The 68,144-nt window shown below is 48.0% G+C and overlaps 4 protein-coding genes across 10 annotated transcripts; 1 reads left to right on the top strand and 3 right to left on the bottom strand.

Moving 5' to 3' along the window:
• Window positions 1-9,402: 9,402 nt before the first annotated feature.
• Window positions 9,403-23,576, bottom strand: LOC138815017 (eukaryotic translation initiation factor 3 subunit C). Of its 2 annotated transcripts, none has more exons than XM_070004222.1 (21): window positions 23,489-23,576; window positions 23,220-23,356; window positions 21,512-21,577; window positions 21,226-21,415; window positions 19,906-20,031; window positions 19,692-19,746; window positions 19,290-19,399; window positions 18,334-18,461; window positions 17,760-17,919; window positions 17,379-17,482; window positions 16,803-16,944; window positions 16,496-16,621; window positions 16,267-16,360; window positions 15,275-15,465; window positions 14,878-15,102; window positions 12,586-12,949; window positions 10,263-10,422; window positions 10,102-10,167; window positions 9,924-10,011; window positions 9,664-9,826; window positions 9,403-9,564 (listed from the first exon to the last, which is right to left on the bottom strand). In XM_070004222.1, exons 2-21 carry the CDS (start codon window positions 23,318-23,320, stop codon window positions 9,482-9,484), a joined length of 2,742 nt encoding a protein of 913 aa, XP_069860323.1. In that variant the 5' UTR covers window positions 23,321-23,356; window positions 23,489-23,576; the 3' UTR covers window positions 9,403-9,481. The 2 variants fall into 2 exon arrangements, with proteins under 2 accessions (XP_069860323.1, XP_069860324.1); XM_070004223.1 differs by having other exon boundaries at window positions 17,379-17,479.
• A 2,307-nt stretch (window positions 23,577-25,883) lies between these two features.
• On the bottom strand, window positions 25,884-40,454 carry LOC138815019 (battenin-like). Of its 5 annotated transcripts, none has more exons than XM_070004224.1 (17): window positions 40,358-40,454; window positions 38,363-38,590; window positions 38,070-38,192; window positions 37,856-37,934; window positions 36,263-36,359; window positions 35,347-35,418; window positions 34,888-34,967; window positions 34,677-34,762; window positions 33,893-33,965; window positions 33,670-33,813; window positions 30,885-30,994; window positions 29,034-29,080; window positions 28,886-28,954; window positions 28,740-28,795; window positions 28,542-28,635; window positions 26,271-26,411; window positions 25,884-26,126 (listed from the first exon to the last, which is right to left on the bottom strand). In XM_070004224.1, the coding sequence occupies exons 3-17, from the start codon at window positions 38,113-38,115 to the stop codon at window positions 26,007-26,009; spliced, it is 1,314 nt and encodes a 437-aa protein (XP_069860325.1). In that variant the 5' UTR covers window positions 38,116-38,192; window positions 38,363-38,590; window positions 40,358-40,454; the 3' UTR covers window positions 25,884-26,006. The 5 variants fall into 5 exon arrangements, with proteins under 5 accessions (XP_069860325.1, XP_069860327.1, XP_069860328.1 ...); XM_070004226.1 differs by having other exon boundaries at window positions 38,385-38,590; XM_070004227.1 differs by having other exon boundaries at window positions 38,390-38,590.
• A 128-nt stretch (window positions 40,455-40,582) lies between these two features.
• Window positions 40,583-44,567, top strand: LOC138815013 (apolipoprotein B receptor-like). Its single transcript, XM_070004217.1, has 4 exons — window positions 40,583-40,678; window positions 41,017-43,521; window positions 43,621-43,886; window positions 43,965-44,567. The coding sequence occupies exons 1-4, from the start codon at window positions 40,622-40,624 to the stop codon at window positions 44,032-44,034; spliced, it is 2,898 nt and encodes a 965-aa protein (XP_069860318.1). The 5' UTR covers window positions 40,583-40,621; the 3' UTR covers window positions 44,035-44,567.
• A 405-nt stretch (window positions 44,568-44,972) lies between these two features.
• LOC138815015 (interleukin-27 subunit alpha-like) lies at window positions 44,973-52,554 on the bottom strand. Of its 2 annotated transcripts, none has more exons than XM_070004219.1 (5): window positions 51,988-52,554; window positions 49,638-49,798; window positions 49,456-49,554; window positions 48,316-48,474; window positions 44,973-45,388 (listed from the first exon to the last, which is right to left on the bottom strand). In XM_070004219.1, the coding sequence occupies exons 1-5, from the start codon at window positions 52,016-52,018 to the stop codon at window positions 45,101-45,103; spliced, it is 738 nt and encodes a 245-aa protein (XP_069860320.1). In that variant the 5' UTR covers window positions 52,019-52,554; the 3' UTR covers window positions 44,973-45,100. The 2 variants fall into 2 exon arrangements, with proteins under 2 accessions (XP_069860320.1, XP_069860321.1); XM_070004220.1 differs by lacking the exon at window positions 51,988-52,554 and adding an exon at window positions 50,164-50,339.
• Window positions 52,555-68,144: the final 15,590 nt, after the last annotated feature.

Below are 68,144 nucleotides of genomic sequence, written 5' to 3'. Positions count from 1 at the left end.
CTGGCCTTGAGCAGGAAGCTCAGGGACAGTGACAAGGACCAACACAGAAAATAAAAGGGTAGGCCCGGCGCTCGTGGCTCATGCCTATAATTCTAGCTACTCAGGAGGCTGAGATTTGAGGATCGCAGTTCAAAGCCAGCCTGGACAGGAAAGTCTGTGAGACTCTATCTCCAATAAACCAGTAGAAAACCAGAAATGGAGCTGTGGTTCAAGTGGTAGAGCACTGGCCTTGAGCTGAAGAGCGCAAGGACAGTGCCCAAGCCCAGAGTTCGAGCCTCACGACCGAAAAAAAAAAGAAAGAAAGAAAGAAAGGGTATCTCTTTGGGTTCAAAGGAACCATAGCCTAGATAGGCCTGGGGGAAAAGCAAAGATCTCAAAAATAATGAGAGGGGCTGGGAAGGTGGCTCAGTGGTAGAGCGCTTGCCTTGCATGCATGAGGCCCTGGGTTCAATTCCTCAGCACCACATAAGCAAAAAGAAAAAAGCCGGAAGTGGCGCTGTGGCTCAAGTGGTAGAGCGCTAGCCTTGAGCTGAAGAGCTGAGGGACAGCATGCAGGCCCAGAGTTCAGGCCCCACGACCGGACCAAAAAAAAAAATAATAATAAAAAAATGAGAGCAGGGGACTGGGAAGGTGGCTCAGTGGTAGAGTGCTTCCTTGCATGCATGAGGCCCTGGGTTTGATTCCTCAGCAGCACCATATAAGCAGAAAAAGCCAGAAGTGGTGCTGTGGCTCAAGTGGTAGAGCGCTAGCCTTGAGATGAAGAGCTGAGGGACAGTGCCCAGGCTTAGGGTTCAGGTCCCACAACTGGCATAAAACAAAAGGAAACAAAAAAAAAACACCAAGAGCACTGCCCGGCATTGGTGGCTTGCACCTATGATCCTAGCTCTTTAAGAGGGTAAGACCTAGAGAATCTTAAGTTTGAAGCTAGCCCAGATAGAAAAATCTGAGACTATTTCCAATTAACTAACAAAATGCTAGGCTGAAGGCATGACTTGCCCTGGTATTAACACACACACACACACACACACACACACACACACACACACACACACACACACACACACACACACACACACACACACACACACACACACACACACACACACACACACACGAAAAGTGAACTGGAGATGTGGCTCAACCTGTAAAGCACCTACAATTTGTCTCCCTTCTCTGCCTATGTATGTATGGCACTGTGGCTCAAACTGGTAGAATGCTAGCCTTGAGCAAAAAGAGCTCAGGGACAGCGCCCAGGCCCTAAGTTCAAGCCCCACGACCAAAAAAAGCATAAGCCTTTCTGGGCACCTGTGGCTCACACCTGTAATCTAGTTATTCAGGAGGCTAAGACCTGGAGGATTGAAGTTCAAAACTTTTATCTGTAATCTATTGAATAGTCTGTCCTGGAAAACATCCTATTTGTAATTGAGATGTGGAATGTGTATTCCATTGTTATTTGGCAGAATGTTCTATACGTGTCAAATAAGTTAATTATGAATTCAGCTGAATCTTGTGTTTTTATGTAACTATGTAATTTTATATAATTAGGTGCATGAATGTCTTGCTGTATCTTGTTCATGGACTAAAAATTCTGTTAACACAAGCTGGTACTAGACTTTAAATTCAGGGCCTTGGGTTCTCCCAAGCGTTTTTCTGGCACTCTACCACTTGAACCATAGCTCCACTTCTGTACTTCTAGCTTTTTGGTGTTTTTTTTTGTTTTTGTTTTTGGGGCGGGGGGTCTGGTCGTGGGGCCTGAACTCTGGGCCTGGGCACTGTCCTTCATCTCTTCAGCTCAAGGCTAGCACTCTACAAGCCACAGCGCCACTTCTGGCTTTTTTCTTTTTGTTTATGGGGTGCTGAGGAATGGAACCCATGCATGCAAGGCAAACGCTCTACTACTGAGTCACCTTCCCAGTCCCCTTTTTAGTGTTTTTTTTGGAGATAAAAAGTTCCTCAGATTTGTTTCCCTGGGCTGGAACTCTTGATTGGTTCACTGTATATACATGAGCCACCAGTGCCTGGCTCTGCCGGTTTTATTTTTACTATCATTTGCACAGAATGTATTACTTTCAACCTGTGTGTTTGCATCTCTTACAGAAAATTATGGTTGAATGTTTTTTCATTCTAGCAAAAAGTACTGAGCATAAACCCAGGCTCATATACTCACAAAAACCCATTCTACCAATCACTGGAATAGTGGGCTCCCCTATATGGCTCAAGCTAAGGATTTTTTTTTTTTTTTTAGCATAAGAGGATGAAATAGAAAAGAGAGAAAGAAAAGCACCTTCCACTTGAAGTACAAGAGTGGGATACAAACTCCTGGCCTGAAACTTTTTTTTTTTTTTTTGGTTATGGGGCCTGAACTCTGGGCCTGGGCGCTGTCCCTCAGCTTTTCAGATCAAGGCTAGCGCTCTACCACTTGAGCCACAGCACCACTTGCAGCTTTTTCTGCTTATGTGGTGCTGAGGAATCAAACCCAGGGCCTCATGCATGCAAGGCAAGCACTCTACCTCCTTCCCAGCCCCTGGCCTGGAACTCTTGATCTTCAGCCTCAATCTCCCAAGTACTGGTATTACCAAGTTCCTCATTACCACACCTGACTCAATACTGTGTTTTGATTAATGAGTTTAACCCCTTTACATTTGATATAACATATTTCATTTTGCCATTTGTTTTCTGTGTTAGAGTTCTTTTTGTCTTCATTTGTCTTCTATGTTTAGTTGATGGGGGTTAGGGTAAGAGAGATATTTTAATTTCCTTTTGTTTTTATTCTACTTAATTTTTGGTTACCCTGGGGATTACAACTAGTATCTTTTTTGTGTACTGAGTACTGGTGCTTGAACTCAGGGGCTCAAACTCTCCATAGGCTTTTTCTTTTTTTTTTTCAGGTCACGGGCTTGAACTCTGGGCCTGGGTGCTGTCCCTCAGCTCTTCAGCTCAAGGCTCTACCACTTAAGCCACAGTGCCATTTCCAGCATTTTCTGTGTACATGGTGCTGAGGAATCGAACCTAGGGCCTCATGCATGCAAGCCACCTTCCCAGCCCCTCCATAAGCTTTTTCTATTCACTGGCACTTAGCAACTTGAGCCATACCTCCAATCCAGTGGTGTGTGCCACTAGCATCCAGCATCCCTATTTTTGTTGTTGGTCAGTTGTGGGACTTGAATTCTGGACCTGGGCACTGCCCCTCAGCTCTTCAGCTCAAGGCGAGCATTCTACCACTTGAGCCACAGCAACACTTCTGGTTTCCTAGTGGTTTATTGAAGAAGAGTCTCACAGACTTTCCTACCCAGGCTGGCTTTGAACTGCGATCCTCAGATCTCAGCCTCCTGAGTAGCTGGGATTACAGGCGTGAGCCACCTGAGCCCGGCTGCAGCCTGCTTTTGAGATAGGATCTTGCTCATGCTGGCCTCAAACTTTCAATCTTTCTGCCTCAGCCTTCTGAATGCTGAGACTTCAGGTGCATGTCAATGTGCTGTTCTGCTAATTTATTAAACCATTTATGTTCCCCAGACTCAATATTTCAAGTGACTTATAGTCAAATTTTCTGATTCCTCCTTCTGCCTGCGAAAATTTGCCTTTGAATTCCCCCAGGGAAATTTTCGTTTCAGTTGAAGCCTAGAATGAAGACTAGATCTTGTGTTGGCTCCCTGTTTAACCTCACCTGATTCTTTTAAGTACTATAAGTTTGGAAGTCAGTTCTCAAAAGGACTTCAGGCAGCTACTCCTGTAGTCTTTGATGCAGTATGTCAGCACCTGCATGTGGTCAAACCAGTGAGGAGAATAAAAGCCCCTTGTGAATATGGAGTCAGGATCAGACGTGCACCACCAGGCCCGGCAGCTATGGGAATGCATGACTGGTCTGGGAACACCCGTCTATCCCCTGTATGAGCTCCTTCTATTCAGCTTCCCAGCATGGTCAGCTTTGGAGTTTTCCATCATCTGACTCAACCAGCTTCGATTTTTTTTTTTTTTTTTTTTTTGGTCGGTTGTGGGGCTTGAACTGGGTATTGTCCCTTAGCTCTTCAGCTTAAGGCTAGCACTCTACCATTTGAGCCACAGTACCACATCTGGCTTTTTCTGCTCATGCGGTGCTAAGAAATCGAACCCAGGGCCTCATGCATGCAAGGCAAGCACTCTACCACTGAGCCACCTTCCCAGCCCCCAGCTGTGATTTTTTTGAATAAAGTCATTTTCCTTGCTGAAACACCTTGTCTCTTGACCTAATTGTCCAGCAAGTCACCTTGGGTCTGGCAGTGCTGTCACTGCAAATTTCACTTCCTGAATTTCTTTTTGGTTTCTTTTCAGGTGGATTTTCTTTCTTGATTTTTTTTTTTTTTCCTGGTACTCAGGGCCTCACGCTCTCTTGGCTTTCGAGCCACACAGCTCTATTTCCAGCCTTTTGCTGGTTAATTGGAGGTAACTCTCACAGACTTTTCTGCCTGGGCTGGCTTTGAACCACAATTCTCAGATCTCAACCTCCTAAAAGGCTGAGATTACAGGTGTGAGAAACAAACTGGTGCCCTGTTTCTATTTTTTGTTGTCGATAATCTCTTTTTTCATATGTTGCTAGAAAATACTAGCTTCAGGGATCTGATCTCCAGCAAAACACACACAGTAATACCAGCTTTATTTCTTGACTTTATCCACTTCTTGTTTTTTTTCCTGGCTGGCCTGTTGCTTAGCCCAATCTAGCCTCAAAATGCCAGAACCTTTTGCCTCAGTCTCAGTGCTAGGATTACAGATTACAGATCCTTTAGTTCTTTCATCATACTTGAGTTATTTTAAGCTCTTGCTTAGTAGGTTCTTCATCTGGTCTTTTTTTTTGGGGGGGAGGGGTGGGAGTAAGGGACCAGCCTTACTCCCACCCCTCTTTGTGCTCAAGGACAGTGCTCTACCACTCGAACCACAATGCCACTTCCCCAGCTTCCTTTGTTCAGTGATCCTCGGATCTTAGCCTCCTGAGTAGCTAGGATTACATGAGTAATCTTACCCTTACCTATCATTTACTCCACTTTTAATTGTTCTAGACTCTTTAGACTAATCTTAAATTAGGCCCTCCTGTCTTCCTTTCTCTCTGCTTTTTTAAAAGTTCCTTCAGATCTCTAATAGTAGCTCCTATAATGCCAGAATTAAAGTGTCCAGCCATCTGGTCTTTTTTTCCCCCGGTCAGTTGTGGGGCTTGAACTCTGGGGCTGGGTGCTGTCCCTGAGTTCTTTTGCTCAAGGCTAGTGCTCAGATCTCAGCCTCCTGAGTAGCTAGGATTACAGGTACCCGACTGGTCTTTAAGAGTTCTGTTGCCTTACTTTTTTTCCCCCTGTATGACTGAGCCATTCCTATTCTTTTAAAAAAAATTTATTTTTTCCAGTCCTGGAGCTTGAACTCAGGGCCTGGGCACTGTCCCTGAGCCACTCTGTGCTCAAGGCTAGCACTCTACCACTTGAGGCATAGTGGCTTTTCCTGTTTATGTAGTAGTGAGGAATGGAACCTAGGGCTTCATATGTGCTAGGCGAGCACTACCACTAATTCACATTCCCAGACCAAGTATTTTATTCTTATTTTTCTATTATTTTTTTAATTTTTTTGTGAGTATTTATTCTTATTAAGTAGTTGAACAGAGGGGTCCAATTCTAGAAATCAAAGCATCTTGATCAACATCAACCCTTTTATTGTTCTCTCCCATCATTCCCCATTCCATTCTTACCCTCTAGTTCTGTAGTTCAAGTTTTACATAATGTACATTGAATATCACTGTATTTGTTCACTTTTCCTCTGTGTGCCCCCTCCCCCTCAACATGTATAATCCCCTACCCCACCCCACCCCCACTTGTGTTTGAACTCAGGGCCTGGGCACTGTCCCTGAGCTTCTTTTGCTCAAGGCTAGCACTCTCTACCACTTGAGCCACGCACCGCTTCAGCTTTTTCTGTTTATATGATACTGAGTAATCGAACCCAGGGCTTCATGCATGCTAGGCAAGCACTTTACCACTAAGCCACATTCCCAGTCCCACAGTATTCATTTTGTTAAATGGTTTTGTTAGTTATTCAAAGGGGTTACACCACTGGACTCCTCCCCTATTTGGCCCTTTAGTCATTTTGTGTGTATATGCATATAAACTTATGTGTTTTTATGTATGTCTGTATTTGGGTTTAATTTCTACATAGGAAAGAAACCATGTACCTATTTGTTTCTCTGACTCGTACTTATTTCACTGAATGCAATTCTTTTCTAGGACCACCCATTTCTCTGTAAATGCCACAACAGTATTCTAAGAGATAAGTAAAATCTTATTGTATATTTGTAATCACATTTTCTTATTCCACTCATATGTTATAGGGCATTTGTTCCTTTATGTAGTACTAGGACTCCTAAAAAGCACTTTTACTACCAAGCCATGCCCTGATTTTGGGGGGTTATTTGATTTGGGTCTGGGCCTGATACACTACACCATCATGCCTAGCTGTTTGTTCAGAAAAGGTCTCTCAGACCTCTTTCCTGCCCCAGCTAGCCTCAAACTACAATCCTGTCTTAGCCTCCCAAGTTGCTTAGATTACAAGTGTAAGCCACTGCTACCTGGCAACCATTCCTATTTCTTTGCATAAGTAATGATTTTTCTTTAAAAACAGGGCAGTAAAGTCCCCATGAGACTCATCTCCAATTAACCACTCAAAAAACTGGAAGTGGCTCTGTGGTTCAGAGGTGCAGCACTAGCCTTGAGCAAAAAGGCTTAGGTACAGCACCAGCCCTGAGTTCAAGCCCCATGACCGACCAAAAAACCCCCCAAAACCTTTAATGTTAATTCTGAAAATCAGATTCCTCAGTCTCTAGGACTGCTTGTTTCTGGCCACTTGTTTTCTAAGACTGATTACTGGTTTCTGAACACTAAGCACAGAAGCAGCCATTTTTTCTTGGCCTAATGTTACAGGAACACAGCAGCCCACCCATCGCAGGCTGGTCCAGCACAGCATCTGTAGGACAGCTGCTTTTCTTTTCTAGTTAATGTTGGCCATCTCCCCATCAAGGATCAGCCTGAGATGTGTGCCTTTGAGGTCTCAAGACATGCTTGGTAACTTTATCATTTTCTCCATATATGTGGTCCTAGTCTTTAATGTCTAGCTTCCCAAAGAAAAATGAAAGATACTGGGCCCTTCAAATCCTCTGGAAGTGCTTAAGTTAGAGGAATGGGATGTACATTTGTGTGGGCAACTCTGTAGTTAAGTGGTATCAGGATCTGGGGTATGACTCAGTACTTGCCTCACACTCATTCAGTCCAGTACAGCACCAGAAACAGAATAAAACAGTCATCACGGCCTGGGAAGGTGGCTCAGTGGTAGAGCGTTTGCCTTGCATGCATGAGGCCCTGGGGTCGATTCCTCAGCACCACATAAGCAAAAAGAAAAAAAGCTGGGAGTGGCGCTGTGGCTCAAGTGGTAGAGCACTAGCCTTGAGCTGAAGAGCTGAGGGACAGCGCCCAGGACCAGAGTTCAGGCCCCACGACCGGACCCAAAAAACAAAACAAAAAGAAACAGTCATCAGGAGACAGATCCCTCTATTTGCAGGGTGTGTGTGGCTCTTTCTAGTGTCTATACTGGCAGCCACAAGCTGCTCCTCAAGACACTGCCCCCTCCCCGCCCCCTTCCCCCCAGAGCTGCCCAACAGAGGGTAGGCAGGGAGAGTGAGAGCTGAAACTGACCATCCAAGTTCTGCCAGCATGATTGCTGTCTAGGTGAGGGGAGAAATTCAGAAGGCTTCACACCTCATTTTAATTCTTGCAAGTGCAAGATCTGTATTAACTGTTCCTATATGTCTAGCAAAATTCAGTGTGAAGCCATGGGGCCTAGGTTTTCTTTGTATTAAGTTTTTTTTTTCCCTCCTCAATTTAAAAAATTAGTAATATAGTCTTTTCTTGTCATGGGTCTTTTCAGTTGTTAGTTGGTCCTAGGGCTTGAACTCACGGTCTGGGTGCTGTCTCTGAGCTACTTTTGCTTAAGGCTAGCACTTTACCATTTGTGGAAGTAAGAGTCTTATGGACTTTCTTGCCTGGACTGGCTTAAAATTGCAATCCTCAGATCTCAGCCTAAGTAGCTAATATTACAAATGTGAGCTACAGGTGCCCCACTCTAGCCATTTTTTTCTGTTTTCTTTTTTTGCCAGTACTGGAGCTTGAACCCAGGAACTGACTGTCTCTGAGCTTTTTTGTTCAAGGCTAGTACTCTAAAGCACAATATCCACTTTTTTTGGTTAACTGGAGATAACAGTCTTAAGGACTTGTTGCCTTGGCTGGCTTCAAACTGTGAACCTCAGAGCTCAGCCTCCTAAGTAGCTAGGATTATAGGCAGAAGCCACAGGAACCTGGCTCCAGTTATTTCCTGATTGCAGGTTTCTATCAGTTTCCCCTCAAGCAGGAGAATCTGTAGTCTTTACTTCTTCCACCGAGTTCCAACTGGCCACAGAAGCACCACAGCTTGTTACACTCAACCTACCTCTCACCACTGATCCCAGTTATACCAGTTTCAGATGCATTTGTTTTCTGGGTTACTCTGCCTCCAATTTCACATTCCACAACGCCGCTTCATTATGTTTCCTAAACTGTATCCATTCATGTTATTTAGTCTACAGAAGTGTAAAGCATTAAAGCTTTCCTGAGATGGTCCTCTACTCAAGTCCCATCTATCTCATACATACTTCACATACGCTTTGTACCAACCACAATACTCCTACACACTCCCAGTTCTTTCTGTTTGCTTTTTTTCTTCTGCCTATAACAATGCTTTCTATACTTTATAAGGAATCTTTTAAAAATAGAGAACAATAAAATGAGTTGGTCAAGATACACTGTATTCATAACCAGACTTATAGAATTATAACCTCATTATATAGCTTCTTAATAAAAATGTTAAAAAAAAAACTTTACAGTCTATGAGGGACCAAAGCTTTTATAAAATAAAACAAACAGGAATTATACAAACTAGAAAAACAATAGCTTAGATGTCACAGCAGCAGCCAAGTTTTTCAAAGCTTCCTTGTGTTTGTGGTACCATCTGAGACCGCTAATAGTGGGTCCACACTGGTCTGGACTAATTCCCTTCCCCTTGCCTGGGAACTACCACCCACCTATTTGCCACTCAAGGTCCACTATCCCTCCTCCTCTGTCATATCCTGATACCAGGCCCCCTGTTCATATCCTCTCCACATGTCTTGTTCTAACTTGTCACATCATGACACTTTTCTTCTACATGCCAAATAGAAGCAAGTTCTATGAAGTCAGGCGTGAGTATAAATTCATCGTGCATCCTGAGCCTTGGGCCTGTGGTAGAAGCTATGGTAGAAGCTCAGAAAGGCAGTTAGCAAATGAATCCAACACACTTCTGTAGCAATGTTTGGACGAGGAGGAACAGCAATAACTTTAAACAGACCTTTAATGACTGGTTTAGGATTAAAAGGTTCAATGGTCTAGCCACAAGGACAGAAGCGGAGAGTTCAGTAGGCTGTCTGGGACTGCTGCTGGCGGTAGCCACCACGGCGCATGTAGCCCTCGTTTTTGCGGTAGCCATCCTTTTGGTCTGCAGGAGGAAGGAAGGAAGGGAAGGTGAACATGAGTACCAGGGGAGATGCAGTATTGGTCAAGGATCCTGAGAGAGTAGAATGATGGAACCACTCACCTCGGAAGTAGCCACCATAGGTACCCTGCTTGTGGTCAAACACCCGCTCATTATTCTCTACCAGGCTGCCCAGCTTCTCAGCGAGCTGTAGAGCCAGGTTCTGCTGGGCAGTGGGCTCAGTGCGGTGCATCACTACTGTCTGAGTGGGCTGATCTAGTGAGGCCTGACAGGAGTAAAGCAGAAGAAGGAATGTGACATACACCAGACCTGTCCCCCAAGTGTCTCTCTCCATTTGCCCATGCACCACCCTTGGCTCTCACCATCAATTCCTCATTAATGATCATCTTGCTGATGATGGAATGCACTGTGGGCAGATCCAATTCGAACATATCTGATAGTGTCTCCATGCTAGAGAAAAAGAAGGCAGGGAACAGGGCCATGGGTAGGACTATTGACTGCCAAACTGGGGCTCCTCTGCACCAACAGGGGCCATACTACCTGATGGAGTCATAGACACTGCTGTAGGTGAAGAGGTAAGTCCTCAGTGACTCTTCCTGGATCTTCCTATGGGGAGAGGGGAAAAAATGGTGGCAAGTCCTCAAGAAAGGTGACCAAACAGTCTCTACTTCCCTACCTATCATGGCCTCCCTTTTGCTCACCTAACCAACATGATGCGGACTTTGTCAGCCTCAGGGAAAAGGTCCCACACTTTCCCATTCATCTTCTCATTAATGATGAAACTGTGGCAGGTCTTCCAGTCACCCATCTTCATGGCCTTGGAGGCAGCAACCACATGTTCCCTCATTGACTCAGGGGGACCTGAAAGGTCACAAATGGGCAGGGTCTAGAGAAACTTGCTGCCAAGGTCGCTCCTTCATGAGCATTATTTAAGGAACGTAGGGCAGAAGAACAAATACCTAGACCAGATTCTCCCACCTTTCCAAGAAAGTGATGGGCTTGTATGTCATTTCATGTCTAAATATACTTATTTTAGGCTCAGACTAAACTAGATGTCCTTCAGGGCATTGCTGAACCCCCTGAAAATGTTGACATGTGGTTGATTGGGTGTGTATTGTGCATTGTCCTAGAAAAAGAGCACCTGGCTTTCATATTCCACAGGCTCCTTACCTAGAAGTCTAACATCTCATCCAGGTATTTACCAAACTTTATACTTCTATTGCTTTCGTGATTTCTGCCACAGGCATGATCAGATTATTATTCATGAAAGCAACTCATTTGTTTTCCTTAAAAATTTTAGCCTTTGTCTAAATTAGCCCTGAGAAACAAGTGTGATAAGCTGATTAAGGACTTGGGCCCCCAAACACAAAAATGAGGCAAGCCAAACTAAGTGGCCCTCACAAGCATGGCAGACCCTGTAACACGGAAGACCTTACAGCAGGCACAATGAGTGCAAATGCATACCAGAGTCAGCCCAAAGAGCTGTGATAGCAAGGCTAAGCTGAAGAAAACGAACAGGCAACCTTTTTAGAGGAAGCGTCCTTTTTTTTTTTTTAAAAAAGAGTAAGGGTAGAAAATCAAAGAAAATTTCTATAAATCAAACAAACAGTACACATGGCCAAAAAAAAAAGACACTGGCTTTTTTTGTAGCCCAGGTGGCCTTGAACTTGTGTCATTCCTGCCTCAGTCTCTTGAGTGCTGACCTTATAGAGTACTATTATATCCAGCTAAGAAATTGACTTCTGACCCCATTATGAGTAAAAGAATAGGAAATGGGCCAGCGCTGGTGGCTCACGCCTGTAATCCTAGCTACTCAGGAGGCTGAGATCTGAGGATTGCGGTTCAAAGCCAGCCCAGGCAGGAGAGACCGTGACTCTTATCTCCAATAAACCACCAGAAAACCGGAAGTGGCGCTGTAGCTCAAGTGGTAGAGCACTCGCGTTGAGCTGAAGAGCGCCCAGGCCCAAAGTTCAAGCCCTACGACTGACACCCCCCCCAAAAAAAGAATAGGAAACGGTGAACCAGAGTACCCAGACCCAAAGCTGCTTTCAGTTGCAGGGGAAGGTAAGCCTAGGGTTTCCAGGCCCAGAACTGTGAGATATTGAGAAGTTCAGTTTTCCATAAAACAAAACACCACTAGGTAAGCCAAACACAATCAGCCATAGGTGGCTGGGAGTGTGGCTTAGTGGTACAATGCTTACCCAGCATGTATGAAGCCCTGGGTTTGATTCCTCAGTATCTCATAAACAGAAAAAGCCAGAAGTGGTGCTGTGGCTCAAGTGGCAGAGCACTAGCCTTGAGCAAAAGCTCAGGGACAGTGCCCAAGCCCTGAATTCAAGCCCCACGACTGGCAAAAAATAAAAATAAAAAATCAGCTTAAGGAACATCTGCACTTAAGCAGAGCTATTGACATTAACTGGTGGAGGATGAAGGCATAAAGGGATGGTGGCTGTAAATAGCAAGCTTGGCTCACTCAAGCCCTTCCATGCACCACCTGCATCGAAGGGACAGTTACTTCCTTTCCCAGTGACTCAAACTCAATCCTGCAAGGTCATATCCTCCAAAAGTAATCCAAGTGGGGGAGGAGAGTATAGCTTAGGGGTAGAGCTTGGCCTAGCATGTGTGGGGCCTTGTGTTTCATCCCTACCACCACAAAAAGAGAAAATTGAGTGGTTAAAACAATTTTGAATAATAAAACTATCCCAGTGGTTTGCCTAGAAGATAATGTACATGAAGGGGAGGAAAAGGAAAGCTGTAAGTCCAGCTTAAACCTAAGTCCCTTAAACTCAGACACATTACCTAAATTCTATTTGCCTCGGTGTTTTTCATCCAGAACAAGGTAACAAGAATACTTAAATCACAGGGTTATATATTACTAGTACAGATTAAAAAAATTATGATTTCTAAGACACTTGAACCATGCCAGGCAGAGGTGCCACCAATGGAATCACTTAGTGGAATTATTCCTGCTAACTTCACTACAAAGATCCCAGGAATGTGCTGGACAATGAACCCCACACTCACCCAGCAAGGGCTGACGCTCTCCCACCCGCAGCTGGTGATGGAACTGCTTGCTGATCATGCGTCGGCGGGCATCACTCTCATGGGCAGCCATGTAGGGGATCTCTAGGAGCATGGCAGACACCAAATAGACACACTCCAGCAGTTCCAGGTTGATGTGCAGGTGGAAGGGCACCTGGCGGCGCCGCTCTACCTTCTCCTGCTCCTGGTTGCGCTCCTGTAGGCTGCGCAGCAGCAGACCCTGGCCCAAAAGCTCCTTGGCCCGGCCACTGGACTGGATGTCCAGCAGGGCATTGTGTGCATCTTTGGTCAGGCCTTGGCGGAAGGCACAGATGCCCAGCTGCACCATGGTACGGTTGTACAGGATCTAGAGACAAAGGATAGTATATCATAAATGAAAGTCACAGGGCAAGCTGTTTATTTATTCAACACACATATACGTACTATGCGCTAAGAACTAAAACGTGGCCAGGGATAGAGAACAAAAAGACATGGAATACCTGAGAGTTGGGGCAAGCACACAGTAAAGAGAAAATGGAACAGAGAAGGACTAGGAAGCAAGTTTGTGTGGCTGGCAATCTGATACAACGAAGGCAAGCTTCACTTTCAAAAGAATATTTGAATAAAATTATAAAGAGAACAAGTCACAGATACCTATACCTAGGGGTTGAATATAATGTGGGGGGGGTGTGTGGGGAGGGGGGGGAGAAAGCTGGAGAGGTGGGGAGGGAAGGAATGGTAGGGGAAAGACAAAGGAGGAGGCAACATTAATCGATAAAAAATGTACTCATTACCCTACTCATGTAACTGTAACTCCTCTGTACAGTATTTTTACAATTAAAAATGTATAGGGCTGGGATGTAGTTCAGTGGCAAACCGCTTGCCCAGCAAGTGCAACATCCTGGGTTCAATCCCCAGTACCAAAAAAGACAAAAAAAAAAAAAAAAAGTATAAAAAAATGCTAGAGCCGGGCGCTGGTGGCTCACGCCTGTAATCCTAGCTACTCAGGAGGCTGAGATCTGAGGATCGCGGTTCAAAGCCAGCCCGGGCAGGAGAGACCGTGAGACTCCTATCTCCAATAAACCACCAGAAAACCGGAAGCGGCGCTGTAGCTCAAGTGGTAAAGCGCTCGCCTTGAGCTGAAGAGCTGAGGGACAGCGCCCAGGCCCAGAGTTCAAGCCCCACGACCGACAAAAAAAAAAAAAAAAAAAAAAAAAATGCTAGAAAAAGGAAAAGTAAATGCCATGCTCAGCAAGCATGAGGCACAAATTGAAACACCAATATAGACAAAATGAAAACAAAAAAAAAATCATAAATGGAACAATGTGATGAATCAGGGACCATCTGTAATAATGAAATGTATAATAATCAATGTATAAATGGATGCCATGACAAAGTAGAAAAATAAGTAGAAATTAGAAATCTAGCCAGGTGCTGGTAGCTCATGCCTATAATCCTAACTACTCAGGAAACTGAGATCTGAGGATATTAATAAGAGCCAAGCCTGGGCAGAAAAATCCCTGAGATCCTTATCTCCAATTAACAAGTGAAAAGCCAGAATTGGATGCGTGGCTCACGTGGCAGAGCACCAACTTTGAGTGAAAAGGCTAAGCAAGAGCATTAAGTTCTGAGTTCAAGCAAGCCCTTGTACCAGTACTAAAAATTTTTTTTAAAAAAAGAAAAAGAAAAAGAAACTACAGGAAGAGGGGCTGGGAATGTGGCTTCATGGTAGAGTGCTTGCCTAGCATGCATGAAGCCCTGGGTTTGATTCCTCAGTACCACATACACAGAAAAAGCCAGAAGTGGTGCTGTGGCTCAAGCAAGAGTGCTAGCTTTGAGCAAAAGAAGCTCAGGAACAGTGCCCAGGTCCTGAGTTCAAGGCTCAGGACTGGCACAAAAAAGAAAAAAACAAAAAAATCCACACCTTAGTACTTCTGCTATACTAAAACATCTTCAAAATGCCACCACCCAAAAAGTGGTACCAGTGCCATGGTGCAGTTATCATTCTGCATTTGAATCCCTGTCTTTCCTCCTAGCTTAACAACTCCAAGAGTAGTTTCCATCTTTCTATGTAAGACAATCCTCTCACATGTTGGCTCAACTCAAATGATGCTGTTGGGACACCACAAAGTGTAAGTCAACATGGAAGAAAGCCGAGAGATGCTGGCAGATGGGGAAGACTAAGTGCCTCCTTAGATCTATACTCACTCACCACACAGGTGACCATTCTGGTTAAGCCAGTTTGCCTGAGGCCTGGCTTCCCCACCGTAAGGACCAGATGCTTCCTCGGCCTACCTGCACTGGCGGGTCAGCATGCTGAATGTTGTCTTGGAGGTGGCTCATGAGCATGAGATCTCGGGCCTGGTACCAGCGGGAGTGCAGAGCATGATGGTAGATGTGGCAGAGGATGGCGCACGTGCGGATCCGGTCTGTGCGGTCCTTGGCATAGATGTACTTGCACAGCCTCTCCATGAGCACAGCCGAGTCCTCACCTTCATTTTCAGCCTGGTCTTGTTCAGACTGCGAGGGAAGGGAGGAAGCAGCTTTAAAGGGCTCAGGTTCTAGGAACCAATGTGAGACTAGCCTCATATGAATCCCTGGGTTCCTTCCCTACTCCACCTCAGGAAGTTCCTAGGGAAGGGACTTGCCATGAGGGTTTCTAAAGTGAGCTGGACCGATTCACATCACTCACCTTTGATGAGCCTTCGGGAGGGGTGAGCTGGCGCTGGTGGGCCTTGTAGTCAAACTTGTAGTACGTGTGCAGGATGCGCTTCAAGTAGATGCGGCAGATCTCCTCAGTGGTGCCCTTCTCTTCCAGGTAGCGCTGCACACGCTCAATGATGGCACACACCTGCGCCTCGTCCTTCAGGTGCTCCACATACTCTGGCAGAGAGAGGACACAACCTAGTTGCAGCCGGGCGCCCAGGCTTTCCCAACCATTGGTCCCCAGCCAATCCAGTTAGCTTGGTTTAATTCTCTGCACTGGTCAGACAAATACCCACTGTGCCATGAAAATGCCATTCTCTCCCAGGACATATTATAACCTTGCTACCTCAGAGCTCAGGGGAAAAATACCTCGTTAGCAACCTTGTCCAGAAAGAGCCTGTGAGCTCTAATGCTTGCCTCTTGCCTGACCTCACTGTGCTCAAGCTATTTTCATTCCTAAAATGTGCCAAACTCACTTGCGTGACTCTGCCAGGTGCCCTTTTCTGCTTTTTCTTCCCAACTCTCATCTCAAATGGTCCCTCAGATGCCTTCTTCACACACATCTAAGCAGTCCCCTCTTCTATCACTTTCTATTTTAATGGCTAATTCACACCTGGCATTACCTGAAATCGTTTATGATTTTGCTATCTGTTTAGCTGACTTTATCTGGTGCTAGAGGGACACATCACAGACAGAAATGTTTGACTGCCTGGTTCATCTACATCCTTGACTCACTGGGCACATTTGTACTGAGTAAGCATTTCTTTTTCCCAGCCTAATGCCTCTGGGCCACACTAAATAAGCCATGTGCACAAATGTCTGAACCCACAGGGTTCTCAAGGCAGTTACCAGACTAGTAATACCCAGAAGTATATTAGAAATGCAATTCTCCAACTATTCTATCAGAGGAAATGCTGGCTTTTCATTCTGATGTAGTATAATCCTCATAAGGCCAGGTTCATGCTTGCTAAGGCTCACCTTGGGAGTGAGGGTCAGTATTCTGCATTATTTTGGTAAATTCTTCATCCATCCGTTCCACCAGAGTTAGGATACAACCGCGGACACGCAGTGGCTCAAGAGAAAGCACAAAAGTAATAAATTAGCCTAGATTTCTGTCCTAAACTTCAAGAAATGGGTCTGTCTCTACTATGCCTTCCCCAAACAAACAACATATGCCTCCAGTTATCTTGCTAATATCTCTCTTTACCTGGTCAAAATTTTGTAGATTCTCACTCTCTTCCAGAATGTTCTCTCCGACAAAGATGTTGGGGTTTGCAAATAAGATGTCCATCAATTCATTGATGCAGTCCAGGCATTTCTGCCACATCTCTGGCTGCCAAGACATGAGATGGCAGGATCAGAGGTATGAGGGTGGAATAAGTGGATGTCCCAAGAATCCCTTCACTAGGAATCCAAAGGGTCTTCAACTACCAAGTCTGTCCACAGCCTCTGAGATTTAAGACATCGGGCACCTTCTCCTGGCCTGCCATCAGAGACCTTTTTGCTAATCTTACCTTCATGTATGTGGCCAGGTTGGGGTTGTAATCGTAGAGAGAGGCAATGATATTGAACTTGATCTTGACGATGACGCCCTCCCCTAGGGTGTTTTCAGCAGCAATCTGAACCAGAAGTTGTAGCAGCTCAATCTGTGTGGCACTGGAAGGATAAAGAACTGGTTGGGTGAGGGTTTGAAACTTCTTCAGATAAGCCAGGCGGCCTGTCTCCAATACCACCGTTCTCACCATCTGGGTACTTGTTTCTTAAATTCCTACCAAAAGTACCAATAATGCCAACAATGCCCAAATGATATAAGGTATTTTCACACCCACTAGACTCTTCTGTCATCTCATAACTAAAGGTGAACACCATTCCTGTTTTCAAAAGAGCAAAACAATCTCAAAAGATTAAATGAGTGGTTCAACTTCTCATACAAATAGCAGAAAGTAAACAAGTATGTTCCAAGTATGCTCTTCCTCTGCTATATCCACAGGATTTTACCTCAAAACAGCTCTATTCCATCCATCTCTAACTCATGTTGTTCAGAAGACCACCCACCTTGTAACCCCAGAGCCATGCCTCAGGATTCTTACCGATCGGTTCCCTTCTTGCCACGTGCCTGCAGGATCTCATTCAGTTTTTTAATAACAACAGCATGGGTTATCTCAGTTCCCTTAGCAAACATTTTTGGCTTCTCCTAGGCCAAAACACATCCTGTTATATGCATGTCAACAGTAACCCATTCTTCCCTTAAGTTTCTTCCCACTCCGACCAGCTGGGCACTTGTATGCACTCCCAAATGTTTCCCATTTTTACTTTTTCTGCCATCCTGGGGCTTTAACTCAGGGTCTGGGCACTATCCCTTAGCGCTGGTCTCAAAACAAGAACCTCAAATCTGTCTTTTATCTACAATTACAGGCGTGAGCCACTGGTGCCTGGTTTTCCCTCGTTCATTTTTACCTTCCAATCCTCACCTTAACAAGTGGCACTCCACCTCTGACCCTTTCCCACTCCCCGCCTTCATTGTCCTCTTCCTCCTCATCGAGTCGTTTGGACTTCCTATCATGCTTCTTCTTGGCTTTGTCCTCTCGTTTCTTCTCAGCTGCCTTTTTGTCCTCCTCTGTGGTGGGTGCCCTGCCAGAACCATGGGAGAGGATGAAAGGTGCTAATAGCAGTAATTACCAGGAAGTACACACTACTTGCCAGTCCTGCGCTGAGGCCTTCCCCATGGTACCTGTCTATAATTTGACAGGCCTCCATTTTGCACACAAGGGAAGTAAAGAGGAGAAAAGCTAAGCAGTAGGCCTATTATCATATAAGCTAATAGTGAGATTTTCCCCATCCCTAGGCAATGAGCATCTGCACTCTGGAACCTTCAAATCCCATTTTCAGGTCACATTACTCGCTTTGTGATTGCAGCCACTTGACTCAGATCCTGTTCTAAAGTGAGAGCCATTTGGCCTCTACCACCTATAAGGAAGAACTCCATGGAAGGAAGAATAACCACCTTCAAGATTATTAAAAGCTTTATACCATTACTTTTCTTACTTTTTAAGGAATTTTGAGGCCAAAACAGTTTGTTTCCCTTCTTCCTCTTCTGAGTCGGAATCAGAAGATGTGGAACCTGTGTCCCATTCTTCATCATCTTCAGAATCTTCTGAGTCCTCGTCTTCATCCTTACGAGATTAAAAAAAAAGAGGATCAGTTCTGCTTTCCCTCCTGACATTTTCCACTGACTTAGAAACAGAACAAGAGTGGTTATTGTGTAAGAGCTGGAATGGACCACTGAGATCCAAAGAAGTTACAATATGCCCCAAAGCAGTTCTCCAGGGGCAGAGTGGGGCCCAGCATTAGATTCCAATTTGCTAAGTGCTCTAATCCAAAAGGCCTACTCTTAAACCAGACTCCAATAAATGCTGCCCTTTCTGAACATAGGACTTTATCAGTCCCTGGTATTGGTGTTTGAACTCAGAACTGCACATTTATTTAAAGGGGGACTCTACCACTTCAACCATAAACACTCTCCCCAAACTCTTTTTGCTTTTTTTTTTAGTGTATGTGCATGCCAGTCATAGGGCTTGAACTCAGAGCCTGGACACTGTCCTTGAGACTTTTTACTCAAGGCTAGCCCAACTTTTAGTTACTTTTTGAACAGAGTCTTACATTTGTGCCTGGGCCAATCTGAACCATGATCCTTCTATTTACATTTTTCATGTTACTGAGATGTCAGGCACACACCATTAACTGGTATTTTTTTGGTCAAGATGGCAGGGAAGGGGTATCTCAAGAACTTCTTGCTTATGTTGGCCTTGAACCATAATTCGAACCATAATTCTCTCCGATGTCATCTTCCAAATAGCAAGGTAATAGGTATGTGAATCACCATGCCTCGTCCTATTCACTCCACTTTAAAAATGAGATCCTCAATCAGTCTTTCCTCCTTCCTAGGATCCAACTTGGTCTCTGGCAGGCCTCTCAGCCTCCAGTCTAACCCTGGCTTTTACCTCCATCTTTTTGAGGAATTTGCGACTATCTCCAGAAGGAGCTTCTGATTTTTTCTTCAAGAAAGCTGCAGCACTGACTCCATCTTCATCCTCATCCTCATCTGAAGAGCCTGGTAGGAAATGGGGGGAGAAAAAAAGGCTAGAATTGTAAGCTGAGTATGGGTTTACATGCCTGTAATCTTAGCACTCAGGAAGCTGAGACAAGAGGGTCACAGGTTTGAAGCCAGCCTGATCTACATAACAAGAAAGAGAGAGGCAGAAAGGGGTGGTGGGGAGGGAGGGAAGGAAGGAAAGAAGGAAGATATGGATTGGTATAAATGGAGGATAACCAAGAAACCAGTCAGTGAAGAGAACCCCTAATTTTGGACTTCCGAACTCTCCACACTAAGTCTCCTCTCTCACCTTCTGAATCCTCCTCATTTTTCTCTGCATCTTCATCTGCAGACTGCTCAGGGTTCTGGTGAGAGGCAAATGAGAGCACTAAGGTTGCTTACTAACCCTGACCCATCCACCTTACCATCCCAATATTGCTGTGATTCCTTCTCTGGTCATACTTCCATTTGCAAATGTTCTTCTGTTCTGTCCACAGTTTAAAGTCTGCTTCCACCATCCTCACCTGCTTGTAGTTTGTGATATGAGACTCAAAATCTCGGTTGTATTTTCTTATCTTCTGGCGCAAAGTGCTCAGTGCCTTGGCATTATTTTTGTTCATCTTCTTCTTCCCTTCTTTATCTTCCCAAAGCTAAAGAGGAAGAAAAGAAGCTTATGTGGTACTGAGGAATCGAACCCAGGGCCTCATGCATGCAAGGCAAGCACTCTACCACTGAGCCACCTTCCCAGTCCCTCACCATAACATTTTTATGAGTTTTGCTACCTGTGCTTAATAATTAGATCCAGCATTTTTTTTGTGGTTTCAGGATGCAACCCAGAGCCTCATGCATATTAAACCACACCCTGACTTCTTACTAGCTTGTTATTTGAATATCTTTTAATCTACTACTAGCTAGGTGCCAGTAGCACATGCCTGTAATCCTAGCTACTCAGGAGGTTGAGATCTAAGAATTGAGGTTCAATGCCAGCCTAGGTAGGAAAATCTATGAAGATTCTTATCTCTAATGAACTACCAAAAAAAGCTGGAAGTGGAGATGTAGCTTAGGTGGTAGAACCCCAACCTTAAGCAAAAAAAGTTTAGGGACAGCACCTAGGCCCTAAACTAAAGCCCCAGGACTGGAACAAAATAAATAAATATCACTTCTAACAGTGTAAACCATGAATAAGGGTTACTAATAAACAAATACAAATAAATTCTTAGCTAAAAAAAAAAAAAGAGCCGGGCGCCGGTGGCTCATGCCTGTAATCCTAGCTGCTCAGGAGGCTGAGATCTGAGGATCACGGTTCAAAGCCAGCCCAGGCAGGAAAGTCTGTGAGACCCTTATCTCTAATAAACCACTAGGAAACCGGAAGTGGCATTGTGGCTCAAGTGGTAGAGTGCATGCCTTGAACCGAAGAGCTGAGAGATAGCACCCAAGCCCAGAGTTCAAGCCCCATGACTGACCAAAAACAAAAAAAGTTTCCCAGGAGAGTTCGGGTGGCTCACAGCTATAATGGGAGGCTGAAATCTGAGGATGGAGGTTTGGAATCAGCTCAGGCAGACAAATCCAAGATACTATTATCTCCAATTAACCAGCAAAAAGCCAGAAGTTTAGCTCAAGTGGTAGAGGGCCAATCTTGAGAGAAATAAGCCAGAAGTAAGTGGGCAAGGCCCTGAGTTGGAGCCCGGATATTAGTGTAAAAATAAGTAAATGGTTCCCTCTTCCTTGCTTCACTCGATTTCCTGTATTCTAGGCAACACTCTAGATAAAGTAGGTAAAGAACTAAGAGAAGACATGACCCCTAATATAGGTTAGTAGCTCAGTCAGACCCGCCGGCATTATACCTCATTAAGATAGTCCTCGAGGTCAGCCAAGATACGGATATAGAACCGAGGAACGCCTTCCTTGTCCACAATACTTTTGGCCTTGCCATACGCTTTTCCCAGGAGCTCAAACTCTTCCAGGCACTTGGTAACATCCCGAATCTTCATGGCATTGCGAATGGTCCGAATGAGGTTGGTCAGTTCCTCAAACCTGAGATGGAAGTCCAACATCACATTGGACAAGCTCACCAGAGAAAACTCACCATTGTTTCCCAGAGTCTATCACGATACCTCCCCCAAGCCTTACCTCTTGTCCTTGGCACTTCGGACAACTCTCTTGGTATCTTCCTCATCCTCGCTCAGTAACAATGGCCTATTTGGAGGGAACAGAGAGCATCAACCTCTTCTCCTAGTTTCAGTACTTCTCTTCTTGGAACCGAGGCATTTATATCATCCATATTATACTCATTTCCCTCTGAATCAACTCCCCATAACCTCACAATTAACAACTTCATCTCCTAAATCTACTTCAATAATGGCCTACTGTCAAACATTTGTAGCATATGCAACAGTAAGTATATTTACCCTTTCAAAAATAAATGAGGGGGACTGGGACTGTGGCTTAGTGGAAGAGTGCTTGGTTCCCATGCACGAAGCCCTAGGTTTAATTCTTCAGTACCACATAAAACAGAAGGTGGCTCAGTGGTAGAGTGCTTGCCTTGCATGGATGAGGCCCTGGGTTCAATTCCTCAGCACCACATAAGCAGAAGCTGGAAGTGGCGCTGTGGCTGAAGTGGTAGAGCGCTAGCCTTGAGCTGAAGAGTTGAGGGACAGTGCCCAGGCCCCATGACCAACAAAAAATAAAAACAAAAATAAAAAATGAAATAATAAAGGCTCACATGACTATATAAGTACTGAAGAAAAATAAGTAGAGAAAGGGGCAATTTAGGTATAGCCAATGGGAAAGGCTTTGAGGAGCTGATACCTACACTAAATTCCAGGAAGAAACATTTCCAAAGTAGGAGAGGCTACCAATAATGGAAGTCCCAATGATGGATGCCAGTGGCACACACCTGCATTCTAGCTGCAAACTACATTTCAAAGCTAGCCTGGGCAGGAAAGTCTGCACGACTCTTAACTCCAATTAACCAGCAAAAACTTTTAGAAGTAGAGTAGTGACTCAAGTTGTAGAGTACCAGCCTTGAGTAAAAAAGCCAAGAGAAAGCCTAAAGCTCTGAGTCTAAGCCCCAGGACCAGTACACAAGAAAAACATAACAAAACACCCCAAACCAGAAAATAAAAGCAGAAACAGAACTCCTGGATTTACCACCTCTATTGCTGGTATTTTTCTTTAATGAGACCAGACCACAGACTCACAACCATTCCTTTCTTAACATTCTATTAATCTTTTGAGCTATTTCCTACTTTCTACCAAGTGATACTGACTTTCTATTTATGGTAATGACACGAAGTCATTTTTAAGTTAGCTTACATTTCTGTGATAGATATATACATATATATGTCTGTATATGTATATATATATATATATATGTGTGTGTGTATATATATACTGTACTGTTTCAAAGATAAAAATTTTCATCTGCGAACAGACAAGGGTATTTCAGTGGAGGTAAGCAACAGGAATGCTACAGATGCTTTAAGGGCTGAGCGGGTTGGCTGGAGTTGGGAGCCACATCCGGGGACTCGCAGACACTAGCCAAGCATTTAGGGGATCTTGTGTGAACCGCGAGGTCACTGGGGAGTTCTTGGCGGGAAGAGCTCTGGTTTGGGGGGGTTACTAGGCAGCGAGGGAGGGGAAGGGGGAGGGAAGGGATGGGGAAGGCTCACAGGCCAGAAGCTGATGCCACAGTCTAGACTAGGTGGAAACCCCTCCGGGGTTCCCGGTCCGCGATGGCGGACTCCCGCGATCCGCAGGAGATCCACCGAGGGGGTGTCCTTCGGCCCCGCCCGGGTCCGCGGGCCCCGATCCCGCCGCCGCGCATCCCCCAACTCACTGCTTGCCGTAGTTACCCCCGACGGGCTTGGTGACCAGCTCCTCTCCGGACAGGGACGACTCAGACTCGCTGTCCGAACCGGTGGTGAAAAACCGCGACATGGCGACGGCGCTGAGGGGCTACGGCCCGACGCAGACCTGCGGAAGCGCCCCGGCGTCACCGGCCGCGAGTAGGGGTCCGGCCCGCCACCTCCCGACTCCTCGTAGTCCCTGCCTGTCCTCCGACCCGGGTACCCCTCCTCCAAGCACCAGGACCCCCGAAATACCTACCAGCTGGGCTCGAGTCACACCGCCAAACGGAAACGCCGAGAGACGGAAAGGGGCGGTCCTACGTCACTTCCGGGACGTACCGGAGAACTACGCTGGGTAACTACAACTCCCAGAAGCCTTCGCGCCACACGGGGGGCGGGTCCCACCTGGTTCAGAAGCGCCTTGGAAAGTGGCTTTGTAAAGCCTGACTCCCTGGGTATTTGCACATCTGTCATCCTGTAGCCGGAAGGCTGCATTGTCAGGGTTGATAGTTGGGAACTCAGTCCCTAATATATATAGTAAGACTTTATATAAAGCAAAAGAAGACAAAATAAAGCAAAGCCAAGCCAAACAACGTTAGTCTCCCCAAACTGTAGAATCAGAATCTAAAGGCCAGAAACAAGTGCTGCTAATGGGGGTCGGGATTTTTCTTTTTTCTTTTTTTTCTTTTTGCCAGTCCTGGGGCTTGAACTCAGGGCCTAGGCACTATCCCTGAGCTGCTTTTGGTCAAGGCTAGTGCTCTACCACTTGAGCCACAGTGCCACTTCTGGCTTTTTCTGTGTATGTGGTACTGAGGAATGGAACCCAGAGCTTCATGCATGCTAGGCAAGCACTCTACCACTAAGCCACATTTCCCAACCCCTCTTTTCCTTTGTATCACTACTGGGACTTGGAACTCAGGGCCTGGGTGCTGTCCCTTAGCTTTTTCATTAAAGATTAGCACTCTTCCACTTGAGCCAAACCTCCATTTCCAGGCTTTTGGTAGCTAATTGGAGATGTCTCACGTTTGTTTTTGGGTTTTTTTTTTTTTTGCCTGAGCTATACTCACACAGCAATTCTAAGATCTCAGCCTCCTGAGTAGCTAGGATTATAGGCCTGAGCCATTCACTTTTTAAAAGTTATCTTTATCCAGGGCTGGTGGCTCACACCTGTAATCCTAGCTACTCAGGAGGCTGAGATCTGAGGATCCCAATTCAAAGCCAGCCTGGGCAGAAAAGTCCATGAAACTTTTATCTCTAATTAACCACCAAAAAACTCAGAACTTGGGTTGGGAATGTAGTTTAGTGGTAGAGTGCTTGCCTAGCATGCATGAATCCCTGGATTCAATTCCTCAGTACCACATAAACAGAAAAAGCCAGAAGTGGCACTGTGGCTCAAGTGGTAGAGTGCTAGCCTTGAAGAAAAGCAGCTCAGGGACAGTGCCTGGGCCCTGACTTCAAGCCCCAGGCCTGGCAAAAATAAATAAAAAATTGATAAAATTAAAAACCTCAGAACTGGAAATGTGGCTCAAGTGATAGATTAGCAATGAACAAAAAATCTCCAGCCTCAGGACTGGTATACATACACAGAGAGCAGTGTATGTATAGTAATACTCATTATTCCAAAAACACTTGTTAATTCCCGATAGTAATAAGCACCATAATACTGGTTGCTTACCTACTGCAATTTTTTTTTGGGGGGGGTCCAGTTCTGGGGCCTGAACTCTCAGCTCTTCAGCTCAAGGCTAGCACTCTACTTGAGCCACAGTGCTCTTGCAGCTTTATTTTTTCTGCTTATGTAGTGCTGAGGAATCGAACCCAGGGCCTCATGCATGCGAGGCAAGCGCTCTACCACTGAGCCACCTTCCCAGCCCAATTTTTTTTTTGATAGTTCTGGGACTTGAACTCACCCTAGGCACTGTTTCTGAGCTCTTCAGTTCAAGGCAAGTGCTCTAAACCTTGAGCCACAGAGCCACTTCTGGTTTTCTGGTGGTTAATTGGAGATGAGTCTTACGGACTTTCTGCCTGAGCTGGATTTGAACTGTGATCCTCAGATCTCAGCCTCCAGAGTAACAAGGATTATAGGCTTGAGCCACAGTGCCCAGCTCCTGAACTTCTTTTGCTCAAGGCTAGCACTCTATCACTTGAGCTGCCACAGTACCACTTCCAGCTTTTTTTGAGTAGTTTATTGGAGATAAGAGTATCATAGGGACTTTAATGCCTGGGCTGGCTTTGAATTGATCCTCAGATCTCAACCACCTACCTAGCTAGGATTACAGACGTGAGCTACGAGTACCCAGCTTCTTTGTGTCTTTGACATGATCATGTTGGGAAAAATGTTTATAGATTGTTGCATACAATATGTGAAATAAGTAAATAGATGAAAAAGACTGGACAGAAAGCTGGGTCTGGTGGCACATGCCTGAAATCACTGTATGTCAGCCTGGGCTACAAAATGAGACTTTCTTGACAAAACAAAATCCCTCCCTCAAAAGACTGGGCAGAAAGATGCTGAAATGTTTTTTTAATACTCATAAATACATCTATGTATATATGTGTGTATATGTGTGTATTTCTATACAGGCATGTATAATTCCAAAGTGGGCTTATACAACTTTTACAGTAATTTTTTTTTCCCAGAGAAAGCCAGCACAAGATTTTAGCTGATAAAATAATCATTTATTGAAAGTACTTCCTGACCCACCCCTAGTCTGGTAGGGAAGGCCCAGAGTTCTAAGGTGGGCCTGGATTCCATGGTGATATTCCAAGCAGCTTGAGTGTTACGGGAGGCGGCAGAGGAAATTATGCACAGGCATGGCCAGGGCCCCTGACAGGGAGATCCCCAAGGTGTCAGAGATACAGGCGGCGGCCATGGCAAATTCCCGATGCTTGTCACTTGTCTGGGAAGGGAGGGCAGAGAGCAGGAATAAGGAGTCTTGAACCCAAAAGATCCCTGCCCGGTCACTCCCAAATTAACCATCCCCAGACGGTCTGCCCCCAGCCCTGGGTCAGTTCAGTGTGTGTGTATGTGCATGCATGCTGACCTCTACAGCAATGTTGTGGAAGGTGTTCACGTAGGCCGCGCCCCCCAGCAGCCCTTCATACACAACAATCAGAAAGACAATGTAGATGCTGGGCAGGAACCTCAGAAATATGTCTGCCAGCAGGAAGGCCAGATTGAGGCACTGTGGAGACAAAGACAGGAGAGGTTGTGGGATCAGAAAGGGAGGCTGAAGTCTCAGCGCACTAGTGTGAGGGACACTGGTGAAGGAGCTGACAGGCTGACCCACCGAGCCTGTGATCTATAAAAGGTCTTGCTGTACCCCATCCTCAGCTCCCTTCTCCATGGAGCTCCTCCCCACCTCCCTTGGCTTATTCCCATCATGGGAAGGCCTGGACTCTTCTTCCACTTCCTCTTACTTGGGATGGCTCTCAGCATGGATCAGGGTGGTTCCCTGAGTGGAAGCCACTCTGGGGGGTGGGCGGGGGGGGGGGGGGGGAGAAGGTGTCTCATTTCCTTCTCTCCAGGAGTATCCCCTCCCATTTTACCAGACTGAGACTAGTGGCCCAGGGAACATCTGGTAGCATCTGGAGGCCTGCTAGGCTGTCACAACTGGGGATATGCCACTGGCATCTAGTGGATACAGGCCAGAGATGCATGCTGCTAAGCAGCCTACCATGCAAAGGATACTCCATTCACAGAATATCTGTCCTCAGCATCAACAGAACTGAGGTTGGCCTGGCACACTGGTTTATGCCTGTTATCCAGCTACTCAGGAAGGAGAGATTAGGAAGATCACAATTCAAGACCAGCCCTGACAAAAAGGTAATGAAATCTTATCTTAACAAATAGGCTAGGTATCTGAATGTGTTTGTAGACCTAGGTAGGCAGAAAGCATAGGTAGCAGAATAGTGGTCCATGGGCAAAAATATAAGAGTCTGAAAAAAAAAAAAAAGGTAGGAGGTATGATTCAAATAGTAGAATGCCTGCCTAGTGTGAGGCCCTGAGTTCAAACTCCAATACTACCAATTAGAGAGATCAGCATCTTGGACAAGTCAATCATTAAACAAGTGCTTCCAAGCTGGGCACCGGTGGCTCGAGCCTGTCATCCGAGCTACTCAGGAGGCTGAGATCTGAGGATTGAGGCACAAAGCCAGCCCGGGCAGGAAAGACTGTGAGACTCTTACCTCCACTAAACCACCAGAAAACCGAAGTGGCACTGTGGTTCAAGTGGTAGAGTGTTAGCCTTGAACCGAAGAGCTGAGGGACAGCACCCAGGCCCTCAGAGTTCAAGCCCCATGATGGACAAAAAACAAAAACAAAAGACACACACACACACACACACACACACACACAACAACAACAACAACGCAAGTGCTTCCAGGGATGGGGATTTGGCTCAAGTAATAGAACATGTCACACACACACACACACACACACACACACACACACACACACACACACACACACACACACACACACACACACACACACACACACACACACACACACACACACACACACACACACACCAACGCAAGTGCTTCCAGGGATGGGGATTTGGCTCAAGTAATAGAACATGTGCCTGGTAGGCTTGAGGTCCTAGGTTCAATCATCACTACTGCTAACTCAGATCTCAGCCTCTTGAGTAGCTAGAGCTGTAAGCTAAGCATGAGCCACTGGAACCTGAGTCATTGCTATTTCTTCCAACTACACTGAAAAACAGATGCTTCTCACATCTGGTTCTTTTTTTTTTTTTTTTGGGGGGGGGGGTCCAGTCGTGGGGCCTGAACTCTGGGCCTGGGCGCTGTCCCTCAGCTCTTCAGCTCAAGGCTAGCACTCTACCACTTGAGCCACAGTGCCACTTCCGGCTTTTTTCTTTTTGCTTATGTGGTGCTGAGGAATCGAACCCAGGGCCTCATGCATTGCAAGGCAAGCGCTCTATCAGTGAGCCACCTTCCCAGCCCCTGGTTTATTTCTTGTAATGCTAGAGTTTAAACCTTCAGCCTCTCACATGGTGAGAAAAGTGCTCTCCCACAGAGCCACATCCCCAGCCCCCATATCTGCTTGATAGCTGAGGACATCTTGAAGCTCAGAAAGGTTCAGAGATCTGCCCTGAGTTATCCAGCTACCAAGTAGCGAAGCTGAGATTTGCCTGGTGGGGCTGAATGGCTAGGAGTTGTATATTTTACATAGAGCCCTGCTTAGAATGCTGAATACTTCCTGCCAAGGGTTAGAAGCGAGTGGGATCTGGGGAAGTTGGGAGCCCAGATGGGGGTGGAGTGAGGGGAAGAGGGGGGTAAGGATCCCGTACTTGCAGCAGGGCCAGGATCCAGGTCAAACGGATGTGACAGCAGCGGAGAGAAGAACGTGAGACAAAGACGCCAGCCTGGTACAGCATCTGGTACCTGGGGGAGGGGCAGGGACTAGGCAGACGTGCCTCCAGGCAGGCAACTACTTGATCGCCCCAGATGCCCATCGTCAAGGGGTGCTCCCAGCCCAGTGCTCTCACCAGCGGTACTGCTGAGGGTGACTCAGGGATGTGTTCTGGAAAAACAGGAGCTCGAACTGCAGCAAAGAACAGACAGGACATGGATGGGGACGTACGAGTCCCCAGCCCGATAGCTATTTCCACCCCTCCCTGCAACCCTCACTCACAAGGCCCTGGTTGATGAAGTACTCAGCAAAGTAGACCAGCACCAAGGGGATGATGTAGGACAGCAGTCCCTGGGAGAGTAGGAAGGAGTAAGTAGAAGGCCTGACTCAGGCCCCGCCTACATGACACTACCCCTAGCGCCATCCAAACCTTGAACACGGTCCACCTTTCCTGCAGAGAGAGGTTCCAGCCGAAGTCTACAGGGGACAGAGAGAAGAGGGGCATGCAAGAAATAATCAGCACCATGACACAGTGAACACACCCCACACAATCTAAACTGTGGGCAGAAGATGATTGGAAGTAGAGTATTTTGCCTGGTAGATAGAAGGGCCTGGGTTCAATTCCCAGCTCCACCAAAACAAAAATAAAAACAGTTCACCAGAAGAAACCTTTTCAGAGTTTTTGTGCAACTCAGCAGATGCTCATCTGACCACTGCACCCAGTCTTATTAGTTTTGGGGGGGGGGGCAGTTTGGCACCAATTCTAGGGCTTGAACTCTAGGCCTGGCTGCTGTCCTTGAGCTTTTTTATTTTTTTTTTTTTTGCTCAAGGCTAGCACTCCACCATTTGAACCACAGCTCCACTTTCAACTTTTTGGTAGTTAATTGGAAATAAGAGTTTCAGGGTCTTTCCATCCTGGGCTGGCTTTGAACCACAATTCTCAGGTCTTAGCTTCTTGAGTAGCTAGGATTACAAGTATGAACTGAGCCTTCTTTTTTTTTTTTTTGTCCGGTTGTGGGCCTGGGCACTGTCCCTCAGCTCTTCAGCTCAAGGCTAGTGCTCTACCACTTGAGCCACAGCACCACTTCTGGCTTTTTTTTTTCTGCTTATGTGGTGCTGAGGAATCGAACCCAGGGCCTCAGGCATGCAAGGCAAGCGCTCTACCACTGAGCCAACTTCCCAGCCCTGGGCCTTCTTTTTTTGTTTTTTCATATCAGTACTGGAACTTGAACTCAGGGTCTCATGATCTCACATAGCATTTTTGCTGTAGGCTGGCACTCTACCACTTGAGCCATACCTCTACCACTTGAGCCACACCTCCATTTCATACTTTTTAATAGGGTGACGAATTGCATGACTTTTCTGTCCAAGCTGGCTTTGAAATATGATCCTTAGACCCTAAACTCCTGAGTAGTTAAGATTATATGTATGTGTGAGCTACCAGCACTGATCTCTCACTGTCTCGTTTCTAAGACATGCAAACTTTCCCACCGCAGGCCCTTAGCACATGCCTTTTCCTCTTACTGGAACATGTTCACAGGACTGATGGTTTCATCAATACATGAACGTGGGAGCTGAGTGATAGTGGCTCACACATGTAATCCTGGCTACTCAGGAAGTTGACATCTTGGTTTGAAGCCAGGCCAGGCAGAATTCTTGAGACTCTTAGTTTTAACTCACTAGCAAAAAAAGCAACAAGTGGAGCTGTGGCTCAAGTGGTCAGAGTGGCAGCCTTGAGTTCTTTTGTTTGGTCACGGACCTTGAACGCTGGGTCTGGGCACCATCCCTGAGCTCAAGGCAAGAGCTCTACCACTTAAGCCACAGCGCCACTTCTGGTTTTCTGGTGGTTAATTGGAGATAAGAGTCTCATAGACTTTCCTGCCCGGGCTGGCTTTGAACCGTCATCTTCAGATCTCAGTCTCCTGAGTAGCTAGGATTCCAGGCACATGAGCCACCAATGCCTGGCTAGCCTTGAATTTTTAAAAAAGTAATGGAATAGCACACCCTGGCCCTGAGTTCAAACCCCAGTACCTGTACCAGAAAAAAAAAGGTGAAGGTAGCTTACATCTGACTCACTGTCTTGTTTAGGAGCCTGTGTCATTTTTTTCATCTTGGATACTAGTATCACACCCAGGGAATCTCAGAATCCCTACTGAGTGACTCGTGCATGTTTTCACCATAGGCAGGACACCCACCCCAACCCTAGATTTGTCGAGTATAGGGAGAAAAAGACTAACATCCAGAAAGAGAAGAGGACCGTCAGCGAGGCCACAGTACCTACTTGGTTTACATCCTGGGGCATCCACGCCTATGAGGGGCTGCTGAGCTGCGGTGTCTGCCTCTTCTTCCCTTCTAGGGTCGTGCTCAGGAGCCGTGAGCAACAAGAAATAGCTGGGGGGTATGTGGGAGGGACAGAATGAGCAAAGTCAATGAGCCCCTCTGTGTCTGGAAAGGCTGCCAGGGGCCCTGCAGGCCGCTCTCCCCAGGAACCCCACACACCTATATGCTGCGAGACGGGCAGCTCACTGTCCTGTGTGGAGGACCCACCTGTGCACCTCTGATTCTTTTTTTTTTTTCTCAGCCATGGGGCTTGGCCTGGGTGCTATCTCTGAACTTTTTGCTCAAGGCTAGCACTCTACTACATTGAACCTCAGCTCTACTTCCAGAGTTCTGGTGGTTAACTGGTAATAAGAGTCACATGGACTTTTCTTGCCAGGCTGGCTTTGAACTGTGATCCTCAGATCTCAGCCTTCTGGATATCTAGAATTATAGGTGTGAGCCACCAACACCAAGCTCTGCTTCTCTCTCTCTCCCTCTCTCTCTCTTGCCAGTTCTGCAGCTTAAACTCAGGGCCTAGGCGCTGTCTCTAAGCTTAAGCCACAATGCCACTTCCAGCTTTGTTCTGTGTATGTGGTACTGAGGAATCGTACGCAGAGCTGCATGCATGCTAGGAAAGCACTCTACCACTAAGCCATATTCCCAAGCCTCTACTTCTGTTTGCAGAGCTGTATTGTGTCTCCTTGTTTCTAGATGGACTCTTGCTTGACTGCTGTGTCGCACTGAACAGGTCATTTCTGTTTCTTTCTCATGTTAGGCTAATGATTGTTCTAGTTATCACTTACTATGTGGTTTGGGTTTTGTTTTTATTTTTTTTTTTGTTTTTGGGAGGCCGTAGGGCTTGAACTCTGGGCCTGGGCCCTGTCCCTCAGCTCTTCAGCTCAAGGTGAGCGCTCTACCACTTGAGCTACAGTGCCACTTCTGGTTTTTCTGGTGGTTATTGGAGATAGGAGTCTCACGGTCTCTCCTGCCCGGGCTGGCTTTGAACCGCGATCCTCAGATCTCAGCCTCCTGAGTAGCTAGGATTACAGGTGTGAGCCACCAGCGCCCGGCTTTGTTTTTGTTTTTGAGATTGGGTCTCATTATATAGCACAGGATGGCTTCAAATATATGATGCTCCTACCTCAGCTTCCCAGGACTCATTTACTTAGTGCTAGGCCATAGCTGCCCATCTTAGTCACTTATGCTCTGCTTTCATGTTATTTCCATATCCATATTATTTCTGGATGTATAATCATTTTTACTTAAAAGTTTTCATAGGTGTTGGGAAGGTGGCTCAGTGGTAGAGTACTTGCCTCGCATGCATGAGGTCCTGGGTTCGATTCCTCAACACCACATTAGCAGAAAAAGCCAGAAGTGGCACTGTGGCTCAAGTGGTAGCCTTGGGCTGAAGAGCTAAGGGACAGCACCCAGGCCCAGAGTTCAGGCCCCATGACCGGCCCCCAAAAAAGAAAAGTTTTCATAAAATTGATTGATTCCTTTTTCGTGTGTGTGTGTGTGTGTGTGTGTGTGTGTGTGTGTGTGTGTGTGTGTGTGTGTGTGTGTGTGTGTGTGTGTGTGTGTGTGTGTTACTGACTTCAACTCAGGACCTCAGGTTCTTGCTCAGTTTTTTACATTCATAGCTGGTGTTCTACTACTTGATCCATATTTCTACTTTCTGGTTTTGCTAGTTCATTGGAGATAAGCACCTCACAGAAGTGTCTGCCTGGGCTGGCCTCCAACTGTGATCATCCAGATCTAGGCTCCCTGTGCAGCTAGACGTGAGCCACTGGCACCCAGTACCTCATTCGTCTTTTCTGCTGGCCTCGTGTTAAGTCATAATATGTGAAGTCACAGGTTCAAATGGCCAGTTAATAGTTTATGAGTACATAAGAAAATACAGAGAGGAGGCAGCGATCAGGAGGATTGTGTTTTGAGGCCAGCCTAGACAAAAAGATCCCAACTCAATCAACAAGCCTGGGATGGGTATGGTGGTTCATGCCCATTATTACGGTTACAGGGAGACAGGTAGGAGGACCATGGTCCAGGAGAGCCTAGGGCAAAAACCCAAGGCCCTATCTGAAATAGAACTAATGCAAAAACAGGCTGGGGCCTGACTCAAGTGACAGAATACCTGCCTAGCAAAGGAGAGGCCTTGAGTTCAAACTATCACAATACCAAGAACAAAATCTGCAGAAGAAACTCTACCATTGGGTGCCAGGGCTCACGCCTATAATCCTAGCTACTGAAGAGGCTGAGATCTGAGGACCATGGCTCAAAGCCAGCCCTGGCAACAAAGTCCATGAGATTCTTATCTCCAACTAATCACAAGAAAACCGGAAGTATTGCTGTGGCTCATGTGGTAGAGTGCTCACCTTGAGCTGAAGAGCTCAGGGACAGTGCCTAGGCCCAGAGTTCAAGCCCCACAACTGACCAAAAAAGAAAAGAAAGAAGTCTACCCTTGTCCCGCTTCACACCTTCTAAGGAACCCCCGCTCCCAACTCCCCTGTGCTGAGCATGTCATACTTGTCACACCTCATAGGAATACAAGGAGAACCACCATCATCTAAGACACAGGGAAACAAAGCCAGAGAGATGAAGGAATTTGTCCAATGCCACACAGCTACAAATGTAAGCTCTGAGACTCAAACCCTAGGCTTTCAGAACTCAGAACCCGGCTCCCTCCATAGAAAGGCTGAAGGGATCTGAAGACTGGGATCATGTTTCTCCTCTGGTGCAGGGCCACTCACCTGGCCAGCAGCAAGATAGGGATCCCCAGCATGGAAAGCAGGGTGTGTTGAGGAGAGAGGCCAGCCTGGGTAAGGCCCAGATAGGACAGTGCCCCCAGCAAGCCTGCACCCCCAGTGCCTGAGGACCACCAGGAGATCACAGCCCTAGAAGAGAACATACAGCACTCAGGAGAGAAGCCAGCAGGGGTCGCCCTTCTCCTGGTGCCCTGCCCATCCAGCTTACCTGGAGTAGAAGGCGGTAAGAGAGAGGAAAGTGACCTCCCCTAGGCCTGAGGAGATGCTGGCTAGTACCACACCTGGGAGAACAAAACACACGGTGGCCTTTCTCCAACAACTCCAGCCTCGCTTGCTGGATTTGTTCATAGGAATTCAAAACAGATCCCTTGGAGCTCGGCATCAGTGGCTCACATCTATAATCCTAGATCTGAGGATCATAGTTCCAAACCAGCCCCAAGAGAGAAGTCCATGAGACTCTCATCTCTAATTAAGTGGCAAAAAGCCAGAAGTAGAGGTATGGCTCAAGTAATAAAGACTGTTAGCGTTGAGTGAAAAAGCTGAACTCAAATCCTGGGACAGCACCCAGGTTCTGAGTTCAAGTCCTAGTACTGGTAACCACAACTCCAACAAAGATCCCTTGGCAAGGCAAGGCTCCAACTGAAGTAGAGCCAACCAGATCCTTTCTACAGGTCCTTGTGCAGAGAATGATCCCCTCGAAGGACTCCTCCTTCGCTCCTCCTCTGAGCCCCCTGGTGGAGGCCTGCAGGATCTGCCCAGCTCAGGGGCCTGCAGGATCTGCCCAGCTCAATCTCCATCCTCCAATCCACCCACTTCCTCCCACCAAGCCCTCCACATTGACCCAATCTCCTGCTCCTGAGAGCCCTAGCAGAAATAATTCTTTTCCTAGGGGAAGCTGGAGAGACCGCAAATCACCCTCTCTTCCCCACCTCGTTGCCACACCCACCATTCTCTGCTGGGGATCCCTCTCTAACACGGAACAGCACCCTTACCACACAGGCTGACCCACACTGAATGAGAGAAGGCCACCAGGACAAAGCTGCCAGCAGAACAAATTCCACTGACCAGAACTCGAGGGCTGAAAGTCAAGAGAAGAAGGGGATGGGAAAGTCAGCTTCCAGTCTGGGCCTTCCAGCCTCCTGAGCCTTCCTGTCTCCCCCACTCTCTGATCTAGTCTACCCTTTCTCCCACCAAGCTCCAGACCTGTAGGGCAGCAGATGAAGGCCCAGAGGAGCCAGAAATTTGATGAGGAGGGTGGGGAGGATGTCTGCCAGGAGCACCGCCTAGGACGAGAGAACAGAGTGATTTCCAGGGACTAAACCACATGGAGAGGAAAAGGCTGGACCCAGCCAGCAAGAGCTTTAGCAAATTCAAGCTCCAGAGGCAGATCTGGGCCTCATGTCCCAGCTCTGGTGGCCCTTGGCGGTGTGTCGGGGGCATCTGTATGCACTGAGTTTTGGGTTCCTCACCTGGGAAAAACAGAGATGCTTCCAGCATCTGGTTCCCAGGACTACTATGTGCATTATGAGAGTTAATACATGCTGCTTGCAGAAAAGGCCTGGGAACTGTGCCTGATCATGATTGATAGTGATAGTCCCAGCTAGGTACTGAGAGGTGGAAGGATCTGGGTTGAGGAGGGGGAGGGGGCCCATATGTACTCACAGCTGTGGAGACAGAGTTGCAATCGAACCGAGATGAGCCATTGTGTGGGATGGGTATTGGGCCTGGATCCACCTGATAGAATAAAAGAGAGTCTTCCCTCTGGACGGCAGAAGGGTAGAGTCCAAGGCCCGCTCTGCGCTGTGTGTGTGTGTGTGTGTGTGTGTGTGTGTGTGTGTGTGTGAATACTGGGGCTTGAACTCAGAGACTAGGTGTTGTCCCTGCGCTCTGCGCTGTGTGTGTGTGTGTGTGTGTGTGTGTGTGTGTGTGTGTGTGTGTGTGTGTGTGTGTGTGTGTGTGTGTGTGTGTGTGTGTGTGTGTGTGTGTGTGTGTGTGTGTGTGTGTGTGTGTGTGTACTGGGGCTTGAACTCAGAGACTAGGTGTTGTCCCTGAGCTTTTTCACTCTAGGCTGGTACTCTTCCACTTGAGCCATATCTCTACTTCCAGCTTTTTGGTAGTTCATTGGAAATAAGAATCTCACAGACTTTTCTACCCTGGCTGGCTTTGAAATTCAATCCTCAGATCTCAGCCTCCTGAGTAGCTAGGATTACAGGCATAAGTCACTGGCGCCAGGCTCTTCATGGCACTCTTGGTGCCTGAGGTGCTACTGGCATCTTGTGGGCAGAGGAGGACACTGGTAAATATCCTACAGTGCACAGGTTGCTCCACAGCAAAGAATCACCCAGTCCTAACTGTTGTCAATACAACCCAAATGAAGACACTCTGTCATGAATCAGTCTGACACAGCTGCTTCCCTGCCCTGGGGGGCGTCTAGGAGATGAAGACCAGGAGTCTTCCTGTCTCCCTGCCTTACCAACTGGCTACTTTATGAGATTTTCAAGGGCCCCCTGTCCCAGGGAAAGTCTCTCAGCTTGCCATGGGACTAACCATGGTGGCAGGGCTGGGGAAGCTCACTTACATGGGTATGATTCCCAGCTTCCTTCTTGTGGCTAAGGATATCATGTGCAGCACTGAGCATTACCACATAGGAGAAGTTGTTACAAAGGCCCAGAAACCTGAAAAGAAGCAGGACAGATCATTTCCTGTCAGACTCCCATCCAGGTTCCTTCTGGAGATTACACATGCATCCTTTCAATCAGCTCACTCACTCACTTTTTTTTTTTATGCCAGTACCAGGGCTTGGACTCAAGGCCTCTCACTTTCACCCAGCTTTTCTGCCCAAGGCTAGCATTTGGCCACTTGAACCATACCACTACTTCTAGCTTTTTGCTGGTTAATTGGAGATAAGAGTCTCAAGGACTTTTCTGCATAGGTTGGCTTTGAAACCTCCATCCCTAGAGCTCAATCTCAGTACCTAAGATTACAGGTGTGAGCCACCAATGTCTGACAAAGTCAATCTTTCACTGTTGGGCTTAGAAATCTGAGAGGTGGGCTGGGAAGTTGGCTCAGTGGGAGAGTGCTTGCCTTGCATGCATGAGGCCCTGGTTTGATTCCTCAGCACCACATAAGCAGAAAAAGCCAGAAGTGGTGCTGTGGCTCAAATGGTAGAGCGCTAGCCACAAGCTGAAGAGCTGAACAAAAAGAAAGAAAGAAAGAAAGAAAGAAAGAAAGAAAGAAAGAAAGAAAGAAAGAAAGAAAGAAAAAGAAAGAAAGAAAGAAAGAGAAGAAAAAAGAAATTTGAGAGGTTTGGGATCAGGCCTGGGTTCATAGCCTACCTCCAAGACCTTTCCCCAGGGAAATGTTTGGAACTACTCTGCCCTCTGAGCTCCCACTACAACTCAGTTCCTGGACCATTTCACAGCCATTGATGCATGGGTTACAATAAAAACATTCCAGGGCTTGAAATACAAAAGACTGGGTTCAGATTTCAAGTCTATTGCTTCCTACTTCAGTGACCTCAAATCTACTTATCTATAAAATACATTAACATGCTGGAGTGGAGCTGTGGCTCAAGTGGTAGAGTGCCAGTCTTGAGCGAAAGAGCCAAGCTAGAGCATTTGAACCAGAGTTCAGGCCCAGGTACAGCTACCAAAGGGGGAAAAAAGTGTTGTTAGTCAGGCACCAGTGGCTCTTGCCTATAATTGTAGTTACTCAGGAGGCTGAGATCTGAGGATCATGGTTTGAAGCCAGTTGTTCAGTAAAGTCCATGAGACTTAGCTACAATTAACCACCAAAAAGCAGTTCGTATGAGGTAGGGCACAAGTGGTAGAGCTCCAGCATGGAACATAAAAGCCAAGTGTGAGTTCAAGCCCCTGAGTTTAAGCCCCAGTGTGTACACACACACACACACACACACACACACACACACACACACACACACACACACACACACACACACACACACACACACACTTGAGGCTTTTGTTAGCTGAAAGACAACATACCGCCAACAGGGGAAGGTGGTAAGCAAGTAAGTAAAATTGGGAAAGTCACAGGCAGCCCAAAGGCAAGCCAGTGCAATGAGTATTTGTGGATTCCTTTCTCAGATCCATTCTTTTCTCGATGGGAGCTGTCGCACTTTTAACTTCTGTAGAACTCTCGGGCCACTCACCAGAATCCCACCGCATTCTTCCAATGGGCGCCCTGACTACCCAACAGAGGGGCCTGAGGCTCCGAGGCGGTCTCCTCGCCTGGAAGGAAGAGAAGGGAGGGCTTTTCCCCCACCCATCCTCAGGGCCACGGTGGCCCTGGGGGGGTCCCTCCCACCCGCGGTGGGCCGCGGGGCACAGGTGATCCCTCCCAACCGGACCAGCCTGAGGACCTACTGTCGGAATCCGAAAGGTGTCCCCGCGAGCCCGCACAGCCTCCCATGACATCCAGTTCGGATGCCCCGAAGGGTCCAACGTCAACGAGGGTCCAGGGTCGGCTCCAACCAGACAGACGGGGATCTGCGACAGGGACCCAGGATCAACGTCCCGTGGCCCGGCTCGGCTCCGGCTGTCGGCCGCACTCGCGCCCCGCGATCCATCAGCCGAAGTCTGGAACTCTCTCTCGTGCCCACCCCGCCCCTTCGAAAACAGAGCTTCCGCCGCCCCCCCCACCTCCCGCGGGCCTGTACCTTTAAGAGCAGCCGAACGTACCGCACCTTCCAGTGGGAGGTGGGGCGATCACGTGACGTCACCCGTGGCTCCCCCATCACGTGCTCAGAAGGGCTACCGTACTTCCGGGTCCCCTGCCTTCGCTTTTTGGCCTTGTTAGCCCCGGGGCGTGAGCAGGTGGGACGTCAGCCCCGGAACCCCTGGTTTAAGCTGGTACAGACGCGGGCAGCAAGCCGAGCCACGATTACCTGCGTCCAGGGAGGAAGACAGCGTCGTGCCAGCACTAGTCATGGCGCGAGCGGCTTCAGGTCCTGTTCTGCCGCTCTTACTTGCCAGAAACAAACATGGCGGCCGGCTGACCCCCCCCCCCCACACCTTCCTTCCTTCCTTCCTTCCTTCCTTCCTTCCTTCCTTCCTTCCTTCCTTCCTTCCTTCCTTCCTTCCTTCCTTCCTTCCGTCTTCTCTCCCTCCCTCTCTTCCTTTCTTCCTTCCTACCTGCCAGCCCACCCATCCACTCCACCCTTTTTCCTCAAGCCCAAACAGGTGCTGATAAGAATTAAAGCCTTAGTTCATTCTTAGTCTTATCCGACGTTCTACAGGCTGTTTTAGAAACTTAAAAAGAAAGACTGATTATAACCCAGTGGTTGAGGCTTGCCTTAAAACCACTCTTCCAAATTATCCTAAAAACAAAAAGGGCTGCAAAAATAGTCCAATTCTTGGTTTAACAAAAAAAAAAACAAAAAGCACCCAGGAAACCTACTCCCCCCCCAAAAAAAAAAAAAAAAAAGAAAGGAAGGAAGGAAGAGTGCCAGATGCTGGTAGAAAGAAAAAGAAAGAAAGAGAGTGCCCAGATGCTGGTCTCATCTGTAATCCTAGCTACTCAGGAGGCTGAGATCTGAGGATTGCAGTTCAAAGCCATCCAGGGTAGAAAAGTCTGAGACTCTTGTTTTCAATAAACTACTCAGAAAAGGCCAGCAGTGGCTGGGGCTCAAGTGGCAGAGCACTAGCACAAAAGAGCTCAAGGACAGATCCCAGGCCCTGAGTTCAAGCTCCAGGACAAAAAAAAAAAAAAAAAAAAGTAGAGCAATAGAAGTCACTGATCAATTTGCTGTAGGAACACTCCCTCCCCCAAATCAAGGGTGTTTAGACCAGACAATTCTTAGTATAGACTCCAATTTAGTCTGGAGAGAAGGGTCCTATTAGTTCACATAGTTCCAATAAGGATCCATGCACTTACCTTTCTTCTAGGTAAGAAAGCATCATCTTGAGTTCTCTTCATCAAGTCCTTCAGATAAATTGCTACAGCTTCCAAAAGCCTGTGCCCACCTCCACCAGATCGTTCCTACCACCAGACCTGCAGACTGCTGTTTAAAATACCTCCTTTGGGTCTGGGAATGTGTCTTAGTGGTAGAATGTGTACATAGCATGCCTGAAGCCGTGGGTTCGATTCCTCAGTCCCATATAAACAGAAAAAGCTGGAGGTGGCGCTGTGGCTCAAGTAGTAGAGTGCTAGCCTTGAGCAAAAGAAACTCAGGGACAAAGCCCAGGCCCTGTGTTCAAGCCCCAGGAGTGGCAAAATTAAAAATAAAAATAAAAAATGCTTCTTGTGCTGTTATTCCTAGATTAGATATCAAGGTAAAATTCTGCAGCCTTTCATACATGGCCTCTGACCTCAAGGCACTTACTGGAGGTGGCAGAGAGAAGTATAACCACAATACACTTGCATTAGGTTCTCTTTTGCCAGGTTAACCATAAGTGAGGGGACGGGCAGTGGAGCCACCAATCCAGCCCTTTCTTTCTCTAAAGGAAGCATTGGTGACATCCAAGCAGGAAGTCAGAGCTCCCACCAGTCCCCAGGCAAAACAGGAACTAGAAACCCCAGCTTCCTCTCACCACGTGGCTGTGGCTTAAAAGACACGGAAATGGCTGAGGTGTGAATAGAAGACCTGAGTCACTTGGGCTGCAATTGCCACATGTCCTGTCCCAACTCTCCTTTTCCCCCCCAACATACACACCTCAATTCTGAGGTCTTCTGAGCATAATTTTTGCTCTGTGGTCTTGTCCTCGGCCCTTAGATCCAGCTGTGATCCAGATTCCCTAGAGTCATGCATACCTAGGGTAGAGGTTGCCTTGGGCAAAGGGGAGGTGCTCAGGGCCGGGAGTGGAGATGCCTCAGGGAGAGAGAGGGGAAGAGGAAGTGTCTTGGTCGTGGCCAGAAAGGGTTTAGAGTGGGTGGGGACAGTCAGTGTCAGCTCTCTGGACTCGTAGAGACCGACAGGATGGACTTCCTTCGGCAGCACCTCCCTGGGCTGCATCAGGCCTTGAGGGGGGCACTGGTGAGAGGGGCAAAAAGATGCTAGAGATTTCCAACCCATTCCCTGCTGCCTTACCTTCCCTCTTCCCTAGAGCTGGTCCTCACGCTTCAGGTCCCTTTCCTAGGAGCAGACAGCCTTCTCCCCCAATCTTTTCTGGATTTCAATCCCTCACCACCACAAATGTGTCCATACCTCTTCCAAGCCCAATTCTTTCTCTTTCTTATTCTTCTGTACATCCCAGTCCCTGTCTGTCTCCTTTCTGATCTCAGAACCCCTCTTTCTTACCCTGGACTCTTCTGGCCCAGGACCCCCGGGGACCACCTCTGAATGCCTTCACCCTCCTCTCGTTTGTCTTCTAGGATTCACTCAGCACCTTTGTGGCCTACCTCATAGGAGATGAGGTCCCCACGGTACAGAGGGAGGCACAGGCGGCCCGAGAACTAGAGGAGGTGGCGACAGGAAAACCAGAGGAAGGTCTAGAGGAGGAAGCAGGGGAGATTGTAGAGCGTCTTAGAGGTAGCCCAGGTGAGGGGAATGGAGGACTGGAAGGGTCTGGAAGGACGGGAACATGCCAGGAGGGAAGCTCAGCTGAACAGACCTGGGGATGGAGAGCAGGTACCTCCCATGGGCCCCAAGCAGAGAGGCAGGATACTGGCACCTGGGAGGTAGTCAAGGGCCAGGAGCCAAGTGACCCTTTGGAGGCTGAGGCAGGGCCTAAGACTCAACAAGACAGGAGCCGTGGAGCCCTGGAGAACAGCGAGGAAGCCAATGAGCAGGAAGTGAGCAGAAGGGAGACACTGAGAACCTGGGAACAGCAGGAGGAGGAGGAGGAGGAGGAGGAGGAAGATGGCTGGGTGACAGGGCAAGGGATGGCCAGAGGGGTGGAGCCACAGCCAGGGAAGCCTGAGCTGAGTATGGAGAAGGTGGCAGACAGTGGGAAGGAGACTGAGCAGGGAGACGAGGAAGCAGCTACAGAAACTAAAGGGCTTGGGGAGAAAGAGACTGCGAGGGAAGAAGTGGGGATGGAGGTGGTGTGGGGTGGAGAGAGCTCAAGGGTATTAGAGAGTACACAGGGCCCAGGGACAGAATCTGGAGACTGGATAGCCCCAGGTAAAGAGGAGGCTGGCATGGCTTCAGCCAGGGAGGACACTGACTTCTTAGAAGTCAAGGAAACAGACTATGGACTCCGCTTTGGAAAAAGCATTCCAGAAGCTAGTGAAAGAGGCTGGGTCCCCCAGAGAGATCAGGAGGAGGAAGTAGATGAGAGGGGAGATATGGAAAGAAGGCTTCTTTTCCTCACACAGACCCAGGTCTTAGGGCCCGAGGGAACAGAGGAAGCAGCAGATGGACAGACAACAGAAAGAAAGACTGAAGGCCAGAAACCAGAGAAGGCAGGGGATGGTTCTGAAGGGGAGGGTGACCTGTGTGGTAAAGAGACTGTGAGGAGCCTGGATTTAACAGTCAGCGTTGACAAGGCCAGTCAGGGAGAGGAGGCCCCAGCTGCTAGACTGGCCCTGGACGATGAAGCTGAAGATCAAACAGATGTAGAGGCAATCCCAGAGGCCAGGCCTGAGGAGGAGTTCATAGATGAGAGGAATGAGAAGGCTCACATCAGCCAAAAAGCTCTAGAGGTGAAGGTCACTGAATACCAGGAGCCTGAGCCATGGGGAAGCACCCAGATTCCAGCTGGGCAAGCTGAGGAAGCGCAGAATGAAGATGAGCTTGAGAGAGACCCAATCCACAGGGAAGAACGGGGAGAAAGGGGGCTGGAGGCACACCCCCAGCACCTGGGACCTGAAGATCCTGAGCTTCCTGAAGCAGAAACCTGGGAAAACGGGGGGAGGAAAGGCACAGAGAGCAGAAATGTCCAGAAGGATAAAGATGCTGAAGGTGGGGAGGAGGAGGAGGCTGTAAGCCAAGCACTGGAGGCAGAGGCTGAGGGAAGGCCATTGTCTGAACTGCCAGAGATCCAGACACATGGAACAGAAGAGGGCCAGGCCTCCGACACAGAGAACCAGGCACTAGCAGAAAGCCAAAGGGCGGAGGCAGAGACAAGCCAGTCACTGGCAGAGTCAGAGGCTAGAAAGGGCAAGGCTGGTGAAGTGGAGGTCACAATGCCAGGGGAGGCAGACAGTGGAGGCTGCAGGCTAGAGGAAGCAGTTTTGAGTCTTCAAGGCAGCCAGGACCCAGGGACCAGTTCTTGGGATGCTGAGATTGTGGGGGATGAGGCTGGGGAAGGACCAGAAAAGGAGGCTGGTGTTTCTTGGGAGGAGGCATCTGAGAGAGGCTGGGAGTCTGAAGGGCAGGAGAAAGTCATAGAGGGAGAGAACCAAGCTGGGCAGGAGGTTGGCGCAGTGGGCTCAGCAGAAGAGCCAACTGGCCCAAGTAGCCAAGCAGAGGCTAGTGAGGCCAAGGAGAAAGAACAGGCCGAGGAGGGACGATCCACCATGGAAGAAGGGATTGGTGAAATGGATGATACTAGGTCAGGTTCCCAGGCAGCCAGAGCACAGGGAACTGAAGCCATGGCACAGGTTGAGGGGCTTCTGGAAGACACTAAAGAAGGGCAAGTGAAGGAGCCAAGAGAAGCCAGCGAGGGGCAGCGTGGGGACCACCACCCTGAGGGAGAAGCAGAAAAGCTGCTAGGGGTGGAGGATCACGTGACTGGACACCAGACCCTGGAGGCCCAGGGGGCGGAGCCAGAAGCCCTGGAGGATCACGTGACTGGAGACCAGACACTGGAGGCCCAGGAGCCCCAGGGGCAGCTGCCACCACCCCAGGTCTCTGCAGAGGCCGTGTGTGCACCCTCGGAGACCACAGAAGCCGTGGAAAGTACCAGAGACGATCCTGGCAACAGCTGGAGTGAGGTGAGGGCTCAAGCTTGATCCAGGGTGCACCAAGAAGAAATAAAAGCCAACCCAATAACCCACTTGTGTCCCACTCCCCCCCCCCCCCCCATTCTACAGGCTCTGCTCCCTGGGACCCGCTTGGATGTCTCCGTCCCACGGAGCCGTGTGCTCCTCTCAAGAAGCTCGTCCCAGAAGCGCTCGAGGCCCTCTTTCCGTCGGTCCCTTGTCCCTGAGCAGCAGGAGGACACTCCCTGCGCCCAGCCCCAGCAGGAACCATCAGCTCCTGAACACAGACCTCTTCAGCTAGAGGAAGCCCTGGAGCCAAGCCCCCCCAAACCTGAAGGGACCCCAGTGCCAGCCAGGAGAAGGCCCACAGGACATGGGTAAGCACTGGGACACCGCCCTGGGGGATGGGGAAGACCCGAAGGACCAAGTGTCACCGGCCTCTCTCCCACCCCTAGATTTGGCATGGCTCATCCTGGCATGATGCAGGAACTACAAGCCCGACTGGCTAGGCCGAAACCCCAGTGAGCCAGGCCCCCCAGAGAGACTCCGAAGGTTCTACTGGGCTCTGCTCACCCCTGACTTCCTCAGTCTCTTAATGTATCATTCACGGAACCAACAAAACCCAAACATCTATGGAAGACCTTGACTATAAGGAACCTGATTTTTCTTTTTCTTTTTTTGGCGGTTGTGGGGCCTGAACTCTGGGCCTGGGCACTGTTCCTCAGCTCTTCAGCTCAAGGCGAGCGCTCTACCAAGGAACCTGATTTTGCAATGCTGGTGCATTGTCCCCCACACCCGATTACCCCCACTGGGACTGAAGGACCCTAAGTGGAGAGTCCTTTTTTTCAGAGGGAAACTTCACAAACCCTCACCTGGACCCAGTGACAGGTCCACTTGTTGCGACGAACACCTCTCCAACCTGTTTCTTCCAGCAGGAAGACTGGGGGTTGGACACTAGTGTTCTACAGTTTTCCCTTTCTGGCCCTCATACCCTACTATGCCCAGCTCCACAGAGCTGTGTAGATACTACTACTGGCATAGAAGCCAGTCCAGAGGAAAGAGGTTCAAAGGGCCTGGGGCCACCACTTGGAATCAAAAGAGCATGAGTTAGGGTAGCAGAATATCTGCCTTGAGTTTCTCCAAAATGGCAGTGCAGCCCCAGAACTCTCCTGGTTACTCTGGCAACTGCCAGCTGAGCAGGTTGGGTTTGGAATGGGGTGGGGGTTGTGGGTCAAGAATCCCAATAAATGTATGAGCCAAGAAGGGATCAGGGTAGAGCCTGAAATTGCCAACTCCATCCTGGGCCATCGGGTCCCATGGGTGCCAGGTGCCCTCCTGCGTAAGGAAACTGAAACAGAGAGGGCAAGGTTTGTTCACTTTTAATTCCAGTACCCAGTATGGCAGCCCCGCCTGAGGATGAAGCAATAAATAAACGATTGTCTTCCCAAACAATAAATAAATATCCAAGAAATAAATACGTGGCAAGAACTGAAGGGGCTTTAAGTTACTGGGTGGGGACTGAGAGGGTGGTAGAGCTCAGCTTGGTCTGAGGCGACTATGTTGGAAACTGGCCTATTCCCAAACTCCAGTCCTAAAGGGGAAAGGAAGGAGTTAAAAGATCACTCCATCCGGGGTTTTGGGAGCTCCAAGCCAGGCCAGGGTAGCCCACCTTGGAGAGCAGCAGCAAGTCCCTAACGGCTCTGGACAGGACAAGTTCCAAGGAGCGTAGTAGCTGGTAGGTATAGAGTAGCTGGGGCCAGGACACTTGGGGTGACACCTGGATGGGGCTGCCCAGAGCCCCTAGGGACAGCCCCTTCTCCTCTTCTTCCTCTTCTTCCTCCATTTCCTCCTGGGGGAGACTGAATCCTGCAGCCAGCACCTGTAAGGAAAGAGCGTCAGCTCACACACAGGCCCCAAGGAGAATCTGAATAAATCCCAGTGCTGGGCACTGGTGGCTCCCACCTATAATCCTAGCTACTCAGGAGGCTGAGGTCTGAGGATGGCAGTTCAAAGCCAGCCTGGGAAGGTAAGTCTGTGAGAATCATCTCCAATAAACCATCAGAAAACCGAAAGTGACGCTGTAGCTGAAAGTGGTAGAGTACTACCCATGAGCAAAAGAGCTCAGGGACAGCACCCAGGCCCGGAGTTTATGCCCACGACCCAAACAAATAAACCTCAGTGCTCAGCCGCTCCTCATGACATCAGTAATTCCAAAGCCATATTTTCCTCAGCCAGCTTGGCTTTAAATTTTTCAGAGTGTCTTCCCACGTTATATTCATTTGTGTGTGGTGTGTGTGTGTGTGTGTGTGTGTGTGTGTGTGTGTGTGTGTGTGTGTGTGTGTGTGTGTGTGTGTGTGTGTGTGTGTGTGTGTCTGTCTGTCTGTCTGTCTGTCTGTCTGTCTGTCTGTGTGTGAGTGCCAGTCCTGGGATGTGAATTCATGGCCTGTTCCTGAAATTTTTTTGCACGAGGCTAGCACTCTACCATTTGAACCACAACTCTATTTTCAGATTTTGGGTGGTTAACTGGAGATCAAGAGTCTTAAGACTTTCCTAAGCCAGGCTGGCATGAAACCAAAATACTCCAATCTCAGACACTTGAGTAGCTAAGATTAGAAACATGAATTGTCTGCACTCAGTCTGTTTTTTTTTTCCCCCTAAGAAAATGGAAGGTAAGCCAGGCACTGGTGGCTCACGCCTGTAATCCTAGCTGCTAAGGAGGCTGAGATCTGAGGATCGCAGTTCCAAGCCAGCCTGAGCAGAAAAGACCGAGAGACTCTTTAACTCCAATAAACCACTCAGAAAACGGGAGTGGGAGTGGCACTGTGGCTCAAGTGGCAGAGTGCTAGCCTTGAGCTGAAGAGCTCAGGGACAGTGCCCAGGCCCAGAGTTCAGGCCCCATGACCAACAACAACAACAGAAAAAGAAAATGGTGCTGGTGGCTCATATCTCAGCTACTTACTCAGGAGGCTGAGATCTAAGGGTCATGATTCAAAGCCAGCCCAAGCAGATAAATCCATGAGACTCTCATCTCCAATTAACCATCAAAAAAGCCAAAAGCAGAGGGTAGAGCACCATCCTTGAACAGAGTAAAAGCCATGTAATAGCACAAGGCTCTGAGTTTAAGCCTTAGTAGCTGCGTGTACGCACAGGTGCACGCACACACACACAAGTGCACACTGGCGAGAGGAGGAAAAGAAAAGACGAAAGGGAAGTTATAGAGCTCTGTGGAATGGTCGCAGAGTTGAGTTTCTTTCCCAGGACTGTTCTTGAGGCTGGAATACAGGGAGATAGGGTACCAGGAGTTCCTCTGCCATTAAGGATTATCTCCAGATTTTACTTTCATGAAAGGTAAAATTTCTATTGCCCGTTGCAACACTCAGGAGAAGTCAGCGAATCAGAGGGCTGGGCTGTCGGCCTGCTGTTGACAGTGGACACTGACGTCATTGGAGACTAGCCCCTAAGAGCAGGCAGAAACTCAGGGAGCAAAGCCTAAGTGTGTAATCCACACTTTCAGGGGGTCTGAAGTCTCTTCCCCAGATGTCCTCAACCTGAGAGCAGAGGTGATATTTTTTTTTAGGGGGAGGGCTAGTCCTGGAATTTTGAACTTGCCTTCAGGCTTGCTCAACAGGCACTCTAGCCCAGCGCCGGTGGCTCAGGCCTATCATCCTAGCTACTCAGGAGGCTGAGACCTGAGGATCATGGTTCAAAGCCAGCCCGGGCAGGAAAGTCCAGGAGATTCTTATCTCCAATAAACCACTAGAAAACTGGAAGTGGTGCTGTGGCTGAAGCGGCAGAGCACTTGCCTTGAGCTGAAGAGCTAAGGGACAGCGCCCAAGCCCAGAGTTCAAGCCCCATGACAGACAAAAAAAAAAACAAAAAACAAAAAAAAACAGGCACTCTACCAAATTTTTTTTTGAGGTGGGGGCAGTCCTGGGCCTTGAATCCTGGACCTGGGCACTGTCCCTAAGCTCCTTTTGCTCAAGACTAGCACTCTACTACTTGAGCTACAGTATTACTTGTGGGTTTTTTTGCAGTTAATTGGAACTAAAAGTCTCACAACCTTTCCTGCCAGGGCCTGGCTTTCAACTGTGATCCTCAGATTTCAGCCTCCTGAGTAGTTAGGTTTGCAAACCTATATGAGTTACTGTACTCAACTCTTTTTCTTTGTCTTTTTCTTTAGTTATTTTTCAAATAGGGTCTCCCACTTTTGCCCAGGGTTGGCCTCAGATTTATTCTACTTACGCCTCCTGAGTCATTGGGATTACAGGTGTGTACCACATGCCTAGTATAAGAATATTTTTTAAGGCAGACAAATAATTTTGTATGTGATTTTTTTTTGGTCAGTCATGTGGTTTGAACTCAGGGCCTGAATGCTGTCCCTTAGCTCTTCAGCTCAAGGCTAGTGCTCTACCACTTGAGCTACAGCGCCACTTCTGGTTTTCTGGTGGTTTATTGGGGATAAGAGTTTCACAGACTTTTGTGCCCCGGCTGGCTTTGAACTTCAATCCTTAGTTCTCAGCCTCCTGAGTAGCTAGGATTAGAGGCGTGAGCCACCGGTACTGGCTTGTGTGTGATTTTTTTTGTGTGTGTGTGTCAGTCCTGGGGCTTCAACTCAGGGCCTAAGCACTGTCCCTAAGCTATTTTTTGCTCAAGGCTAGTGCTCTACTACTTGAGCTACAGTGCCATTTCCATCTTTTTCTGTTTATGTGGTACTGAGGCATCAAACCTGGGGCTTCGTGCATGCTAGGAAAGCCCTGAGCCACCACTGAGCCTTGTGTGTGAATCTTGGAGTCAATTCCACTCTACCTGGAAATGGAGATGCCTCTGGAGATCCCGGAGATCCAGCCTTGTGGCCCACAGCTGCCTTCTCTCTGAGCTGGTCCAGCCCTCCTGGCCCCCCAACCTTCTCAGCAGTTCATGGAAGGGCTGCAGGCTCATGGAGAGGAAGCAGAGGCGCTCTGGGTCCTATGAAGAAGAAAAGAGAAGAGTCAGCAAAGTAGGCCACAGGCCAGGCTAGGTCAAGGATGGATGACCTCATCAAGCCCCACCCCCTCTCTATCTGGATCTTATTTCCAATTCAACCTCCAGCCTCCATTCCATTCTCCATTTTTTTCCCCTCCTTTTTCTTTTAAATTTCGATGCACATACTGGGGCTTGGACTCAGGGCCTTCTACCCTTGCTTTTTACTCAAAGTTAGCACTTTACCAATTAAGCCACAACTCCACTGCTGACCTTTTACTGGTTAATTGGAGATGGGAATCTCATTCATGGTACTGGGCACTGGTGGCTCTTGCCTACAATCCTAGCTACTCAGGAGGCTCAGATCTGAGGATTGTGGTTCCAAGCCAGTCTGGGCAGAAAAGTCTATGAGACTCTTATTTCCAATTAACTACTCAAAAAAGCTTCAAGTGGCACTGTGGCTCAAGTGGTAGAGCACGCACCTTGAATAAAAGAAGCTCAGGGACAGTACCCAGGCCCAGAGTTCAAGCCCCATGGCCAGAAACAAACCAAAAACCAAAAACAAACACTAAATCTCATGGACTTTCCCTGTCCTGGCTGGCTTTGAACCCTGATCCTCAGATCTCAGCCTCCTGAGTAGCTAGGATTACAGGCGTGAGCCACCAGCAATGGCCCCCAATTTGACTTTCAACATATCCCCTCATCTCTGGTTGTTCTCATTTCCATCACAATCACCAGCCCATCTTTTCCACATTAACCACTCTTCCCAAACCCCTTCCATTCCCACCCTACTTCTTCCGTGCCCCGTGTCATTCTCATGTCTTTCCTTGACCTCCATTGATGCATCCGACCTTTTATGCCCAATGACACATTCAGTCTCCTCCAGATTCTCTCCCTCAATTCATTTCCCACCCAATTCACGTCATCTTATCAGCCCCAGCCTTACTACAACACCTCCCCAGTCCACCCCCCAACCCCTCAACTCACAGAGAGATGGCGCCAGGCCTGGAAGGTCAGGGAGACATTGGGGAGCTGTTCCCCCAAAGGCAGCAGATCCAGGCTCACTCCTGGCAGGCGAGATTCAGCCTGAGTAATAAGGTCTGTTAGTGGGGGACCAGCAGGACTTGAGGGGGTTCCCCGATCCCCAGAGCCAGCTGTGTTAGACTCACAAAGTGGTGGGCCTGACCCCGAACTTCTGAGAGCAGCTTTCTGGCGAGATGCAGGCTGATGGTGAACTCTCTTTGCAGCTCCTTCAGGCTCTGGGGCGGCCTTGGGAACCCCCAGACGCCAGCTTGTACCAGAAGCAGGGAAAGAAGCAACAGGCTGAGCCCTGGAAGGATGGAGAACTTCAGAGAAGAAAGGGAACCAGCCTTTCCTGAGCCTACACTATGATCAAGCACTGGGATCTCACCTGTTTTCTCTCCCTTCCCTCCCTCCCTTCCTCCCTCCCTCCCTCCCTCCCTTTCTTCTCTCTTTCCTACTATTAGGCTTAAATCCAGGCCCTGGGTGCTGTCTCTTAGTTTTTTCCACTCAAGGCTAGAGTTCTCCCACTTGAGTCACAGCTCTACCTCCAGCCTTTTGGTGGCTAATCAAAGATAAGTCTCACAGACTTTCCTACACAGGCTGACTTTGAATTGAGATCCTCAGCTCTCAGCCTCCTGAATAGCTATGATTACAGGCGTGAGCCACCGGCACCTGACATATTCTCCAGTTTTCAAAGAAGGAAAGTAAGGGCCAGTGGAGGGAGAGAGAGCCAGGCTTGGATTCCAAATCAGCCCACACAAAGCCTGCAGGCTTGTCCCAGGGAACCCAGGGAAGGCAGCCACCTGGCAGGCAGATCTGGGGACTCTCTGTTCTGCTAGGGATTCCTCAGGCTCAGCCAAGCAGCTGGAACACTTTAAATGTCCCCCTGCCAGCCCCAGGTGGCTCTCTCCCAGGGAGTCAGAAGGACAGGCTGGTCCAGCCTCCTCCCTGGCATCTGGGTGACTGGACAGGAGTCTGCCTGGTGCAGATCACAGAGTGAGTATGGGAGGGACAGGGGACAAAAAGGGAGAGCAGCCAGGAATGGGAGACTGAGGCTGTTTGTCCTTCTGGCCTCCCCTTGAGCAAGTCCCTTTTTTGTTCTGGGTCTCAGGTCCCCAGATGTATTATACGGTGCAGAGTGCCTCAAGTCCCATGTTTTCCTGGAAAGAAGGAAGCCAGAGCCATGTGGTGGGGGCTCTGGGAAGAGGCCAAGGGTCAGTGGTTTCTCCCTCAGAGCAAGGAAATCTAACAATTACAAGCATTTCACAATTCCCCTCGAAACCTAAACCAAAACTGACCCCAGATCCAGCCCTGCTCTGGGATCCTGGTGTGTCCATCCACTGGTGTGCCCAAGCCCTGCTCCTCCATGAATCCTCAGCAAAGACTAAGAGAGAGCTTTGGGAGCTGTCCATGTGGCCCCCCCCCCATCCATAAACTTTCAGTGGGATTTGGCAATGCCTAAGATCTCCCTAAGTGGCTTATGACCACTCTGACCCTCTGGCATCCTGGAGATATAAAGCAGAACAGGATCCTTCCTGTTCTCTAGAGGGTGGGGGTGTACAGTGAGGACCCCCAGATCCTGGTAGGTAGTGCTCACTTAGATTGAACTGTGCCAACTCATCCTTTCTTCCTTCCCATTCTTGGGGGCTCTGGAGCCCCCAGGCCGTCCCTACCCTCTCTGGTCAGTTCTGGGCTCTTGGGCTCTGTCTTCATCCTCCAACCTCAGCCCTACCTGGCCCTGCCATCTTCTCCTATACTTATAGCTCTTTTTTTTTTTGCCAGTTCTGGAGCTTGAACTCAGGGCCTGGGCACTGTCCCTGGGCTTCTTTTGCTCAAGGCTTGCATTTTACCACTTGAACCACAGCACCACTTCTGGCTTTTTCTATGTATGTGGTACTGAGGAATCAAATCCAGGGCTTCATGCAGGTTAGGCAAGCACTCTATTACTAAGCCACATTCCCAGCCCCTACCCATAGCTCTTGCCCCTGCTTTCTTCATCCCCCCAACTACAGACTGGAATCTTTCCAAGTTAATCAGTCCTATTGGCTCCCGAATACATAAAAGCCCTCCATAGAGATGGGCTCAGTCAGGTGGCTCACGTCTGTAATCCTAGCTACTCAGGAGGCTGAGAGCCGATCATCAAAGTTCAAAGCTAGGCAAGAACGTTCATGAGACACCCAAAAAGCTTGCTGGAAGTGGAGGTGTGGTGACTCAAATGGTAAAGTGCAAGCCTTAAAGGAGCAAGCTAGAGGACAACACCCATGCCCTGAGTTTAAATCCCAGTATGAGCACAAATCAAATCAAATCAACCTAAAGCCTTCCACTTCAGTAAAGCTGTCCCTCTCCCCTCCCATTCCCCAGTCAGACCCAGAGTCTTGTGGCCAAGATGCAATCCCTCACCCCTTAACCCCATCCCACCCTGTCCCTCTCTCCCATCCTCAGCCCAGTCTCCAGCAAGCCTCCCTCCCCTCCACCCAGCCTCGGCCTCTGACTCACGCCAGCCAAGGTCTCCTGCCTCCTGGCCCATGTCAGGGCCCAGCCTGCGAGTGCAGCCATCTCGTGAGTAGGGGGGTCTTATACTGGGGGCTGCACCCGGTTTCACTTTCTATCCTGCTTGTACTTTCGGCTTTGTCTTCACTCAATCTTCCCTCTTCCCCACCCTTGCTAAAATGGGGAAATGTAATTTCCCTTCCCAGGGGGAGGGGGATTAGGGGTGACGGGAAGCTGGGGTTTCAGTCGATCCAAGCTTTGCTCTCAGGTCTAGCCTTCCTTCAATCAGGTCCCTTGCTCTTGGACAAGCTGTCCAGGTCTATCCATTGGTGGGGCTCTGAGACCTAACCCTGTCCTGTCTTCTAGCAGTCACCAAGACCATCATCCATCCACTGTCCTGAGCAAGATGGATGGCCAGGTAAGGGGATTGCCCACTGGGGCTTTGAGTCATCTTCGCTCTCTTGGTTTACCAGATAAATGAGGTTGTACGGGAAGTCAGAGCTCCATGGTGGCTGGATGTGTCTTTGGGTGTGGCGATCACGGGCTCAGTCTGCCATCCTCAGTGCTGGCACGAAGATGGATCATCTATACCTAGACTCTGGGATGGATGAGACCAAGTCCAAGGCCATGTCTGAGGTCAGCGTCAGCTCCATCCAAGGCTAATGGCCTTAGTCTTTAGCCAGAGTCATAGAGAGGATTAGGGCTCAGTATATCCACAGTCCAGACTTGGGTTGGGACTGGATGCAGAATCTAGAGCCAATATTCTGGCTCTGTCTGGTTTTGAAACTAGAGCAAAAGCCTGTGCCAGGCATAGCCAAAGATCTGGCTGAGACAATGACTTAGAAAGACTTAGTGCAGACTCAGGCTTGGGCTTGGGATAACACAGTTCAGTCAATGCTCCAAATCCGGGCTCAGCCTGTGGCCATTCTGCAGTTGTGTGAAATCAGGATCAAGGCTCAGCCAGGACCCACAATAATCCTCACACTTCTGGTCTACCGAGACCACGGTGGCACTCCCTGCCAGGAGGCCCTGCCTTGCCACACCCTGGAATTCCCATCTTCAGGGAGAACATGGGGGTTTCTTATTCTTCCCCAAGCTGCCACTTTCCTTTGGGGACTTGTGGGGTTTCCCTGCTGGGTCCCTGCTGTGAGACAGAAACCAAGGGGGCTTCCCCTTCCTGTACCCCACCTCCTCAGCCCTGCTTGGGCACTGACCACCAGCCCCACCTGAGACAAAGTGCCAAGAAAGTATCATCTGCAGCCTGTGAGCTGTGCACAGGGCTATGGATCCCAGGAGAAGGAATCTGGGCTGCAGGGGTCCAGCCACAGCATCAGGTGGTTTTCCTAGCAGCGCCTCCTAGTGGTGGTAGCTCTTACTTCCCAACAGGTGGGGCTGCTTATGGGAAGCATGTTGGATCACAACTTCCAGATCTCCTGCCCTTCTGAAGGCTCCCTGAGATCCTTTGCCCTGTTCCTTTCTCTACCCTTCAGCAGGAAGCAGTTGATTCCACCAGACACACTCCCATCCTCAACCTATTCCCCTCCAGCAAGTTTACACTCACTGTTTTCTTTTTTGTGCATGTGTGCCAGTACTGGGCTTGAACTCAGGGCCTGGGTGCTGTCTGTCCCTGAGCTTTTGTTTTTGCTCAACCACTTGAACCACAGCTCCACTAACAGATTTTTGGTAGTTCATGGGAGATCAGAGTCTGCACATACTTTCCTGCCCAGGCTGACTTCAAACTATGATCCTCAGCTATCAGCCTCCTGAGTAGCCTGGATTACAAGCACGAGACACCAGCGCTTGGTTTAGTTATTTATTTTTAGTAAGGTCTTCCTCAAGAGGACCCTATTTATTATTGGCTGAGATGGGGTGTCAGGCATTTCCAAAATAGCTAGGATCAGGTCCTAGCACTCTGTTTATGTTCTTGGAAGATGGTCCTGACCAGTGTGTGGCCATTTGGGTCTCAGTTTCCACAAGTGGGTTTTGGTGGATGGGCCTGTGGCTTGGGTTAGATCCAGGGGAAAATGGAAGGGATGTGGCCAGAAGGAGGAGAAAGGAAACCAGAAAGACTGGGGTATGGACTCTAATGTAGACCTCAGGTGAGTCACGGACCTGATTTAGACCTCAGTTTCCTCATTGAAACGTGACAGAAGTTTTCAAGGGTGGTTACTAGTATTACGTAAGGAAATAAAAACTGATTGGGAACATGACCAAAGGAACCATGAGCTTGGTTTCTGGTTCTGGGAACACAAAGAAAGGAACCATGAGCCTGGTTTTTGGTTCTTTCCCAAGCCTGAGGGACACTCCTGGGCTCAGAGTGGAATTGCATTCTGTAGATGTGACTTCAGGGTTCCTTCTGGGAGAGGAGTCTGCTTCAAGACACACAGGGACAGAATGAGGATTGGGCTTCATGACCCTGTTTCCAGCTTGGGCTGGAGGGGATCCCCCGGACTCTATATCAGCTCTGAGGCTTGGAGTAACCCTTAGGTGAAACCAAAATTTCATCAAAACTAAGATTTAAGTGAAACCAAGATGGCTCATGGTGGTTCATGCCTTTAATCCTAGCTACTCAAAAAGCTGAGATCTGAGGATTGCAGGTTTTTGTTTGTTTTTATCAGTCTTGGGGTTTGAACTCTGGGCTTGGGCACTGTCCCTCAGCTCTTCAGCTCAAGGCTAGTGCTCTACCACTTGAGCCACAGCACCACTACTGGTTTTCTGGTGTTTTATTGGAGATAAGAGTCTCATGGACTTTCCTGCCCAGGCTGGCTTTGAACCCTGATCCTCAGATCTCAGCTTCCTGAGTAGCTAGGATTACAGGCGTGAGCCACCAGCACCCAGCTGAGGATTGCAGTTTGAAGCCCATATAGGGAGGAAGGTCTGTGAGACTCATCTTCAGTTAACCACCAAAAAAGCCAGAAATGGAGCTGTGGCTCAAGTGATAGAGCATTAACCAGAAAAAGCTAAGGGACAGCACCCAGGACAGACCCGAAACCTTAAGTTCAAGCCCTAGTACTGGCACACACACACACAAACACATATACACATGTGTAAGCACCCCCCCCTCCGCGCCCCCTCCACAACTGTCCAGTGGAAAAGTCAAGGGAAAGGTAGAAATCTGGAAGCTTCCAGAACATTTGGAGAGATCCTGATGCAGGCACAGCTTCCCACTCAAAACAGGGAGCTTAAAGGAGGCCCACAGTCCCTCTCTTGAAAACCGTGATCCTCCTGTTTCTACCTTGAGGCTAGGATTTTCCTTTCCTTTCCTTTCCTTTCCTTTCCCTTCCTTTCCTTTCCTTTTGGTATCAGTTCTGGAGCTGGAACTCAGGGCTTAGGCACTGCCCCTACACTTTTCCACTCAAGGCTGACACTCTACCACTTGAGCTCCACTTCTAGCTTTTGGGTGGTTAGTTGGAGATAAGAGTCTCATGGACTTTCCTGACCAGGCTGGCTTTAAACCATGATCCTCAAATCTCCGCCTCCGGAGCAGCTAAGATGACAGGTGTAAACAACAGGTACCTGGCATTCTTTAAAGATTTTTTTTTTTTGTAGGTTGTGGGGCCTGAACTCTGGGCCTGGCACTGTCCCTCAGCTCTTCAGCTCAAGGCAAGTGCTCTACCACTTGAGCCACAATGCCACTTCCAGCTTTTTCTGCTAATGTGGTGCTGAGGAATCGAACCCAGGGTCTCATGCATGCAAGGCAAGCACTGTACCACTGAGCCACCTTCTGAGCCCAGGTACAAGGCATTCTTTCCTTTTTTGCAAGTATTTGGTCTTGGCCTCGGGCTGTACTTGCTTTCCTTGCTCATCTGGTACTCTACCAACTTGAGCCATGCCTCCAACCTTGCTTTTTGCTGGTTAGTTTGGAGTCTTGTGAACTTTTCTGCCTGATTGGCCTCAAACTGAGATCTTCTGGACCTCAGCTTTCTGAATAGCTAGGATTACAGGTATGAGCCAGCAACATCTGGCTAGCTGGCTTTCTTCCTTTCCCTCCTTTCCTTTCTTCCTTCCTTTCTCTCTCTCTTTCTTTCTTTCTTTCTTTCTTTCTTTCTTCTTTCTTTCTTTCTTTCTTTCTTTCCTTCCTTCCTTCCTTCCTTCCTTCCTTCTTTCCTTTTCCTTCTCCCCCCTCTCTTTCTTACTTTCTTTGTGCTGGGAATGGGACATAGAGTCTGGAGTATTCTAAGCACATGATTTGCCTCTGGTTATACCCAGCCCCACCAGGACATACTTCAAAGACTCTGCAAGAGGCTTGGGTGTCCAATTTTCTTCTCTCCCCCCACCCCTTGCCCCTAGTTTTGCCCCTAAATGTGCCTACGACTGTGGAGGGCTGGGAAGAGAGTTCCTTCGTTCCTGTGTGGAGACTGAGATCACTGTCCCCTGGCAACCTCAGGGGAGGGCAGATCTGGGAGGGGAGGTGGAGAGGTGTCTTTTCCCCAAGGGATGCTGATTACTGAGGCCACAGAAATGCACGTGGGCACAGGGCCAGGACTGAACTATGAGGGGCTTGAGGACCGGGCAGGTGGCTGGGGCTGTCAGATGTGAGAAGGAAGTCCAAGAGGCTGTGGCTACCGAGAAAATAATAGGCAGGCATGAACAGTCCCAGCTTGAGTCCCTGTGCCACTCTGCTCTTTCCTGTGTGCATTTTTCTTTTGGGGGGGGCTACTCAATGGCCCCTCTACGCTTCAGATTCCACATCTATAAACCGAGGCCCCCCACTCGCAGCCCCGTTTGCCTCTCAGCTTGGACCTGAGGATGAATTTGGGAGAATTTAAGGTTGGCCCCAGCTTGGGAATCCCACAGAGCTCTCTACTGGAGTTCAGTACTTCCTAGTGTGGGCTCAAAGACAAGGGGGGAGGCAAGTCAGGCAGCAGGAGGGGGACTCCTGGGACAGTTACGAGCAGAACACGGGACTGGCACTGAGCAGCTGTGTGACCCTAGGCAAGTGCTTTAACTTCTCTATGCCTCATTTTTCCCCATCTGCCCATGAGAAGGAGGGGAAAAAGAACACAACAGATGAGAGGATTTGCTGTGTGACATGCTTAGCACAGTGTGGCGTGTGGTAACCCTGAGGTTTAGCTATTATTAGAATCCAAGGCTTGACCCACAGGAAATTCTCAAGAAATGCTAGCTGTCATTAATAGGGCTGAAGGAAAGAGAGAGGTGGGGGAAGAAGGTGAAGAGAGAAGAGGCTGAAGTCAGAGCTGAGGAAGTTGAGGGGTTCGGGGTAAGAAGGAGGAGTCATAGAAAGGGACTAGAGACCCCCATATATACATATACATATACATATGCATATATATATATATATATATATATATACACACACACATATATATATATATGTATATGTATATATAAGCCACAGCCCAGAATCCTCTCTGGCCTTCACCTAGATGCCTCTACCTCGCCCTAGTCAGCCCTGGCCAGCATGCCCCTAGCCAGTCTTGGCCACTGTATGAACCCCACCCCCAGAAGAGTGGGGTGATTTGTATAAAAAGATAGAAGCTGGACGCTGTAATCCTGACTACTCAGGAGGCTAAGATCTGAGGATCAAGGTTTGAAGCCAGCCCAGGCAGGAAAGTCCATGAGACTCTTATCTCCAATGAAGCAGCAACAAGCTTGAAGTAGAGAGCTGTGGCTTAAGTGGTAGTGTACCAGTATTGAGTGAAAAAGCTAGGCGAAAAGGGCAAGGCTCCGAGTTCAAGCCCTAGTACCAGCACAAAAACAAACAAAACCCCCCTAGCCAGTCAACTGACCAACCAATGAAACAAATAAGAAAAAAGGGATACATACAACAACTATATCCTTTCTACGAAGGTCTCCAGAGGAGCTGGGATTGCAAATGTGCCCACCAAACCTGGTTTATTTTGTTGAGGTCTCACTAACTTTTGCCTAGACTAGATTCCAACCATCTCTACCTACCAAGTAAGTCACTGTGTGTGTGTGTGTGTGTGTGTGTGTGTGTGTGTGTGTGTGTGTGCTACTGAGGTTTGAATTCAGAGTCATAATCAACCTCGTTTGAGCTGCACTACTGCCCTTTTGCATTCTTCCCCTTCTCTCCCCCTCCCTTTTTTGTGTTGGTCTTGGTGCTTCAACTCAGGGTCTGAGCCCTTTTGCTCAAGACTGGCACTCTACCACTTTGAGCCACCGCGCCACTTCCAATTTTCTGGTGGTTATTTGGAGATAAGAGCCTCATGGTCTTTCCTGCCTACAGTCCTCACATCTCAGCCTCACTCAATAGCTAGGATTACCAACCTAAGCCAGCAGCACCTGTCTGTTTTTTTTATTTTTCATTTCTATTTTTTGCCAGTTCTGGGGCTTGAACTCAGGGCCTGGGCACTGTCCCTGAGCCTCTCTGTGCTCAAGGTTAGTGCTCTACCACTTGAGCCACAGCATCACTTCTGCCTTTTTCTGCTTATGTGGTACTGAGGAATGGAACCCAGGGCTTCATGCATGCAAGGCAAGCACTCTACCAGTGAGCCACCTTCCCAGCCCACTGGCTTTTATTTATTTTTTGAAGACAGGATCTCACACTTTTGCCTCAGCCAGCCTCAAACCAAAATTTTCTCACCTCTATTTCTATAGTATTTGGGATTTACAGGTATGGGCCATCCTGTCCTGTATATATGACTTCAGTGGGAAAAAAGGCTCCTAGGGTGCATAGCCCAAGCCTCCAGAGGAGAAGTTTGAATCTGGGAAATGGTATTTATCTTAATTGCCTGGTGTGGTCCATATATAATTTGCAAAGGCCACTCCCCTGCCTATAGAGCTCGGGATACCAAGGGGAATGAATGAACTGATCTTTCAGAGTCACCCTTTCCACCGCAAGGGCAAGGCTGTAGTCTGTGGTTGAGAGCAAAATTGCATCCTGTTTCTATAACAAGTACTTAGAAACTACTTCTACTTTTTTGCATGCAGTATTGGAGCTTGAACCCAGGGTCTGTGTACTGTCCCTTAGTTATCTTTTTAGTGTAATTTTATTGTTATTAAAGTGCTATACGGAGGGGCAACCATTTTATAAGTTTGGCAATGAGTACAATTCTTTTTGGACAATGTCACCACTCCCTTTGCTTTTTCCCTGTCCCTTAGTTCTTTTACTCAAAGCTGATGCTCTACTGCTTAAACCACACCTCTACTTCTGGCTTATTGGTGGTGAACTGGAAGTAAGAGTTTCACGGACTTTCCTGCCCTGGATGGCTTTGAACTGAGACTCTCATATCTCAGCTTCCTGAGTAACTAGGATTAGAGGTATGATTACAATGAACAGCTTTCTTTCCTTCTTTCTTTCTCTCTCTTTCTTTCTTTCCTTCCTTCCTTCCTTCCCTCCCTCCTTCCCTCCCTCCCTTATTTCTTCCTTCCTTCTTTCCTTTCCTTCCTTCTTTCTTTCTTTTCTTCCTTGCCAGTCCTGGGGCTTGAACTCTGGGCCTGGGCGCTGTCCCTCAGCTCTTCAGCTCAAGGCTAGCACTCTACCATTTGAGCCACAATGCCACTTCCAGTTTTCTGGTGGTTTATTGGAGATAAGAGTGTCACGGACTTTCCTGCCCAGGCTGGCTTTGAACCAAGATCCTCAAATCTCAGCCTCCTAGCCAGATGCTGGTGGCTCATGCCTATAATCCTATCTACTCAGGAGGCCCAGATCTGAGGATCAGGGTTCAAAGCCAGCCCGAGCAAGAAACTCAGTGAGACTCTTATCTCCAATAAACCACTCAAAGCTGAAAGTGGCGCTGTGGCTCAAGTGGTAGAGCGCTAGCCTTGAGCTAAAGAGCTGAAGGACAGCACCCAGGCCCAGAGTTCAAGCCCCACCACTGACAAAAAATAAATAAATCTCAGCCTCCTGAGTAGCTAGGATTACAGGCATGAACCACTGGTGCCCTGCCAGTGGTGCTCTGCCTCTGGAGCCTCAGCTTCACTTCCAGCCTTTTGGTAGTTTATTGAAGATATGAGTCTCATGGACTTTCCTGTCCAGGCTGCCTTTGATCTGTGATTCTCAGATCTCAGCCTCTTTCCAGGCATGAGCCATCAGTTCCTGTGTCTGGCTTTCTAAAACACGTACTATGTTCAGATCCTAAGGAGAAAATGGCTAATAATCAAAACCACACAGAAATATACAGCACGTGAGTATGAATGTTAACATGACTCAAACTTCCTTTTGGACTTGCTTCAGTACTGCCTCCTTTATAGGCTTCTCTTAACCAATGTGTTAAAGGGCACAGATGTTTTATATATATATATATATATATATATATATATATATATATATATATATATATATATATATAATTTTTATTTTTATTTTTATTTTTGTTGTGGGGCCTGAACTCTGGGCCTGGGCACTGTCCCTCACCTCTTCAGCTCAAGGCTAGCGTCCTACCATTTGAGTCACAGCTCCCCTTCCGGTTTTCTGGTGGTTTATTGGAGATAGGAGTCTCACGGTCTCTCCTGCCCAGGCTGGCTTTGAACCTCGATCCTCAGATCTCAGCCTCCTGAGTAGCTAGGATTACAGGCGTGAGCCACTGGTGCCTGGCTTGTTCGAAAATTCTTACTGCTTTGCACTTGTCATCATTTAGGAAAGTTTAGTGAGGAAAGACTCATGTCTTTCTAGTTACCACTAGGTAACTTTAGGATGTTCTCTGACATTTAGTAAGGTACTTAGTAAACAGTTGTTGAATAATAAATGCTTCGTTCTTTCTCCCAAAAGAAAGGTTAAAAACCTCCAAACTGAGCCAGGCGCTGGTGGCTCACACCTGTAATCCTAGCTACTCAGGAGGCTTAGATCTGAGAATCGCGGTTCAAAGCCAGCCCGGGCAGGAGAGACCGTGAGACTCCTATCTCCAATAAAACCACCAGAAAACCAGAAGTGGCACTGTAGCTCAAGTGGTAGAGCACTCACCTTGAGCTGAAGAGCTGAGGGACAGCGCCCAGGCCCAGAGTTCAAGCCCCACGACCGACCAAAAAACAAAAAACAAAACCCTCCAAACTGTTTGTCTGGAAAAGAAAACAAGATAAGCTTATCCAAACTGGTGTAATCATCTCATAAGGCATTTAGAAGAGGAGAGACTGGGAAGGTGGCTCAGAGGTAGAGCGCTTACCTTGCATACATGAGGCCCTGGGTTCGATTCCTCAGTACCACATAAGCAGAAAAAGCCAGACGTGGCACTGTGGCTCAAGCAGTAGAGCACTAGCCTTGAGCTGAAGAGCTGAGGGACAGTGCCCAGGCCCTGAGTTCAAGCCCCAGGACTGGCAAAAATTAAAAAAAAAAAGAATTTAGGGGATAATTTCATGATACAGATATTTTGCTAGTGTTGGGAGGAGCGTGTGCTCTTTGAGTTACAACGGATCTAACGCTTGGTTGGGAATTCTCCAGTGGTTCCCTAGCTAGAACTGCTTTTGTAATTAGAAAGGAGAACACTGTTTTACAACGAAAAGATTGTTTCTAGTTGACAAGGTGCCAGTCCCAGCCCCTCCCATGCTGGGGTGGCCAGCCGATAGGGCATTCTCCTTTGCCCTCTCTCCCCAGACTCTCTGAAGATTGATAGGTATGTCCTAAATTCAATTACAGGTCAGAGGAGGGAGGAAGGAGATAAAGGTTCATTTTAACTTGCAATCTCAAGCTAAATCAACATAACAGAAAGGAAAATAAATGGAAGAAAGAAAAAGGTATATCCATACCAGGTGCCGGTGGCTCATATTCTAATCCTAGCTACTCAGGAGGCTGAGATCTGAGGATTGTGGTTCAAAGCCAGCCCTGGCAAGAAAGTCCATGAGACTCTTATCTGCAATTAACCACCAGAAAACCAACAGTGGTGCTGTGGCTCAAGTGGTAGAGCTCTTGCTTTGAGCTGAAGAGTTCAGGGACAGCACCCAGGCCCAAAGTTCAAGCCCCATGACTGACAGAAAATAAAAATAAAAAAGAGTCAATGTCAATGGCTTCACTATAAAACACCCTGCCTCCTTACGTCTGCCTCTGTGTGTGTGTGTGTGTGTGTGTGTGTGTGTGTGTGTGTGTGTGTGTGTGTGTGTGTGTGTGTGTGTGTGTGTGTGTGTTGGTACTGGGACTTGAATTCACACAGCCTGGGAGCTTCCCTTCTGCTTTTTTGCTCAAGGCTGGTGCTCTACCACCTGAGTCACAGCTCCACTTCGTTTTTTGGTGGTTCACTGAAAAGAAGTGTCTCGGAGACTTCTCTGCCCAATGTTGACCTTGATCCTCAGATCTCAGCCTCCTAAGAAGCTAAAATTACAAGCGTGAGCCACCTGCACTTGGACCAAGTGAACATACTTGGGATCCTTGATGCACACAGGCAATTATAGGTAATGCACAGATGAACTTAGAAAATAAATTACTGGGGGCTAGAAAGGTGGCTCAGTGGTAGAGTGCTTGCCTTGTATGCAAGAGGCCATGGGTTTGATTCCTCAGCACCACTTGCACAGAAAAAGCTAGAAGTGGATGCTGTGGCTCAGTGGTAGAGCGCTAGCCTTGAGCTGAAAAGCTGAGGGACAGTGCCCAGGCCCAGAGTTCAAGCTCCATGACCGACAAAAAAGAAAAAAAAGAAAAGAAATTACTGTTTCTTGTTACAGTTAATTTCTAGTTATGACACTTGACTGTGGTTTTCGGGGGGGGGGCATGTTATACAGTTTCCTTTTTAAATACACATGAGTAAGAAAGGCAAGGAGGTAATTTCTCAGGGTTAAGGAAATCATTTATGCAGCATACAAAGCAGAAAGCAGAATCAAATTGCGGGAAACAGGAGTTTGGGAAAACCCTGTAGCTGGGTGTCCATCTTGGCTTTCTATAACCATTGGTAGTAACCTCTATAATGAGGGGCTGGTTGGAAATTAACTTCAATCCTTCTAAAATTTAAACCCAAAGCCAGACACCAATGGCTCATGTCTGTAATCCTAGCTACTCAGGAGGCTGAGAACTGAGGATTGTGGTTCAAAGCCAGCCCAGGCAGGAAAGTCTGTGAGACTCTTATCTCCAATAAATCACTCAGAAAACCAGAAGTGGCACTGTGGCTCAAGTGGTCGAGGGCTAGCCTTGAGCTGAAGAGCTGAGGGACAGCGCCCAGGCCCAAAGTTCAAGCCCCATGATTGACCAAAAAAAAAAAAAAATAATAATAATAAAACTTTAAATTTAAACCCAGCTCATGCAGCTGGCTTTGGGGTTTCTCAATTCGCTGCCAGGGGTTAGACTGACTGAAGTTTGAAAAGCTCACAGGGAAGTTTCTGTCAGCTCCCGAAGGGAAACAGTGGTTTCTCCCATTGTAGAAGGGAACTCCCTTCCCCCATTAAAAAAACAAAACTGGGGAAATAGACATTACATGTAACCTGGAAAGTTGGGGGTTGAGGGGGAGAGAAAAGAAGTTGAAAAGAAGGGATTAAGATAGCCATGGGAGGTTTCACATGGGATTCTCCCTGATCCAAAACTATGGAGAGTCTAAGAATTGCCAGAACTACTGGGGAGGAGGCCAGCGAAGCTGATCAGAGGCCAGAGGTGGTTTGTGAGGTCCCCTCAAAGGACCCAGCACACTGGGAGTGGCCACATGGGCAAGGGACATGGACATAGTCTTTCCAGCCCTGGCTCTTTTCCTGGACAGAAGAGAGGCTGGCCTTGTCCCTTGGCAGAGAACTAATTGATCAGGAATTAATTGCACTATAAGATCCCTTGCTGCCAAGTGTCAGTGGCTCACGCCTGTCATTCTAGCTACTCAGGAGGCTGAGATCTGAGGATCTTGGTTCCAAGCTAGCCTGGGCAGGAATGTCTATGACACTCTTATCTCCCATGAACCACCAGAAAACCAGAAGTGGTGCTTGGCTCAAGTGGTAGAGGGCTCACCTTGAGTGGAAGAGCTGAGGGTCAGTGCCCAGGCCCAAGACTGACTGAAATAAAAATAAAAATCTCTTGTTCCCTCGTTGTCAATACCCTGTGGTTCTCCTCAGGTCTGTAACAAAACGGAAACAGCTAGAGGATGGTGGCACACACTTGTACTCCCAGCTACAGAAGATGCTGAGATGTGAGGATCGTGGTTCAATGTCAGCCCCAGCAAGGAAGTCTGTAAGATGCTTATTTCTAACCATGAAAGAACTAGAAGCAAAGCTATGGCACAAGTGGTAGAGCACCAACCTTAAGCAAAAAAGCCAAGTGAGAGCTAAAGGCCCTGAGTTCAAATCCCAGTATCGGCACAAAAAGAGGCAAAAGTATAGACCTTAAAAATCAAATCTAAGTTTATAGTCCCATGCTAACACCATGTGCCACAAGTTGAGGCTATCTGACTTTGTCTTTTATGCTGGTACTAGGGCTTGAACTTGTGGCCTTATGCTCTTGCTTAGCATCTTCAGCCACACCTCCACTTCCAGCTTTTTGGTGGTTAATTCAAGATAAGAGTCTCATGGACTTTCAGCCTGGGACACCTTGAACCTCAATCCTTAGTTCTCAGCTTCCTAAGTAGTTAGGATTACAGGTGTGAGCCATTGGCTCCCAGCTCCGTGCTCTGTAACTTTGGACAAATTACTTGACTTCTCTGAATCTCTGGTCTAAAAAAAAAAAAAAAAAAGATGCAGCCAGTAAATTCATGTCTTTTTTGTTGTTAGTGGTGATCCTGGGGTTCAAACTCAGGGCCTGGAAATTGTCCCTGAGCTTCATTTGCTCACGTCAGGTGCTCTACCACTTGAGCCACAGTGCCACTTCCAGCCTTTTCCCTGTAGTTTATTGGAGATAATAGTCTCACGGACTTTCCTACCCCATTGGCTTTGAATCTTGATCCTCAGATCTCAACCTCCTGAGTAGTTAGGACTACAGGTGTAAGCCACCAGCACCTGGCCTAAATATATGTCTTATAAAACACCTGTTGCAGGGCAGGGCATGTAGCTCAATGGTATGCAACTTTCTTAGCATGCCCAAGGCCCTAGGCTCCATCTCCCTGAACCACAAAACACCAAATTGGGTGCAACGGGTCTATCAGCATGCCCTCCATCTCAGAAACTCAGCCCTCCCACCTCACTTCCCAGAGCAGCTTGTATCTCTAGCATCCATCAGCAGAACACCCTCCACCCAAACCTGAACTCTACCCTGCCCTTCACAAAGAACTCTCCCAGGGCTCCTGCCAGTTTCTGCAGGATAGGTCTGCATTCCCACTCTCTGCCCAGACCTAGCTGCCCGCCTCTAGCTCCATGGTGTTATAAGGATGCCCCTGATTAGGGACAGGCACCATATTACCCTCTCTCCCATAAGGAGTTGGCCTTGTCAGCCCCTCTGACATCCTCCTTCTTCTGTGTCCACGGGGTCTTCTGGGATGGGTGCTTTCAAGGTCAAGCTTGTAATCCTAGCCACTTGGGAAGCAACTAAGTTCTAGTTACTAGTTCTAGCTTAGTTACTAGTACTAGATAGTATAGCATCTACTTTCTAGCTACTAGTTCTAACTACTTAGGATGTGGTTCAGTGTCTGCCCAGGCAAAAAAAAAACAAATGTTCATGAGACTTCATCTTGACCGATGACTGGGTGTGTTGGTGTCTGCCTATCATTTCAATGATGGGAGAAGCACAAATAGGAGGATCACAGTTTAGCTTAGCCCAGGACATAAAATAAGATTCTGAGTTTTAAAATAACTAATATACAGAAAAAGAAAAAAAAAGACTTGCAAAGTGGCTGAAGTGACAGCGGTTCTGCCTAGCAAGTCTAAGGCCCTGAGTTCAAATTCCAGTTCTGGAAAACAAGCAAGCAAGCAAGCAAACAAACAGCAATAAAGCCGGCCAGGCACTGGTGGCTCACACCTGAAATCCTAGCTACTCAGGAGCCTGAGATGTGAAGATCATGGTTTGAAGCCACCCCAGCAGGAAAGTCTGAGAGATTCTAATTGCCAATAAACTACTCAGAAAAGGCTGTGGCTCAAATGGTAGAGTGCCAGCTTAGGCCCTGAGTTCAAGCTCTAGGAGTAGAGTGCACACACACACACACACACACACACACACACACACACACACACACACACACACACACACACAAAGCAATAAAAACAACAAATCTTTCACTGAGCAGGAGACCAAAAAAAGGGTCTTGATTCTAAAGGAGCCATAGCCACAGCAAATGTGAGATTCACTCCGTCTTGAGACATGAGCCTTTACAGGAAGGGGAGGGGTGGTATCTCAGAGGTACAAGTTAGGAAAGACTTTGAAGAGAGAGGGCATTGAAGCCTTTTCAAAAAGTAGGATCAGCTGGGCTCCGGTGGCTCACGCCTGTAAGCCTAGCTACTCAGGAGGCTGAGATCTGTGGATCAGAGTTCACAGCCAGCCCAGGCAAGAAAGTCCAGTAAACCACCAGAAAACTGGAAATGGCAGTGTGGCTCAAGAGGTAGAGCGCTTGCCCTGAGTTGAACGAGGGACAGCACCTAGGCCCAGAGATCAAGCCCCATGACCGACCCCTCCGTCCCCCCCTCAAAAAAAAGTGGGATCAAAGGCATTTCAGACAGAAGGATCAGGAAAACTGAAGATTTGTTCTTGGGCAGAGGTCAAGTGAAAAGTAATATGACTCATGCCTGTAATCTCAGCTATTCCAGAGGTAGAGACACGGAAGATCCTAGCCTGGGACTGGCCCTGGGCAAAAAGAATGAATGAATGATAAAAATTGGAGACTATCTGAACAAAAAAGCAAAATAACGTGATATTGGAAACATGACTCAAGTGGCTGAGCCCCTTCCCAGAAGTGGATTTAGGAGGCAGATAGAAATGGTTCTCAAGAGTTCCAGTCGCTAGCCGGGCGCTGGTGGCTCACGCCTGTAATCCTAGCTACTCAGGAGGCTGAGATCTGAGGATCGCGGTTCAAAGCCAGCCCGGGCAGGAGAGACCGTGAGACTCCTATCTCCAATAAACCACCAGAAAACCGGAAGTGGCGCTGTAGCTCAAGTGGTAGAGCGCTCGCCTTGAGCTGAAGAGCTGAGGGACAGCACTCAGGCCCAGAGTTCAAGCCCCACGACCGACAAAAAAAAAAAAAAAAAAAGAGTTCCAGTCGCTCTAGCCTGTGATCTGCTGTGAGTGGCTTCTGCCTCTGTCCTGGAGTAAGAGTAACCACCTCCGGCATCCTGCACCTAGAGCTTACATGCCAGAGCAGGCTTAGATCTGCCCAGGCCCCGAGTGATGGCTTTCTCCCGCCCCTTGGTTGAGTCTGTGTAACAGTTATGTCTCATTTGTGTTTCCAGTACTCATTTTCTCCTGCTTCTTTGAATAGGAAAACTCCACCCTCACCCACTTATGGCTACCCTGTGCCTGAGCAGTTAGCAGTGACATTTCCTAACCTCTTTTGTCATTGGGTGTGGCATGTGACTAAATTTGGAGCCTCAATGTGTTTTATTTATAGATAATACTCAAAAATAAATAGGTGTGGGGCTGGGAAGGTGGCTCAGTGGTAGAGTGCTTGCCTCGCATGCATGAGGCCTTGGGTTCAATTCCTCAGCACCACATAAGCAGAGAAAGCTGGAAGTGGCACTGTGGCTCAAGTGGTAGAGCACTCGCCTTGAGCTGAAGAGCTCAGGGACATTATCCAGGCCCAGGGTTCAAGTCCCATGATTAACCAGAAAAAAAAATTGTTCGAAGTCAGCTCAGGCAGGAAAGTCTGTGAGCTCCTTACCTCAAATTAATCACCTAAATATTGAAAATGGGACTGGAACTGTGCCTCAAAGTTTTGAGCAAAAAATAAAATAAAATAAAATAAAACCTCAGGGATAGTGCTTAGCCCTGAGTTTAAGTACCATGTCTGACTAAAAAAAAAAAAAAGACTCCAGCTGGGCCCTGGTAGATCATCTGTAATCATAGCTACTGAGGAAGCTGGGATCTGAGTGTTACAATTTTAAGCCAGTCCACACGGGAGAGACTCATCAACAAAGCCAGAATTAGAGCTGTCGCTCAAGTGGTAGAATGCTAAACTTGAGCAAAAATCTGAGACAGCACCTAGGCCTTGAGTTCAAGCTCCCAGGAGCAGTGTGAGTGCACACACACACACACACACCAAACAAAAAGATTCTATCTCAACAACAACAAAGATGTCCTGGGTCCTATCTGTTCCCAGTTTCTAAGAGGCCTAAGTAAGAGAATCTAGGTCCTAAGCAGGCATTCTACCACTTGAACCCACCTTCAGCCTAGAAGATAGTGTGTGTGTGTGTGTGTGTGTGTGTGTGTGTGT

Source organism: Dipodomys merriami, unplaced genomic scaffold (genome assembly GCF_024711535.1).
Source record: "Dipodomys merriami isolate MVZ:Mamm:240054 unplaced genomic scaffold, mDipMer1.0.p SCAF_62, whole genome shotgun sequence".
Lineage (NCBI taxonomy): Eukaryota > Metazoa > Chordata > Mammalia > Rodentia > Heteromyidae > Dipodomys > Dipodomys merriami.
Note: the sequence above shows the minus strand (reverse complement) of the source record. Positions and strands in the feature narration are given on the sequence as shown.

What these genes read in the sequence shown, in the direction of transcription:
- LOC138815015 (XM_070004219.1), bottom strand. Translation starts at nt 52,018, where the DNA reads ATGGGCCAGGAGGCAGGAGACCTTGGCTGGC. An exon ending in GGCAGGAGACCTTGGCTGGC is followed by an intron (nt 49,799 to 51,987) that starts GTGAGTCAGAGG and finishes CCATCCTTCCAG; the next exon opens with GGCTCAGCCTGTTGCTTCTT. An exon ending in AGGCCTGGCGCCATCTCTCT is followed by an intron (nt 48,475 to 49,455) that starts GTGAGTTGAGGG and finishes TCTTCTTCATAG; the next exon opens with GACCCAGAGCGCCTCTGCTT.
- LOC138815013 (XM_070004217.1), top strand. Translation starts at nt 40,622, where the DNA reads ATGGACTTCCTTCGGCAGCACCTCCCTGGGCTGCATCAGGCCTTGAGG. An exon ending in CTGGCAACAGCTGGAGTGAG is followed by an intron (nt 43,522 to 43,620) that starts GTGAGGGCTCAA and finishes CCCATTCTACAG; the next exon opens with GCTCTGCTCCCTGGGACCCG. An exon ending in AGAAGGCCCACAGGACATGG is followed by an intron (nt 43,887 to 43,964) that starts GTAAGCACTGGG and finishes TCCCACCCCTAG; the next exon opens with ATTTGGCATGGCTCATCCTG.
- LOC138815019 (XM_070004224.1), bottom strand. Translation starts at nt 38,115, where the DNA reads ATGGGAGGCTGTGCGGGCTCGCGGGGACACCTTTCGGATTCCGACA. An exon ending in AGTGTGGGTCAGCCTGTGTG is followed by an intron (nt 33,966 to 34,676) that starts GTAAGGGTGCTG and finishes TTGTTCTCCCAG; the next exon opens with GTGTGGTACTAGCCAGCATC. An exon ending in CTTACCGCCTTCTACTCCAG is followed by an intron (nt 33,814 to 33,892) that starts GTAAGCTGGATG and finishes GTTCTCTTCTAG; the next exon opens with GGCTGTGATCTCCTGGTGGT.
- LOC138815017 (XM_070004222.1), bottom strand. Translation starts at nt 23,320, where the DNA reads ATGTCGCGGTTTTTCACCACCGGTTCGGACAGCGAGTCTGAGTCGTCC. An exon ending in ATCTACAAAATTTTGACCAG is followed by an intron (nt 16,361 to 16,495) that starts GTAAAGAGAGAT and finishes CTTTCTCTTGAG; the next exon opens with CCACTGCGTGTCCGCGGTTG. An exon ending in TACTGACCCTCACTCCCAAG is followed by an intron (nt 15,466 to 16,266) that starts GTGAGCCTTAGC and finishes TCTCTCTGCCAG; the next exon opens with AGTATGTGGAGCACCTGAAG.